The sequence below is a fragment of the Camellia sinensis genome, chromosome 15, assembly GCF_055761805.1.
Source record: "Camellia sinensis isolate YWXY chromosome 15, ASM5576180v1, whole genome shotgun sequence".
Classification (NCBI taxonomy): Eukaryota; Viridiplantae; Streptophyta; class Magnoliopsida; order Ericales; family Theaceae; genus Camellia; species Camellia sinensis.
In genome coordinates this window covers 12,087,610-12,159,698 of record NC_138975.1, presented here as the reverse complement: position 1 = coordinate 12,159,698, position 72,089 = coordinate 12,087,610, and the positions used below count along the sequence as shown (strand labels likewise).

At 36.5% G+C, this 72,089-nt stretch overlaps 2 protein-coding genes and 2 long non-coding RNA genes across 7 annotated transcripts; 2 read left to right on the top strand and 2 right to left on the bottom strand.

The window, feature by feature from the left end:
- Positions 1–14,530: 14,530 nt before the first annotated feature.
- Positions 14,531–17,658, top strand: LOC114291001 (EPD1-interacting receptor-like cytoplasmic serine/threonine-protein kinase). Its single transcript, XM_028234989.2, has 5 exons — positions 14,531–15,948; positions 16,052–16,187; positions 16,439–16,575; positions 16,675–16,798; positions 16,895–17,658. Exons 1-5 carry the CDS (start codon positions 15,568–15,570, stop codon positions 17,431–17,433), a joined length of 1,317 nt encoding a protein of 438 aa, XP_028090790.2. The 5' UTR covers positions 14,531–15,567; the 3' UTR covers positions 17,434–17,658.
- LOC114291002 (uncharacterized) lies at positions 17,270–21,661 on the bottom strand. Its single transcript, XR_014356118.1, has 2 exons — positions 21,373–21,661; positions 17,270–19,350 (listed from the first exon to the last, which is right to left on the bottom strand). It is a non-coding gene; the product is annotated as an uncharacterized LOC114291002 (long non-coding RNA).
- A 5,475-nt stretch (positions 21,662–27,136) lies between these two features.
- Positions 27,137–27,499, bottom strand: LOC145812798 (uncharacterized). Its single transcript, XM_082908023.1, has one exon. The coding sequence runs from the start codon at positions 27,497–27,499 to the stop codon at positions 27,137–27,139; it is 363 nt and encodes a 120-aa protein (XP_082764149.1).
- A 2,871-nt stretch (positions 27,500–30,370) lies between these two features.
- On the top strand, positions 30,371–46,231 carry LOC114291003 (uncharacterized). 4 transcript variants are annotated; one of them, XR_014356115.1, is made up of 8 exons: positions 30,379–32,131; positions 32,390–32,449; positions 42,346–42,540; positions 42,682–42,831; positions 43,031–43,258; positions 43,355–43,447; positions 45,037–45,138; positions 45,248–46,228. It is a non-coding gene; the product is annotated as an uncharacterized LOC114291003 (long non-coding RNA). The 4 variants fall into 4 exon arrangements; XR_014356117.1 differs by having other exon boundaries at positions 30,371–32,131; positions 42,682–43,258; positions 45,266–46,231; XR_014356116.1 differs by having other exon boundaries at positions 30,371–32,131; positions 42,682–43,258; positions 45,037–45,142; positions 45,248–46,231.
- The last annotated feature ends 25,858 nt before the right edge of the window (positions 46,232–72,089 follow it).

Below are 72,089 nucleotides of genomic sequence, written 5' to 3'. Positions count from 1 at the left end.
TATTGAATTTTTAAAAGGATTTTTTCACAATTTTTTTACTTTTTAGGTATAATTATGTTAGGCATGTCTGAAAAGTAAAAACAATTTATTAAAATATTAAAAAAATTCAGTAAAAACAAAAAAATACGAAAAATAAGAAAGTAGAATTTTCTGAAAACTGTTTTTGAAAAAATAGAACTAAACATAGTGTCGTTTTATTTTTTGAAGAGAAATATAATCAAATCTTGTGATTATAATCATTGGGTTTAATCGGATTTTTTTTGTTACGACCCAAACCCACCCCTAAAAGTTTGGTTCTTGACCGGCCTGTACATAGGCCTCAAAACTGAATTTTAAAAAAATGTTTAACCAAATACGAGGCCTTAAGCGGAAGGAATATTAATAAAAGACAACATCCATTGAGCTTGTGCATACATGATGACTTAAATAGATTTAAGCATTTAAATACACTTCCATATATACATGTACGACCACAGAATTTATATAGATCTCACACACACTTATATAAGACTTAATGATTTATGACTCCCAACACAAATTAAGGTCTCAACACGGAGGCGTACCCCAGGCGGGTCTCAATATAATTCTAGTGTCAATCTTCGATGGCTCACCTACAGAAATATACATAAAACGGAATGAGCAAGGCTCAGTGAATAATAACAATGTAAGGAGGTTAAGTCATTGAGCATAATCTTAAAGAGTGTAAATAAGCCTATCAAATCATACACAGATCTTGTTCATAATTATATCTCAAAATGGCCTCAGGCCTACATGTGATACAGAACGGCCTCAGGCCCACATATGATACAGAACGACCTTGCGCCCACATATGATACAGAACAGCCTCGGGCCTACATATGATACAGCATGGCCTCGGGTCCACATATGATACAGAATGGCCTCGGGCCCACATCTCGATAGCTGTCCACACATTGGAGGGTAGGTAGAACATCGACATGTACACTACCTCCCTTGGCCTCTGGCCATGAATCATAATCGACCTTAGGGAACATATTAGGGAACAGAACGACCTTAGGTCCATATCGATGCCATCGTTCGATCATGTCCGTTAATTCAAACAATGTTTTGATGTTATTGAGTGTTATCATCAATTGGGTTACCAATTAGCCAGTAAAGATGAATTACTTGTGATTCTTGGAGCAAACTCCATTGAAATTGACTGTATAGGATTGGGAATTGTTAAATAATTGAGAAGTGTTGTATACCCAAGACGAAACTGGACTTGTGGCAGGGTGAATCAAGTTTGGAGGACCAAACTTCTTAAGGTGGGGAGAATGTAATGACCCCAAAATCCGTATTCGAAATTACTTTTATGCCCTTGTGGGTTAATGTATTTTAATTTAATGATATCTATTTGAATTGAAGCATTATCTATTGAGTTACGACTTTAAAGTTGAATTGCCGACCTTTATGGGTTCAGAAATCGGAATTGAGTGCATGGATATGTTAATCTCAATCACAATAATTTCAATTCACATAATTCCCGATAATCATAGCTCAACCTCAAAGCTCTTTTGTTTTCCCATAATTTCAGAGAACATTATATGTTTAACATAACCTTAACATCAAATGCAAACCTTAATCCACAAATTTCTTAATTGCATTAGCCCACATAGTAATTCCCACACAACGTATATACCTCATCGATAATTAATTAGGTGGGTCCAAAAGTCGAATGTCACAAATCACTTATATAGGTTTGCCACTAATGTTTTCTTATCTTACCAAATTAAATCTGCATAACATTTTACATCAAAGCACCAAATCAAATCCGCATAACATTTCCAATAAAATAGATTCTTTAAGTAAGAAGAGTTAAATTCTTTATATTTGTTTATCTTGAGGTTGATTACGGGAAGTTGAGCCCCAATCTTGAGGTTTTGCATGATTAGCTATATATGAATGAAGATATATGTAAATATGAAAGATGTGAGCTTTGAACCCCAAACTATGGCTATTTTATGCTCTTGTGTTTTAAATCTTAATTTTGTTCGTGTGCTTGGGAATTGAGTAGTATTTTGAGGTTATGATGTTTGAGGGAAGTTAATAATATGAAATTTATCATGTATTAAAGGACTTTAGGCTTTGATTTACATGAATTTGAGGTTTAGCTTTGAAAATGAGAAGTTCCAAATCAAGAAGCCTTTTTCGGACTGAAAATTGCTCAGAGCCTTCCCGCACGTGTGGCAGTCCAGTCCCAAAACCAAATTTGAATCTGCTAAAAAGGCACGTAGTCCGGCACGTGCGGCCCCATTCCCGCACGTGCGGGGACAGCTCTGTCCAGCCAACTTTGAACAAGCATATCTTTTGCATCCGGACTCCGTTTTGAGTGATTCTTGAGCCTAAAATCAAGCCCTGGAAGTCTAGTTCCAATGGTGATGGTCTCACTCCCAAATTCTAAGTACAGAAATAGATATGCCCAAATTAGTGAGAGTTGCTCACTTTCTGTCGACCGATTTTGTACCATTTCTTCGTCTGAAGCATTTTCCTATTGATTCCTCCTATCTTTTGAGACATGGATTATGACTTATTGAAGACTAATGAGTTTAGAACCGATATGACTAATTGATTAAAGAGTAAAGTAAGGAATTGGGTATACTCTTATGATGCTATGTGCATTGTGTTTGTAGGTCAAGACGAGGACATCGTCCCACTGCTACCAGAACCCATCACTGTGAGTAACAGTAGTGTAACGATATGTTTCACTTACCTTTTGTACTTATGATTTATGTATCGTTGTTTGAGAATGACATATACTATTGATATTGTGCTTTGTTTGAATTAACGGACATGATCGAACGATGGCATCGATATGGACCTAAGGTCGTTCTGTTCCCTAATATGATTCGAATCGATTATGATTCATGGCCAAAGGCCAAGGGAGGTAGTGTACATGTCGATGTTCTACCTACCCTCCAATGTGTGGACAGTTGTCGAGATGTGGGCCCGAGGCCGTTCTATATCATATGTGAGCCCGAGGCCGTTCTGTATCACATGTGGGCCTGAGGCCGTTTTGAGATATAATTATGAACAAGATTTGTGTATGATTTGATAAGCTTATTTACACTCTTTAAGATTATGCTCAATGACTTAACCTCCTTACATTGTTATTATTCATTAAGCCTTGCTCATTCCGTTTTATGTATATTTCTGTAGGTGAGCCATCGGAGATTGACACTAGAATTGTATTGAGACTCGCCTGTCCGCCAAACCGCCTGGGGTACGCCTCCGTGTTGAGGCCTTAATTTGTGTTGGGAGTCATAAATCATTAAGTCTTATGTAAGTGTGTGTGAGATCTATATAAATTCTATGATCGTACATATATATATGGAAGTGTATTAAAATGCTTAAATCTATTTAAGTTATCATGTATGCACAAGCTCAATGGATGTTGTCTTTTATTAATATTGCTTCCGCTTAAGGCCCCGTATTTGGTTAAATCTTTTTTTGAAATTTTGTTTTGAGGCCTATGTAATGGCCGGTCAGGAACCAAACTTTTAGGAGCGGGTTTGGGTCGTGACAGGTGGTATCAGAGCATGAGTTAAGATCTCACACATGTGTTCATTGAGCATTAGAGTGTCTAGAATGCATTTAAGTTGCATGTATCTAGTAACGAAATGAGATGATGTGCATTTGAAAGAAGTATGTGAGCTTATACAATCAGTTAAGTATTGAACCTGAGAATTTGATCTCTTATGGACTTTGGAGTGATAAAAGGAGATACATATTTATTGTTTCACAGATTGAGTTTGTGACTAAGGAGGATTCGATAATTGTTATGAAATGAGAACGAGTTTGTGTAATGAGTATGATATTGAGGCTAAAGTTATGAAAGATGTGGAATATTGATATTCTTAGTTAAAATCGAGAAGTGTAAGCATGATTGTCGAAATGTGATGTGAATAGACATTAAATGTAGTTTCTATATGGATTACATGTGACATTAAACTATGAGGAATTTTGGGGAAACTGAGGTTGTGGTTGATGAATAAAGTGTATGGAATTTTTAAACTGAGGTTGTACATTCAATATATTGATCCACAAGTCATATCTCCCAAATAATAGAACAACTTAAGGGTATTCAGAAATGTATTCACTTCAAGTATTCGATTGCATGCGACTCATAAGCTATCAAACATAATTCAAACTCTTTAGTTTCACAAACAACCCCAATTATCATAATTCCTCAAAGGTTAAGAAAACATTCACTACTCAATCGGGTTTCAAATGGCACAAACATACTACAACAATTAAACCCAGAATAAACAAATAAGGTCTAAATCAATGACCTTATGGCTCTTGCTCACTAATAAGTTAAATATTCAGAACAATGGTTTGGTAATTTGAAGTATCTCCAAGTGATTTACTTTCATAGCAGATGGGATAAATGAGGTCTAAGTTTTCGAATAATCAAATGTAGATTCAAATCCTCAGCTTCAATAAAGGCTCAAATAATCAGAATCAAACTTATCAATTCGAATCAGATTTCTAGCAGACTTCAAATAGTAACCCAAATTCCAAAACCTCAGTTTTGGAATGAAGCCTTTTTAAAAATTCCAAATCAAGAAGCCTTTTTCGGACTGAAAATTGCCCAGAGCCGCACGTGCGGCGGGTCTTCCCGCATGTGCGGTATCTAGTCCCAAAACCAAATTTGAATCTGCTAAAAAGGCACGTAGTCCCGCACGTGCGGCCGGTTTCCCGCACGTGAGGGGACAGCTTTGTCCAGCCAACTTTGAACAAGCATATCTTTTGCATCCAGACTCCGTTTTGAGTGATTCTTGAGCCTAAAATCAAGCCCCGTAAGTCTAGTTTTCAATGGTGGTGGTCTCGTTCCCAAATTCTAAGTACAGAAATAGATATGCCCAAATTAGTGAGAGTTGCTCACTTTCTGTCTACCGTTTTTGTACCATTTCTTCGTCTGAACCATTTTCCTATTGATTCCTCCTATCTTCTGAGACATGGATTATGACTTATTGAAGACTAATGAGTTTAGAACCGATATGACTAATTGTTTAAAGAGTAAAGTAAGGAATCGGGTATATTCTTATGATGCTATGTGCATTGTGTTTTTAGGTCAAGACGAGGACATCGTCCCACTGCTACTAGAACCCATCACTGTGAGTAATAGTAGTGTAACGATATGTTTCACTTACCTTTTGTACTTATGATTTATGTATCGTTGTTTGAGAATAAGTATTTGGGTTATTATTTGAAGTCTGCAAGAAATCTAATTCGAATTGATAAGTTTGATTTTGATTATTTGAGCCTTCATTGAAGTTGAGGATTTGAATCTACATTTGGTTATTCGAAAACTTAGACCTCATTTATCCCATCTGCTATGAAAGTAAATCGCTTGGAGATACTTCAAATTACCAACCGCACGTTGTTTGGGAATTTTTAGAGCTATTTGGGCAATTAATTAGAAATTTAATTCGTCTAATTCGTTAAAGTATGCTTGGGTGGTTAACTTTGCACTGCAAATTGAAGGCCTTAGAGGCTTCAGAAATAAGAACAGAGGGCATATTTATGATCAGCACAATTTTTTAGAGCCATCTGGAAGGTTTAATTGAAATTTGATTTCGTGCGATTCGTAAGGCCGTGTTTGGCTCTCCCTATTATGTTAAGTTTATGTGTGTATATGTATATGTATAGATGTGCCATATGAGTGGTGGAACTCATCACTTTGAAGTCAAATAAAATATCTGAGGGTGAGAATCGAGAGAATGAAGAGCAAAGGAGAGAGGAAGCTCTCCAAGAAAGAAAGAGAGCTCACCATCCATGGAAGCTTGGGGAAATTGAAGAAAACTAAGAGAAAGACAAAGATTGAACTAATGTATGACCATCTATCTTGAATCCTTATGTTTAAAGCATCACTTACATGAAATCAGGGATTGATTTGGAAGATGTAATATATAGATGAATTGGAGTTTTGGATTATGGATGAAATGAATTCTCTTCATGAAATTGAACCTTGATTCCTTAAGAGTTGCTTAATTGAAGAGTTAAATTCTTTATATTTGTTTATCTTGAGGTTGATTATGGGAAGTTGAGCCCCAATCTTGAGGTTTTGCATGATTAGCTATATATGAATGAAGATATATGTAAATATGAAAGATGTGAGCTTTGAACCCCAAACTATGACTATTTTATGCTCTTGTGTTTTAAATCTTAATTTTGTTCTTGTGCTTGGGAATTGAGTAGTATTTTGAGGTTATGATGTTTGAGGGAAGTTAATAATGTGAAATTTATCATGTATTAAAGGGTTTTGGGCTTTGATTTACATGAATTTGAGGTTTAGCCAAACCTTAATTGTCACAATTCCCAAATTATAGTAAGGTAATAATCATTTAAAATCCATGTTTGCTTGGAGGATCTTAAAGTTAACATCATGACATCAAGCATAAAACACATTAACCATAAAGCTACTCTATTCTGGTTCTAATGACTTCAAAGTAGGCTGAGCATCGTATCTGATTCATATATTGGTTCCATACTTATTGTTGAGCACCAAATATCTATGATGAGGTGGTAAGAATATTTTCAAATATAATGAGGGTTATGTGCACATGTCATGAGAAATAAGATCAAAGGAAGGAATTAATTGTGAAGTCGATGAAGAATCAAAGAACATGGTAAGAAGTCTTACGTATAAATGACTATTGGAAAGTGAATAATCTTTTTAAGTGGGTGAATGGAACTTGAGCTAGACATTACGATAAGTAGAGACACTTTGACTGGTGTTCTATGTGTTGAGTTTTGTGAATAAAATGTTAGTTGGAACCCTTTCGCCTATTTGAATCATCTAGCTATAGAATGAGTGGATCAGCGGGCTATAGCATGTGTCAAGAGTTTCTGCTTTACTTAAAGAATCTATTTTATTGGAAATGTTATGCGGATTTGATTTGGTGCTTTGATGTAAAATGTAATGCAGATTTAATTTGGTAAGATAAGAAAACATTAGTAGCAAACCTACATAAGTGATTTGTGACATTCGACTTTCGGACCCACCTAATTAATTATCGATGAGGTATTTACGTGGTGTGGGAATTACTATATGGGCTAATGCAGTTAAGAAATTTGTGGATTAAGGTTTGCATTTGATGTTAAGGTTATGTTAAACATATAATGTTCTCTGAAATTATGGGAAAACAAAAGAGCTTTGAGGTTGAGCTATGATTATCGGGAATTATGTGAATTGAAGCAACTCTTAAGGAATCAAGGTTCAATTTCATGAAGAGAGTTCATTTCATCCATAATCCAAAACTCCAATTCATCTATATATTACATCTTCCAAATCAATCCTTGATTTCATGTAAGTGATGCTTTAAACATAAGGATTCAAGATAGATGGTCATACCTTAGTTCAATCTTTGTCTTTCTCTTAGTTTTCTTCAATTTCTCCAAGCTTCCATGGATGGTGAGCTCTCTTTCTCTCTTGGAGAGCTTCCTCTCTCCTTTGCTCTCCATTCTCTCGTTCTCTCCCTCAGATATTTTATTTGACTTCAAAGTGATGAGTTCCACCACTCATATGGCACATCTATACATATACATATACACATATAAACTTAACACAATAGGGAGAGCCAAATACGGCCTTACGAATTGCACGAAATCAAATTTCAATTAAACCTTCCAGATGATTTTAAAAAAATTGTACTGATCATAAATATATCCTCTGTTTTGGTTTCTGAAGCCTCTAAGGCCTTCAATTTGTAGTGCAAAGTTAACCACCCAAACCTACTTTAACGAATCAGACGAATTAAATTTTTAATTATTTTTCTAAATAGTTCTAAAAATTCTCATTAACATATTCATGCACTCAATTTCGATTTCTAAACCCATAAAGGTCGGCAATTCAACTTTAAAGTCGTAACTCAACAGATAATGCTTCAATTCAAACAGATATCATTAAATGAAAATGCATTAACCCACAAGTAGGGGTGGGCAACGGTTTATCCGAACTGCTCAAACCGCCCAACCCGCATATAAATGGGCGGTTTCGCAAACATAATGCGGACGGATGCGGTTTGAAATATGACAAATTTGCGGGTTGCGGGCGGGTCGCGGTTTAAACCCGCAACCTGCAAAAACCGCCCGCACTTTAATTATTATTATTATTATTATTTATATACCAACTTTGTAACTTTTACAGGAGCACCATTATATTATCTATGACACTAGGATCCTTATTTTAAAGTATTTATCAACTTTCTTAATGCCGTAGAAGTATCAAGTCCTAAACTTAGTTTCTTATATGATTTTCATTGGTGATTCATCCACTTTTTCCTAATAAAATTTTCCTTCTAATGGTCGATGGAACTTATAGTTTGATTATTGATTACTGAACTGGCAATTCTAATTGAGTACAACCTTCAATGCATTGATATACATTTTTTTCATGGCAAAAATGCTAGTGTAGAGTCTCTTTGTTTTGGGTACTTTCATTTAATGTATTGATATTCAATTTTTATTTGTAAACTCATTAAAAAATTGTTATCACAAATATATAAAATGAATTTGATGCCTAAATTCGCTGGAAAAAAAAACTCGAAAATTAATTTTTAAAGAAAAAAAGTGTAAACCGCAAACCACCCGCACATTTGCAAACCCTATCCGCACAAACCACAAACCGCACTGCGGGCGGTTGTGGGTTGACTTTTTCCCAAACCGCATAGATGCGGGCGGGTCAAAACCGAACCGCAAATCGCACAAAACCGATCCGCGAACACCCCTACCCACAAGGGCATAAAAGTAATTTCGGATACGGATTTTGGGGTCGTTACATTTTTCATAGAAATCAACAGTACTCGTTTGAGAAATTAACTATTGTAGTGGGTTAAAATTTTTATATTTAAAAACATGGTTGGATTTTTTTACAGTTAGATATGATATTTGTGAGAAAAAAAGTGAAATTATTATGAATTTAATATGGCATTTTGTCTTATTAGTTATTTTAACTTATTTTATATTTTCTGTGAATTTTAGCCAAAAAAAAAAAAAAAAGAAGCTAAAAACTCACTTGCTAAACAGGGAATGACTTGGATAAGAAAAATGTTTGAGGGCCCTAATTTTTGTGGCTCAAATGGCTCAAATTTGCCAAAACGACGTCGTTTTGGCAATTTTGATGTTGTTTTATACTCAAAACGACGTCGTTTTGGCAAATTCGAGCCATTTGAGCCACAAAAATTAGGGCTCTCTACCATTGTTGTTTAGATAATTAGAATGGATCCGTGGCCAGTGACATAAGTCTGTGAATTGATCAATTGTATTGGATCTAATTTGTTCGTCTATTAAAAAAAAATTAAATTGATTTGATATGCATATTACATAATTTCATCATATTTTTTTTTATAAAAAAAAGTCATCAAGAAAGATTTTAAAAATAAATCATTTACTTTTGTTTTTAAACACAAATATCATGAAATAATATAATTACAATTATCCAGTAAATTTAATTTTTTTCATAAATAATCTATATATAGAAATCATCAAGAAGAATGGTTTAAATATTCAATGGTAGACGCGTGATGGGCTCCACAAACTTACGACTTAGTATCCTAAATTTTACACTGACTTACCATGTTAAAAAAAAAAATTAAATAAAAAAATTTACGCCAACTATGAATCCTAGAAAATTAACATGCTTGAGCCATTGAACTTCGGTCCTGTTTGGTGGAATTTTTTTAAGTTAAAAGTTGATAATAACAAAGCAGAAACTGAAATCATCCCTATCCTATCTTTTAAATAATTAGTTTTTTTTTCCAGCTTATTTAAGTTATTTTTGCTTAATAAATTATAAGCAGAAACTGTACCAAACAGTCTGCCACATACTTCTAAAACAAAATAAATTATAATAACTCTCAAAAATTGCAACAAATAGTCCCTTTGTTTACTTTTTTTCACCACGGACTAATTTCTGTGAATTTTTTCATCACTCAAATAATTGTGAAAAAAATAGGGTAGCTTCCTGAGTGATCCATTCCCCTCTCCATAGGCTTCAAACCCATGACTTACCTTTGTTCCTTCTGTTACCTCGTTGTAGTTCTTTGTTTTGCATATCCATTTTCATCTCCATCGAGAATCTCCATTTCCGGTGACCTAACGTTGCCTTAGATTGTGTTTGAATCTTCAATTTTATAACAAAATTTATGGAAAGAAAAGTATATAAAGTTAAAAGTATGTAAAGTAAAAGGTTGAGCTCATACAATTGGAAATGTATTGTTAGACTTACTTTGCCTCAATCTGAGATTCACTTTTAATAATCCAAATTATTGATTTTGAATAATTATTTTTGTAAAAAATTAAATTGATCGAATAGCGGTAACCACATTATCAAATTATATTTGTCTTTAAATAAAGAATAAATACTTTATTTTCAAAATCATTTTTAACCAATAATTTTGTAAGAAAAATGTGATCTGACAATATAATTACTAATATTTAATTAATTTATTTTTTATATAAATTATTTTATCAATGGATTACATATGACCTACGTAAATTATAAAAATTTACTCTGAATAGGCCAAATCAGCCCACAACACCTTTTCAATTGGATCGTCATAATCCACAATAATAATAATAATAATAAAAAATAACCTATAGTAAAAATTAATTAATTTTATTTTTTTAAATTTTATTTTTTTTCCAAACAATGAGTGAGACCCCACAAAAACTTTACCCTTACAACCTTCACATCATCCTCTGTGACAGAGGAAAAAAAAAATATCAAAAAAATAAAATAAATGAACCAATCACATACATTTATTCATCACACACATTTAAAACACATAAAGGTCCTTAAATTGGGGTGCGAAGCTTTTGCCCTTTTTTCCTGCATAAATTTATTATCTAGTGTGACAGATGACCCACAGTTTACCGACGTCATCAACAACGGTCCATACCAACTAAGGCCCGTTTATTTTGGGGTATGAGAGGGGATTGTGATTAAGATAGTTGTGAGTTTTATTTAATGTGTTGTTTGTTTATAGAGTTGAGGAAGGAACTGTTAAGTCAAAGGGTTTAAGATAGACTATGCAGATGAGATTCGGATGGGCCTTCAGAACTTAATATTAGAAAAATAATCCGGCGGACTAGAAATTTTTTATTTTTATTTTATTTTTTACATGTCGCAAATTTTTTTTAGAATATTAATGTTTAATTTTTTGTATTTTTTGTTAAGTAAAAATTATTATTTTATTTATTTTATTTTTTTCTGAAATTTTTTTATTTTATTTTCATTTTTTAAAAATTTTTTACATGTTGGGCATTTTTTTAAAACATTAATGTTTAATGTTTTTGTATTTTTTTATTTGTTTTATTATTTTATATTTATTTTATATAAAATAATTTAACAATTCCTACACTAATAACTATTATCAAAACAAACACAATTTTACTTAATTTCCTCACTAACAATCCCCTCATTATCAATCCCCTCCATTCTACTTCTGAAAACAAACGGGGCCTAAAGGTTTAGGGTGGTTTGGCAAAAACTTTTTTAATTGAGTTTTTAGTTTTTTTAACTTTTTTAGTTTGTGATTTTTTTGTTTATTTAGGTTTGTTTAGTAGAATTTTGTAAATATGATTTGAGAGTATGAATTGTATTTTGAGTTTGTGAGTTTTGGAATTATGATTTGAATGTGAAAAATTTGTTTGGTGAAAGAGTTTTGAAATTTTTTTTGAATTGAGTGGAGAATTTTTGATGTGACATATGATATTTGATACAAAAACTTACAATTCATAACTAAACATACAACTCAAAATTCTATTAAAGCACATAAAAAAAATTTAAAAAAATCAAAAAATATTTTTTCCGAATATATAAAAATTAACATATGTCAATTGTAATAAATAAATAAATAAATAAATAAATAAAATAATTTGCGTCGTTCCGGTCAACTGGCCGGACGATCGGTGGGACGTCTGGTGGGATATCCGGTGGGACGACTGGTTAGGCCAAATTTGAATTTTTTTTTTTGAAAATCACGCCTCAGACAGAATTTTGTGCATAGTTTTGTAAATATTGTGAAAATGTGATTTGAGTGTGGTATCCAAATATCATGTTGGAATGTGGGGGTAGAAAGGGCTTTGATTGAGACCCCCAGTCTCCAACCACTCCCATCACCCCCACACACACGTGGGGGTTGGTCATTGGATAAAAGAAAAAAAAAAAAGAAAAAAAAGAAAAGCAGACCAATTATAACCCATTGGGGGTTCTGGGGGTCACCCCCAGTGGAGGTCTAGGGCTTTTTTTGGGATAGAAATATAGTTTGGAAATCATTCCGAACAGAGCCTTAGTTTTTTTGGCTTGGTTTTTTTGGCTTTTTAGTTTTAGAATGACAAACTCTCTTGTCTTTTTGTGATTTTTGACTTTTTTATTTTTTTATCCTTTTGTGATTTTTTAATCCAAAAAGAAAACCAAATCGGGGCTCAATTTGAGAATTTGGCTTAAAGGTCTCTTTTTGGAAATGAGTTAAAAATCACTTCTCAGCTTTTAATTTATTTTGAATCATATTATCTCTCATATTTTTACAAATTTTTTCAAAAAAAATTAAAAAAATTAACTTTAAATCAATTTCCTAAAATAACCCTAACTAACAACTTTTCTTTTGCAATAAATATCTGCCATAAGCTTCTCCATCTCCATGAGCGTCTCCACCATGTTTTAGATTGATTTATGTAGATTGGAAAAAATATAAATACTCTATTATCATAAATTTTTATTCAATACTACTATCCTTTAATATAAATATCATTCTTAAATCATCCGTAATAACATGACACGAGATTAAAGCTCATATGATAGAATGTTTGACAAATTAAAATTTAATACTTATTAGACATATCATTAATGATATTTTTTAGAAGTGATAAATTTAGTGTCTAATTAATGATATTTTTTAGAGGTGATAAATTTAATGTCTAATTATATGGGACAAGAGATTACATGTACTCGCTAGATTAAGCCAATGACACTATGAACACTCTAATAAGCCACCCCAACTTTAAGATAATTTTTTTTTCAACTTATCTAAATAATTTAAAAACAGAAGTTATAGCAAATGATCTGTCAAAAAATCCCCTCCCCCCAAAAAAAAATCATAAATATTACAAACAAGAATACACGTGTTGCGAATAGCTTGAAATATTGACTTTTATGAGGACCTCTTTCCCATCATTGCAATACTCTAAAAAGTTATCTTATTTTGGACTCGAACACAATTTTCTTCTCAAAATGAGTATGAAAAAAGAAAAAAAAAGAAAAGAAAAAAGTTTGATTTCAAAAGAAAATCATATCATTATAAGAATTTGATAAAGATGGAGGCTTAATCAGCAGAGCTTTGTTTCTAGGTTTTCATCATTTGGCTAAAAAGTTTCATAAAAGCTGAGGAAGTAAAATATTTGAATCTCTTGATAATTGACCCAGTAAACTATCTGTCATTTTATACATAAATTATAGGTTATTATTACTATACAGATTCATATGTTTCTTTGGACAATTACGTTCTTGGAAAATATGCTGTGTTTGGTGAAATTTTGGAAATGCACATTTTGGTTTGAATGTTTTATTTGGTTAGGATTTTTTAAAATTGATTCCATGTTCACTTCTAAAAATACATCTACTTAGTCTTCTTCCTGATGTTTCGGTTGGTTGACTAGGACAGTTTTTTTTTTTTTTTTTTTTTTTTTTTTTTTTTTTTTTTTTTTTTTGGGGGGGGGAGAGGGGGCAATTGACACCTGTTATTTTTTTATATTTTATATAAAAAATATTTTCAGAATTTTTAAATTTTTTATGAGTTTCGAATGAAATTTTGAGTTGTGTGTTTGGTTATGAGTTGTAAATTTTAAATCAAATATCATATGTCACATCAAAATTCCAAACTCAATTCAATTTTTTTTTTCAAAATTCATAACCAAACAAATTTTCCACTTTCAAATCATAATTCCAAAACTCATAAACTCAAAATATAATTCAGTAGCGTTTGGTAGAATTTTCTAAATATGATTTAAGAATAAAAGTTGTATTTTGAGTTTGTGAGTTTTGAAATTATGATTTGAGTGTAGAAAATTTGTTTGGTGAATGAGTTTTGAAAAGAGTGAGAAATTTTTGATATGACATACGATATTTGACAACTCAAAAATATATTAAAAACTCATAAATTTTTTTTTTAACATTTCAAAAATATTGTTTTATTAAAATATTAAAAAAAAAAAACACAAGTGCCACTTGCCAAAAAAAAAAAAATGGCACTGTCAAGTCAACCGGCCGGACATCCGAGGGATGACCGGTAGGCTAAATTTCAAAATTTAAAAACTTGCCTGGAATGAGTTTTCAAAAGAAGGGGTGAAATTAATTTTCGAAAACTCAAACCAAATATCATACTAGAGTATAGGGGTAGAATTATGATTCCAAATCTTTCCAAACACAGAATTCTAAAACTCTACTAAAATTTCAAAAAAGTGATAACACGCGTTTGGATATTCTTGGCACTGAAGGGTCTTTTCGCGTGTAAACGTCTTTATGTAATCTTCCAAAAAATACAACTAATACGAAACTATTGAAATATTTGTTGAAATCTATCAACTAATCAAGATTAGAGAGACACAAAAATAGAAAAGAATATATATCCCACTTAGAGACCCAGAGCACAATATTTTTGTTATTCACTCGAACTGGATTAGGTTCACGGTCATTGTTGTAAAACGGCCTCTCCTCAATTACATGTACATAAAAATTATGACAACACATCACAAGTGTGAAAATATCCTTATTCCAATTTCAGAATTTGTATTGAAGTGATTAATGTCACGTTCTTATTAGAAATAGAAGAAGAGATTATCTCTGGTCTATGGTTAGACTGAAAAGTTGCTATTATGGCCGGTGAAGCCCTGAGAATTGGTGGAGGTATGGTTTGGAATCAACAAGAAGTATAATTTTAAAAATAATCTAGTTATTTTTTTTTCAAACAAATATGATAAAATTATATAATTATGAATATCAGAGCAATCTAAATTTTTTAAAAATAATTTACACAATTTTTTTATTACAAACTGAATGATTAATATTATCGAAATGAGATTCGTGATGAACTTCTACAAACCCCAACAACACCCCTTTAATCCAACAGTGAACTACATAGAACTCATTCCCAAGTAGCAAAATCACACCACCTAATTTTTTTTAGTTAATTGTGAATACAATTATAAGCCTAACCACCATCAATGTTTTTGTCGTTGAGCTTTTCAAAGTCAAGCCATGGCTTATGTCATTTCACTCTCTAACCAATTGAGAGATTAGAGACCCAAGACTTTAATAAAGTGTACATATACAAAAAGATAAAAACCAAAATACCATTTCCTTCTAGAGCTAGAAAAATATTTCTCAATCTTGTAATAGAAAATGATGGTTGGTTTATGATTAAGACTTTGGAAAGCTCTTCTAACCCATTATCAATTCCCATCATATCACCCCCATATAAACTATCTCTCCATATTAATTTTCTTCAACACTTAAAAATTCATATCTAAAGAGTACTTACCATTATGGCTCTCAAGAACCAGTTGAGAAGTGTGTTTTCCAGCTGCTTCAAGCCCGAAAATCCAAAGCCGGATCGAAAAATTCTAGTTTCCAAACAATACTCATTCCAGAGGCTTTCTGTTTCGGATTTGAGTAACCCCGGATCACCCCTCTCCATCGAAGACCTCTCAAATTCTGTGATTGGGTCAAATCTTCATATTTTCACACTTGCAGAGTTGAAAATGATCACCCACAACTTCTCATCCAGCAATTATCTTGGTGAAGGCGGGTTTGGACCGGTCCATAAAGGGTTTGTCGATGACAAGATTAGGCCCGGGTTGGAGGCCCAACCGGTTGCTGTTAAGTTACTGGATTTGGATGGCACTCAGGGCCACAGGGAATGGCTGGTGAGCTTTTAAAACTCTGTTTTCCTTGCAATTTTCTTTTCCTGGAAAATGTTTTTTTTTTTTTTTTTCTCACAATCATTTTTTATTCTTGAATCTTGATCAGGCTGAAGTCATCTTTCTCGGGCAATTGAGGCATCCCCATCTTGTGAAGTTGATCGGATATTGTTGCGAAGATGAACATAGGCTTCTGGTTTACGAGTACATGGCACGAGGCAATCTAGAGAACCAACTGTTTAGAAGTAACGTTTCAAAAACTTTTACATGATTTATTTTTGGGTTTTTCAAAACAGAAATGGTTTTGGCTTTTCGTATATTCTAATTTTGTTAATACAGATTTCAATTCTGTTTTGTGAAAACAGAATTGGTCTGTTTTTATTTAATTATATATACTCCATATGATATGCTTTGAAAAAAACAATAACAAAAATTAAAAGAAACATAGACTTCTTGTTAAATATATATATTTTTTGGTTTATTCGAATGAATGCAGGGTATTCTATTTCATTGCAATGGTCAACAAGATTAAAAATAGCAATTGGTGCTGCAAAAGGCCTTGCTTTCCTCCACGGCGAAGAGAAACCAGTGATTTATCGTGATTTCAAAGCTTCAAATGTCTTGCTCGATGCTGTAATCTACTATCTCTTAAACTCCACTGAATATCTATGTCTCATTATGCATTTAACACGACATGAATGGCTTTTTATAATTTATTATCCTAATTTTCAGGATTACACTGCCAAACTCTCTGACTTTGGGCTAGCAAAGGATGGTCCGGAAGGAGATGAGACACACGTCACCACACGTGTCATGGGCACACATGGCTACGCTGCTCCCGAGTACATCATGACTGGCAAGTCACTAAATTTTAAGCATTGAATTAGCTTGTAATTAATACCACTAAAGTATATGATCTAAATTTTTAATTTTTTTAAAATTTGAATTTTAGGTCATTTGACAGCAATGAGCGACGTATACAGTTTTGGAGTAGTTCTGTTGGAATTACTAACAGGGAGGAGAGTGGTGGACAAGAAACGTCCCGCGAAAGAGCAGAACCTGGTGGACTGGGCCAAGCCACTTATGAAGGATCCCCAAAAGTTGGACCGGATAATGGACCCGAGACTCGAGGGCCAATACTCAAAAGAAGGGGCTAGGAAGGCTGCATGCTTGGCTTATCAATGCCTGAGCCACCAGGCCAAGGCCCGGCCCACAATGAGTCATGTGGTCGAGACCTTGGAACCTCTTATGGACCTAGATGACTACCCAACAGAGTCATTTGTGTACATTGCTCCCACCGAAGGTGACAACAAACCAAGTGTTGTTAGTGAGAAAAAAAATGAAAATGAAGAAAAAGAGATCGGTGGTTGCAATCAGCAACAAAAGGATCAGAGGCCAAGGCGTCGACATAGGTCGTTTCGATCACGGGCTGTCTACTCTGACACTGCTCTATATAAAAAGTTCAAGAATGGTTTAAACTCTCCCAATTAAGCAAGAGAGAGGGAAGGAGGCATTAAGTAGAAGAAAATGCAAATCAAAGTGTAAAATTAGAATTAAAGTTATTTGTTTAGACAAGTTTGAGTCTTTGTAAAGTGTTATATATATACTCAGGATTAAATCCTAAAAAAAACAAAAAAAGGTGATTGGTTTTGTTGTACAATGGCCCAAGTTAATTTGTTCTCTTAATTTGAGAAAAAAGTGAATGGTTTTGTTGTACATGGTTCTCTTAATTTGAGAAATTTCACTGCCAAAGTTTGCGGCGCATTGACACTTGATTGTCCAAGTTAGATGTTTGAAATTACTTTAGTTACATAGTTAAAAATTACAAAAGTTAATTATCTAAATATATTGTTATGGCAAAGACAAATATGAGAAATACTATAACATAAAAAGATTTATGTAGTTTGGCAATAAACAAACGAATAATGACAAAAGAATTTCCCAACGAATATAGAGATTAAAATGAGCTGCTACTCTCTCTCAAAACTTAGTTGACAATGTTATAATAAATAATATATTTAAGGATTCAAAGGTAGTAAATTGCGTCAAAATAGATCCAAATATAAATATCAAATAATACATGTCATGCTTGTGCAATAAATAATACATTTTCTAAGTCGAATTTGACACACTCAAAACATGTACACAACATGGGCATTATGATTTCTGTTTATTTTGTTATGTGAAATCGGCTGGGGTTTGATTAGACATAAAGCCTATAAAAACAATTTGGTTATTTTCTGTAGTACCTAATATTTTTTCTGTTTGGATAGCCATAAACATTAATAAGTAGAGGAAAGCCATGTTAATATTTTTAAAAAATGCCACTGGATTTTTTTTATTATTATTATTTAAATCAGCACGCTTTTAACAGCCGTCCATAAATATACATATGCTAGATGCTGTGCACATTTATATGGATGTATTTGAAATTGGCATTTCCAGAAAGATTTGTCAGTTATAGAAGGATAATCTAAGAATAAAAATTTTGTGACAAAAAAATGTTGATGCCAACTCAGTCCTTTGCATTATATAATACTAGCGGTAAGTGAACACACAATGCATGTGTAAAGTATATATAATTTAGTAATGAGAAGATGAAAAAAAATTGTTTCTAAAATTTTGAATATGCAAATAAATTTTCTCATAAAAGATGATGCATGGGTATGTTTTGAAAAAAAAAAAAAAAAACCCGTAACAGATGATGCATCAACACCACCAAGTCTAGTCTTTGTAATATAGTTGGACCCCCACGCGCTTGCGCTATTGTTAATCGAGAATTAAATGCTTTTAGAATATAATTTAGGTGCCTTTAGGTACCAAATATCTTATATCCAATTCATAAAGAATAAAATGAAAAATTGATGCTACCAGTATCTAGTGAGCAGCGTCCTAAAAAATTGCCAATAACTGCTAATTTTCCATAGTCATTATGTATTAGAATGATTTTAAGATGCAAAAGAGATAAATTGTAGCTACCATGACCAGTTATGACAATGTATGCTATATCAGGCGAGATAAAATCCAGGGATTCAACCAGAAGAATTACTAAAAGTTACAGAATTAACAAATATTCATGGTGAGAGGTCCAACATGACTTACATTAAGAGTGGGTTCAACAGTGATTCCATTACCACCAAGGATGCTGCAAACTTACTCTAGTCAATCTTTCTAAATTGAATTACTTCACATCTCAATGAGCAAAAAGAAATAAATTGTTCATCTTTCCATACTTACTCCACTTTATCCATAGGTAGCCTTTCTTCATTGCTTTGCATCTTCAATCACTACCGGAGGAGAAATAATTCAGAATCCCTTCATCAAACTAGAAGGTAGCATCCCAAAAGGTCCCAAAATTATGTACATAACGAATTGCGGCATGACAATTGCAACTACATGGCTATTCCTCTAGAAGACAACCCAAAAGTTATGAAAATCAAAAGTCAGCTATGATTAATGATTGATACACTGGCTATATAATATCAAATTTGGAAGTGACTGAGATCCTATTTAAATGGATAACTCAACAAGACCACATGATAATTATTGAATATTACTCAAGGAATTACTTTTTGCCTTTAAGAAGGCAAAGAAAAATGGCTATTGTCAATTCATTCTATTGCAGTCTATCCACTCATTGCTATGTACATTCCTAAATGTAAAAGATAATGAAAACCCCACACTGTTGTTTCAAGCTACACAACAACCCGTTCATTTTAAATAATTAAACCCACAATTTATATCAGCTTGAATTCTAACTTATTTTATTTTCTTAACAGGGGAAATAAAAAAAAAATAGCATTCTTAATTAACATTTGAATTGGCAATTGAATCTACACAACATCTACCCATGTAGCCAAAGGTAAATCTCATCAAATTATCATGCGTCCACCATATTGAGAGTTCATGATATGTGAAGTTCAAATAAACAGTTTTGAGTGAATTAATTCAGAAGACATGACTGTATGATATGTGAAGTTCATTGTCTTGCTTTTCTCCACGATGTGTGTTTTCTTTATTATATAGGAGGTGTCCACATCAAGTCTTCATGAATCATGACCAAGAGCCTGTTCCGTTTGTTTAATTTTCTACTGTTCTACATTTATCTTGTGCCTTTAGGCAAGAAGTTTGATATGATATTTTTATTTCAAATCATCTCTCAGAATGCTTAGGGAAGTTGCTTAGAAAAACTACTATGAAACTTCATTATAGTGTCATATGTGACATGTGTCATCGGGTATTCAAAATGATTGCTAGACAATATTGTTGGACCTATTAAATCATAATGATTTATTTGTCAAATTCAATGGATAGATTGATTCATTGATAAATTCATCCAGGTCAATTTTTCCTTAAAAACTCTCTTTGATTTGAGAATTCTTAATTTCTTTCTTTTCCTTTTTTTTTATTATTTAATTTCTTTTAATGATCAGACAAACTTCTCAAGTTCTTCTTTGGCTAATTGGAATTCAGCTATTTGAATGTCATTTACAACCTTAGTGATCAACCTAAGTATTAATGGAAGCTTTTGGATTTTAAGAATTTGTTTGGAATTCCTGGTGGATTTGAAGATCCAATGTCAATATTTAATTTCTACTTACACACCCAATAAAATAAATTGGCGCCATTTTTTTTTTTTGGAAAAATACTTGAACATCTTGCAAGTGTATGAAGATGAGAACAAATTTTTTTTTTAGCGTAATATGTTTTGCCTACTATAAATACACAAGGGCTGATTTATTATTTTTTTAAAATCTTTTTGTATTTGTATATGTTCTCATGGAATGAGATATGGCCAAACAATTGAATTTCTGGTTCAAAAGTGTTAGAAAATTAATCATATTTTGGATCTTTGGTTCTTTGTTTGGTTAATTTATTGTCAAGTGGATCATAAATCAAGAATATTAATGAGAGCTTTTGAATGTCTAAGAATCTGTAGGAATTCTTGGTGGATGCCCAATCACAATACTAACTTTCTACATAAACTCCGAATAAAATATATTGGAGCCTTCTTTTTTTTTTTTTTTGGTTCCGAAGATACTTGAACATCTTGCAAGTGTATGGACATAGAACAAAAGCATTTTTTTTTTTTTTTTTCTAGCATATGACAGTATGGTTTTGCCTCCTATAAATTACCCAAGTACTGGAATTTGTTAATTTATTTTTTATGGTTTTGTATTTGTATCTATGCGGAGAGATGAGATATGGCAACACAATTGAATTTTTGGTTTAGACATATTCACAAGCACTTGGTGGACAATTTATGGAGGCAAAGACGTGTGAATATCTTGTGCAGACATATTGTCAAACACATAGTGGGCAGATTTTGAAGGGAACACACAGTGAATTAAACACGAGCATGAATCTATGGCAAAAAACCAAACAAAATACAGCATTGAAGATAGGATCAGACAAAGAAGAAGAACATACGAGGTATTTTGTTTGTTGTAGATGACACCAACGGTAGAAGCAAGAGCCATATATATAGGATCCTCCACATCTTAACATCTGATACAAAGCACATGAAAACACGGTTTGTCCAAATTGGAGGTCCAACCAATTCTCAGCATCTGGAATCTGTATCTACAAATTTTAACAAAAAATCACAACGACATATTAGAGATGAACTTTGCCTCTTCTCTTACAACCGCATAGAATAGATATATCGGTGCAATTTCTTTCATACGAGGTAGAAGGCATAGAACATGCAAGAGCCACATGTTTGTGTAAGATAAATTGATGTATTTTTTATTGATTGATATGTATTACAAGATTGTTGTGTATATTGATGTTTGTATCTGTATATTACAAGTCCTATATATAGAGAGGTTTTGGGAGTAGTAGGTGTAGAGTGGGTGGTGGTAGTAGGTAAAGTGGAGGTGGTAGGTGGAGTGGGTGAGGAGTAGTGGAGGTGTGTAGTGGTAGTGGTAGGTTTTAGTGGTGTAGGAGGTGTACATTAACAGCCCCCCTCAAACTCAAGGAGGTTAGACACAAACCAACTTGAGTTTGGAGAGAGTTACAAAACAGAAAAAATAAACTGATAAATAAAATAAAACAGGATAGGAGACACGGTATGGTCGTGCCAGACCGTTGTAGCAGACAGTTTACGGGGTCATGTCGGACCGTTGTAGCAGGACAGTTTACGGGGTCATGTCGGACCGTTGTAGCAGGACAGTTTACGGGGTCATGTCGGACCGTTGTAGAAGACAGTTTACGGGGTCATGTCGGACCGATGTAGCAGGACAGTTTACGGGGTCATGTCGGACCGTTGTAGAAGACAGTTTACGGGGTCATGTCGGACCGATGTAGCAGGACAGTTTACGGGGTCATGTCGGACCGTTGTAGAAGACAGTTTACGGGGTCATGTCGGACCGTTGTAGAAGCTGACCGGAATCAATGTCGGGATAGTTTATGGGGTCATGTCGGACCGTTGTAGCAGACAGTTTATGGGGTCATGTCGGACCGGTGTAGAAAGTTGTGGTGGTGCACCAAGGGGGCGACTTAGGGAGTGTGCCATGAGGTGGCTTGAACATGATACTGTGTATAACCCCCCCTCAAACTCAAATAGGTTGGAAGATAAAAACCTATTTGAGGTTGAAAAGGGATTGATAAAGCTGACTGGTGTAGAAGACACTGGATGAGTGTGTATATAGGCTGCCCAAAAAAAAAATATACAAGGATGTAGATATCGAGCCCTTAAAAGTTGTGCCCTCAAAAGGTGTGCCCAATCTGTCAAAAGGCGTGCCATCAAAAGGCGTGCCCGATGCATCAAAAGGCGTGCCAGATATGATGGCGAGGCACGTGAGGGCCTTGGCTGGCGTGCCCGTTTGTCGGGCGTTAGAGGCGCGCGATGCGCGTGGCTACCTCGGCTATTTAACCAAGACGGAGCTGAGGCCGAGGCAGAGGCTGAGACAAGAAACTGAGAGAAACCTCTGAAAAATTCTGCGTTGTGCTGAGAGAGAGAGGTTGTAACACTGTTGTGCAGAGAGAGAGAGTCTGTAACACTCTGTTGCGAGAGAAAATGGCTTCGTCGTCCCGTGGTCTGCTTACTCTCTTTCCCGACCTCAACGAGTCCACAAGAGAGATAGCAGGTGCGGTGTCCCGTGAACCTCAACCAAACACTGCCGGATTTGCGCCGTTGAACTTTCCGATGCGGTCGGTGGAGCAAAAAATGGCTGTGCAGTCAGATGTGGAGGCCAATCAATATACCTTGAAGGCATGTGTGGAAAGCATGACGGCGGTCACAAATTTGTCGAACCGGCTGCAGAGTAGGACAAATGAGGTGCAGCAGTTAAACGCCCAACTGGCTCTGCTCCAACGCATGTATAAGGATGCGCGAGCAGAGATAAGCGTGCTAAGGGCAGAAAACAAGGAGCTGAAGCGGAAGGCCACCGTGATGTTCCGATTTGGAGGGCCACCAGATGCGGGAGTGGAGGAGCAGGGAGGAGGCAATTGGCTTGGTGGTCGAGGAAGCACGGAGGCAACACCGTCAAGGGCCGCTCAGGACGGGGGTAAAAAGAAGAGACCGGCGGCAGAGTAGGTCGGTGGGTGGCCATCTGCAGAAAAGAAAACAAATCTGTTGTGGTTGTGATGGTGATCTTGTGTGGTTTTTTTTTTTTTTTTTTTTTTTTTTTTTTTTTTTTTTGGTTCCGGTGTAAAATGTGGATCGGGGTGAACCCCTGAGATGAATAAAATATGGTTGTTGTGCAAATTGGTAAAGGGTTTTGGGTTGTGTTTTTTTTTTTTTTTTTTGTTTGTTTGTTTGTTTGTTTGTTTTTTTTTTTTTTTTTTTTTTTTTTTTTTTTTTTTGGAATATAAAAAATAATAAGAAGATAATGGAAAAAAAAAAAAAAATGATGCTCACTGACGAGTGGTATAATAAGGAAATATTGATGGAAAAGAAAGATAGAAAACAATAAAAGAAAATAAAATAAAAGAAAAGTAGGGAAAATATAGTATAATAAAAATATATATATATATATATATTAAAATAAAAGAGAGGTGGGAAATAACGGGGAACCAGCACAGGATTTGAATTTTGATGATTCATTATGTTAATATATATATATATATATATTAAATAAAAGAAAAGATGAGTTTAAAAAAAAAAAATGAGGGAGGTGGGCGGTGGATTCTTTTCAAAGGAAGGATGAAAATAAATATAAACAAAAGAAAAGACAGTGGAGTGGGGTGGATTGGTTTCAAAAGAAGGATTAAAATAAATATAAAAAAAAAGAAAAGAAAGTGGAGTGTGTTAAAGAAAAGACAGTGGAGTGGGGTGAGGGTCTCCATGTGTGATCATTTTCCCTGTTGGGTCAAAAGTGGTGCCGAAAGTCACATAAAAAATGATTAAAAATAAATAAAGAAGCGGGAATGGAAGCAAAAAAAAAAAAAAAGGGACAAAGCAAGTGGAAAACATGAATGTAACCACGTGATCGCCTACTGAAATGCCTTGGACAGCACACTGCAAGCATCAGAACCCATACTGTTTGTAGCGGGTGCTGGGGCAGAAGCTGCTGCGGGAATACAACTTGCCTCCAGGTCTTTTTTCACAGAACATAACATGCTACGAATTTGATGAGCCAAAGTCCAAGCTGACTGTATACTTGCCCTCTGCGAACATAGAAGGAATGAAGACCAAGGTCTGGGTATGGGTCAAGGTCACAAATGTGGCAGTTGAGGGCTCCAAATCGGATAAGGTGTGGTGTGTGATGGCAATGGTGGCGTGTGTTGCCTCATGCGTGTGTTGGGGTTAATCATGGCTGCTGGTGGGTGCATGGGCTGGGAGATGTTTAGGACGAAGGGGCCTAAGTCTTCGCCGTTGCAGATGGAGACAGAGAGGAGGAGTTTGTCGGCGGAGTCGCCGCTGTCTGTGGCGGCCGGAACGACCTTCCGGTGAGATTTGGAGGAGAGCATAGTTGGATTTGAGGGTTTGGTGACAGTGGAGAAACCGCTGGAGATTGAGTGGGGCTCGGAAGAGCAGTCGGGTCGGATAGGCCATGCAAGAAAATCGCCGAGAACCAGAGATCGGAAAAGGAATGAGATGAGTGTTCTGATGAAACCCAGAATGGAAGGTGTGTGTTGAGGTCCGGCGGGCGGCCAAGGCGAGGCTGCCGCCCGCCGGTGAAGCAGAATTACTAGCTTCTCAACTTGGCTCTGATACCATGTAACATAAATTGATGTATTTTTTATTGATTGATATGTATTACAAGATTGTTGTGTATATTGATGTTTGTATCTGTATATTACAAGTCCTATATATAGAGAGGTTTTGGGAGTAGTAGGTGTAGAGTGGGTGGTGGTAGTAGGTAAAGTGGAGGTGGTAGGTGGAGTGGGTGAGGAGTAGTGGAGGTGTGTAGTGGTAGTGGTAGGTTTTAGTGGTGTAGGAGGTGTACATTAACATTTGAAAGATAAATTCCACCGCTTTGCAGGACAACCTCTCTTAGAATAACGTGCTATACATATATATATATATATATATATATATATATCTGTCTATATCTTCTCTGCAACAGCAGCTCACAAGTTGTCTAACTTTTATGAGCATTCACCCAGTTTCAATGCAAGGAAGCCTCTAATTTTTTGGTCTGCATATTGAGGCATATTGTCAAACAGGTGGTGTGCCTAATTTGTGTATGCACTACCAAGCACCCACGAGAGTAGAGGCATGCAAATCAGATTCAACTCCTCAGTCAATTGTTGCTGATTTGGTTTATTTTAAGGCATCACCAGCTCACGGCCAGGATCAACCATATGACACTGATAGTGGAAGAATAGCACGAGCCGCAAAGTGAAGTTTGTCGATGGCTCAACATCAGGGAGCACCCGTCCCAGTCACCTGCCAAGGTTTGTTGTGTCAAGATCTGGTCCTACATCATTTAGGTAGAAATGAAACCAAAACTTTAACACTAGGAATAAGTAAATATCTGCTTAAATGTTTAGTTTTTTAGGTATTTGTAATTATCATTGGAGTGGTTTATATAAATTTTGGCAATATTTAAATTCAAACTCATTTCACAGCATGCTTCTTGTGCCTGGCCCTCAAGAGATACAGCTAAAATATTCATTGTCGGAACTACATGTGCATTGTTGTGCTCACTTGCCAGCTTCTGAAATGGGCAATGTAGTAACCCAAATACACAACAATGATTCATCCCACTAAAAATATCACCACTAATAGCACTAATGCATTAAAAAAAAAAAAAAAAACACAACTTCAAGACCAAAACATCACATCATTAATGGAGGGACCCACTGCCACTTAATTAGTGGGAGCACTAATTAGTGCTCCCAAGCATTTTTCCCCAAATACAAGGTTATTATTTGTCCTTGGAGTTTGCACAAATTTTCAACAAGTAAAAATGGTATATGAACATATAAATTCACAATGTTGTCTTACTCTCTATTTAACGCGTTGAGTCGAGCCAAATTGAATAGTATGCTTAGATTTGTTTATTAAGATTTTAACGAATTCGAATAAAAATTTAACGAATTGAATTCGAGTCGAGTTGGTTTAGATTTGACTCGAATTCGAGTATGTTCACAAGCTTTTACAAGTTAAAAAATTTATAAATTCATACTTACATATGAGACTAAAATTACAATTAAAACTTTAAATATAAATATAAAAAAATATTTAGAAATATATAATATCCCATTTCTGATTGACATACCTGAACATGGAATCACACGCCGACCAAGACTGATGTAAGAAGCATTTTGATATACAACAATGATTCATCCCCCCTTTTCTCCCCACCCCCCTTTGACCCCCTCTCTCTCTCATTGGTTACATTTTCTTTTTCTTTTTCATTTTTTTTCTGCTCCTCCAATCACCACCCGCAACGTGGCAAAGGGGGTGAGGGGGTGACCCCCAAAAGGGGGTCCCAAGCATTATTCTTTGATATAACTACCCCCCAAAAAAAATAATAATAAATAAATCTGTACAATACATAAAATAAATTAGAATAAAAAAAAAAAACTGAAAATGTTTAGAGCTATGATAAGTAACATCTCAGGTCATATGGTGATATTCAGTGGCGGAGCCAATAATTTAATATAGGAAGAACTTATTAATTATAATCTCAAAATTTTTCTTCCCCAATCAATAACAATAACATAATAATAATTTTTTGAACTAATATTAAACATTAAAAATTAATATTCATTACAAATAGTTTTTAATTTTAAATTTTTACAATTGACCCCGATAAGTTTTCATCTTTTGAAATCTTTCCATAATAGTATCAATGTTAATGCCATCAAAAATATCTCTCTCAATGTAGACAACTAAGCTATCATTCATCAATTCATTACCCATTCGGTTCCGCAACCGATTCTTCACAATATTCATAGTTGAAAATATTCTCTCAACAATAGCAGTTGCAACAGGTAAGATTAATACTAAAATCAAGAGCAAATACACCAATGGATATACTTTGTCTTTTCCAGTCTCCACAATTTTCTTAACAAGATCAGCAATTCCATTCAACATTGAGAGCTCGCTACTGGATAGCATGTCGATAATATATGTGTCAAGTTGATCATTAAGTACCATTAGGAAATTCACTAAACCATGCTTGATTAAATCGCCGAAGTTTTTGTCTAAATGATTTTTGTGAAAAATTATGATCACGAGGTTGACAAGGACCTTTTTGTAGATATGCCCTACGAATTCGGTCTCGATCATTAGCAGTATAGTCCATAATCCGAGGCCGTTGTCATGGATCTACAGGAAGGTCTACTAAGTTGATTTCTATGCGACTTTGTTTTGCGGAAGAATAATTATTATATTCTTCTTGAGGAAGAGATGATCCCAACTTTGATTTTCTTTTGAAATATTTCTCCATGACTGTTTGAAAAAACTAAAAATCAAAATAAAAATTCATAATCAAAATCACAAACCCCTACAAATCAAAATCTCCAACGTTAACACAAATCAAAAAATTTAAATTAGCACAAATTACAACAAATCAAAATTTCTAATTTTAGCACAAATTATAACAAATCAAAATCCCTAATTTAAATATTAATCACTGCAAATAAATATTTTTAATTTTAGTACAAATCAAATCCCTAATTTTAGCACAAACAACAACAAACCAAAATCCTTAATTTTAATATAAATCACCACCAATTAAGTTAATAATTTTAGCATATCAAAATATCTTATTTTAACATAAATAATAACAAATCAAAAAATTTTACAAATCAAAACTTAACAAATAACTATAAATTAATACTCATAATTTTTATTTAAAAGTAAAAAAAATAAAATAAAGTTACTTGTAAACAATGAAGAGAAGATACCAATGTTGTAATGTGGTTTCAAATCTTTATTGTGTGATCCTAATTTGGTGAATCTCGAGTTGGCAAATTACAAAGTAACAAGGGAAACAAAGAAGACAAAGAAAATACGAAAATACTTAACAAGTACTGTGAATAAATAAAAAAAACAAAGAATTTTATACACTTTTAGGATTTTAGAATTTGTATCTTATTGTAATTAGAGTTGTGTGTACTTATTAAAAAAAAAAAAATTATGTGTCAACATTTAATTGGAATTGGGATTCAAAAAAAAAAAAAAAAAAAAAAAAAAAAAACCAAACCTGGTTGCATGTGTGTCAATGGGTTTGACATAATTGGAAGGGGTATGTATTAGTATTAGGTGGGGGCACTACTTAGTGCTGCACGGTGTGAAAGCAGATCCTACTTAAAATAAAAAAAAAAAAAAAAAAATCAGGGGAAACACGTGACCGTCCTGAGCCCTAAGTCCCTCCGCCCTGGTGACACTACAAATTAATTAAAAAAGAATATAAATAAACCAAAACAATTTGTAAGCAAGCCATGGACCAATCTATCAAAACACAAATAAATAAATAGGACAAATTACATATACCTTCCTTCTTTAGTTAAATTACAGATACTCTCTTGAGGTTTTAAAAATTATAGATACCCCTCTGAGGTTTATATTTTTATAACAAATTACCCACTGAGATTTATATTTTTATAACAATTTATCTCCTAATTTGTTATACAAATAGTACCTTCAGGGGAGTATCTGTAATTTTTCAAATCTCAAGAGAATATCTGTAATTTTACTAAATCTCGAGGGGTATATATAATTTGCCCAAATAAACAATAGCAACACATAGAATGCCAATCAATCTTATATTGTTAAGATAGAAGGAAGAACATTATGATTTTTATTATTATTTAAAAATTTTAGATACAGTTTGGTCAGCAAACATCATGGACAATGCAGCCTCACCAACAATTTTGCGAGTGATAATATATAAAATAAGAGTGATGATATATAAATAGATAACATATACAGAATGATATAGTTGCATTGAGACTATTATTTTGAGCAATATTTTATATCCAAAATAATACTTCAAAATATCAATTTATGATTTAGATTTATTTTATATATGAATCTCACAATATAACAATAAATCTCAACACACTTTATGATTCTGGGTAAAATTCTTGACAAAGCTTTTGAGCCTGGCTTCCCTCTACTCCCAAATCGGACTGGAGCGTGCTGTTGGGCTTGTGGTGGGACCATTATGGGTCCTATTTTGATAATCCGAACCATTCAATAGGTAGAACTCGTCGATTACTATATGCCAAAAAAAAAAAAAATCACTTTGATCGAATATCGATAGCTATCTTATCGGATTAGTTTTCAGTCAACCGTTTATTTTTTTACCGTTCATTTTTTTTTTTACACAGCTGATTTGATCACGTAGTTTTTGATATTCGATCAACGTGATTTTTCATAAGCATATAGTACTTGATAAGTTCTACACATAAACGGTTCGAATTATCGAAACGAAACCCGTGATAAACCCCGACAGACCTAACAACACTCTTCAATCTAGTGTCCTTAGTTTTCCCCTACCATTTTAGAGCAAGGATACAAACATGATTTTTGTCTAAAATTTTCACACAAAATGATTTGTGGCTCCTTTAATTTTCATGAAAACACTCATCATTATCCTCATAATTGCATAATTATTGTCAAATCATTCTTATGATTGATTTAGCATAAAAATCACGTAACTATATATATATATATATATATATATTTTATTGTTTTAGAACAAAGTGCTCATTAAAATAATATTTAATTACAAAGAAACACCGATTGCATTTAAAAAAAAAAAATTTAAATCACTCTATCAAGCTCTTGTTAAAGCTGGATTTCTTTCAAGAATATTTTAATACAGACAGAAAACTTATATAGAATTTATCCATAATACCATGACAACCTTGAGTCATATCATTTTGAAATTAAAGGTTCATTAAGGTGATTTATATAATATCATTTTATTTTACATATTAAATTAAAAATATAAAAATATAACATTTTTTTTTACTCAATCTGCATGCTTTTACATTAAAAATTTAATAAATCAGATCACTAAATATGCAGCCATACTCAGCACACTTACCTGAATTCATATAACATTGGTAATAAGTTTCCTGTCCAGATTGAAGTGGATGTGGTTTGCACCCTATTTTCATGTAATAGGTACAAGATGCTCCATCACATTCACCAACAATTTCTCAAGAAATGGGGTCTGTGATCTGTAGATAAGACCCTATTGTGTATGTAATAATATTCATTTATCTGAAGATCAAAGTTCAAAAAACTTTTTATTACCCTAGATATGTGTGGTTTTATGAGGAATGCATGGACATATTATGAAGTAACAAAATGAAGAAAAAGGTCCGACAGTGGTTGTGCCATTGTGTGTTATATATAACAAAAAGGGGAAAAAAGTTCGATCAATTTTTGAGGATTAATTTTGGGGATGTTGGAGTGTGACAGGGGATGCTATTATTTAGAAATTATTCAATATTCTTGGAGTATCACGTGTTTGTACTTCTTAACTAATCATCATTTAATATGCTCCTCATGTTTTCTAATCACCCAACACAATACTCCACCTACTTACCTTCTCTACCAATCATAATACTATAGAATACCATGTGTTCATATTCCGAGATTACAAAATAATTACCCGCTTCGACCATAGAGAATTTAGCAACTTAAAATTGTTGGTGAGGTTGCATTGTCCATGATGTTTGCTGACCAAACTGCATTTAAGAAATTAAAAATAAAAATTCAATTTTAAGATAAGCCACATATTGTTCTTCCTTTGATCTTAAAATATAAGATTGCTTGACATTCTACATGTTGCTATTATTCATTTATTTGTGTTTTGATAGATTGGTCCATTTCTTGGTTACAAATTTTTTTGGTCATAGTCATTTTTAATTTTTAGTGTCACCCTTTGACCTCAAAGTCTCCGGGAAATCTTGGGTTTTACTCTAAGGAGTAGAATAGGAAGGTAAGATCTTATTGCAAGGTGTATGTGTGTGAGTTTCAACTCTCCTGAGATGCCACTACAAGAAATAACACATTCAGCGACTAATTTTGCCGACTAAACTAAATTTAGTCGCCAAAGGTATACACATTAGCTACTAAATATTTGTTTGTCGCCAATGGTAGACACATTAGCTACTAAACAATATTTGGTCGCCAAAGATAAATGCATTAGCTACTAAAACTTTTTGGTCGGTAAAAGACTACTATTTTGCTACTAAAAATACATTTAGTCAGTATTGTCTTTACTTTTGGCGACTAATTACGTGTTAGTCGTTAAAAATATCATTTTGGGCGACTAAAAATGATGTTGGTCGCTAATTGCACAGTGTTTAGAAATTATATTTTTTTTATTGGTATTTATTTAATTTTTGGCTACTAATTGTGTGTTAGTAGTGGAAAACCAACTTTTCAGAGACTAAAAAATATTTTGGTTGCTAAAATGTCCAATCTCTAGATATTATTAATTCATTTTTGGCTACTAAAGTGTTTTAGTCGTGTAAAATAAGGTTTTGGGCGACTATTTTTATTTTGGTCGCTAAATCTGAAATCTTTACCGATTATAATTCAGTAGCCAAACATGGCAAAAAATTGTGGAGGGAATATTAAATTTTTCATAAAAATATTAGTGACCAAAATGGAATTTTGGCCGGGAATAAATTGGGTGTTGTTTTATTTTTATTGCAATAGAAGTCCATTTCCCTCCCTTTCTCACGCCCGGCTTTGTCACTGCTCTGTTTCCATCGCCATCACTGCAAGGCTTGCTGGATCATTACTTTGTCTCCCTCCCAGGTATCTCCTCTATTTCACCTCTCTCTCTCTCTTTTTATCTCTCTGTATCTCCCTCTCGATTTCTGTCTCCTTCTCACAGAGGCCTCTCGGTTTTCCTCTTTCTCTTTCTCGTTGTTTACACACACACACACACATATATGCATATATATATACACACACACACACACACACACACACAAATCATATACACACAACCTTGATCCCATATATAATCGATTATACACTGGTACACTCACGCCTCTGCCCTCTTCTTTATAGTTTTGTCTCCATCGCCATCGCCGCAAGGGTTGCTGGATAATCGCTTTGTCTCTCTCCCAGGTATGTCCTCTATTTCGCATCTCTCTCTCTCTCTCTCTCTCTCTTTCTCTCTCTCTCTCTCTCTCTGTATCTCCCTCTCGATTTCTTTGTCTTCTTCTCACTGTCTCCCTCTCGATTTCCCTTTCTCTTTCTCTCTGTCTATATTTACACACACACACACACACATACATATATATATATATATATATACATATAAATCATATAGGAAATGCTGAAAATTAGGGCATTGTTATTGAAATGTGATTGAAATTAAAAATCAGGGCAATGCTTGGGGTGAGATGTTATTGAAATTAGGCCAACGTTATTGAATTTGGGTGTACAAATTACAGAAATCCTGAAATTAGGCCATTCATTTACAATATGCTGTAAATTATAAATAAATAAATTACTTTAAAACAGTTTAATTTGCCTAGAATTGTGGGCATATCATTTACCATATGCTGTACAAGAAAATCTAAGATAATTTAACAATAATGAAATTCATAATTAAACTTCTATTAGTCTGAGAACTGGTAAATAATAGGCTGAAAAAGTGTGTGTGTGACTGTATCTGTTCATGTGTGACTGTATCTATTAAAATGTGTGTGTATATATAAATTGATTTGTCTATTAATCATGTTATGCTCTATGTAAGAAATGGTTGGGTAATAAAACCATGAAACTTATTTGTGTGTCGCAACAATGCAAGGCTTTCAACTTATGAGATTTTAGTGCGATTCATTATTTCGAACAACTGCATTTTTTAGCTCGATTGACTAACCTAGACCCTATATCTCAAATTACTTTAATTCTGGTCTATAGTACATTAGTTATTTCATACTAGTAGGAGAACAAAGTGTAATCCCAACAAGGTAAATTTTATCTTACATATTGATTACTGAATGAATGAAGAGCAAACAGTGTCATGTTACCGTTGCCATTTTAATTTCATCTGAACGCTTAGTTCTGCTACATGGACATCTAGTTCTGCTATGGCAATGTCAGTTCCATTATGAACACCTACGTCAACAGTTTTGTCGCTTTCCTCCTTTTTGAGATTCCATGCCACACATCTTGTAACCATGCTGGGTGGGTGCTACCACCATTTTGTTAGATTATTAGTTTTGTTACAGTTAGAATGTATTAGACGATTCCTCTCCGTTCTTATTCCGTCTACATGGCTTGCGAATAAATGATTGAATTGCTTGAATGATGAGAACTGCAAACTTTTCCAATCAGCTAGGCATTTGATAGCTTTTTATCCATTTTCTTAATATTATTAATGCTTTGCCACCTTTATATGTATGATTAAACTTATATTTTAACAGTTTATGTTCTACCCTTTTGAAGTCAACAAAGTTCCTCCTCAATTAACCTTATGTTAGAATAAGATAAATAGGTTACTGTTTCTGTGGCTTGTTCTTCATACATTTGTTCTCACAAAATTGTTCAAATTTTAATGAAATTGTTTTCACCGACGGTTTCTCCTTTGTAGCCCACATTCCCTTATATCTGTACCCTTTTCTTAATACAACAAGCAAATCAAGGCCATTTGAATACTTAAGGCTTACTTCCTTGGGTGTCATCGGTGCTATATATTTGTGTGTGTGTGTTGTCATGACTATTCTTGTTATTTTTTATATATTCGTGCCAAACATTAGATTTGGGTGTGGATATGTTTATTTGAAGTTGATGTATGTACTAAATTTGAAAGAAAAATCAGTTTAAAAGAACGATAATTAACCACTATTGATAATGTTAGTCATGGGCAGCTGGTTATATTAAGAAGCTGTTTACAGCCAATGTTGTACATTTTGCTTTTACTGCCTCAAGCTCATGGGTACCCATGAGGAATTTTTGTAAATAAAAAACATGTCATGCACACACACACTGTTGAGAGCATGAAAGGAATTTGATTCTTTTGATATATCATTCTATTATTGACCATATGGTTTCACAAGTAGTAGTGCTCTACTAGTTATGCTATCTAGTGGTCCAAAATTAGGGGTCATTTCTTAAATTAATTTCCATAATTACACATTTCATGTTACAAATCGTTTCATTTGGTCCCACCCTAAAAGAGATTTATGTGACAAGCCAAATAGTGAATTGTAGGTGACAAAAAATGGACAAGAATTGGATGATGATAAATAATAGGTTGACAAGTAAAGAGTATCAACAAGGGGTGAAGTCATTCCTTGATTTTGCTATGGCAAATCTAGGCATAGAGGATGAAATTAGGTGTCCGTGTGTCGATTGCATTAATGGCACAAAATATAGCAAACAAGTTGTGTGGATAGATTTGATCCGAAGAGGAATGGAATATTTGTATATAACTTGGGTGCACCACGGGGAACATGTTCTCGTGTCTCATCCTAGTGTATCAAATGACCAATGTGGAGGTAGTGGCGAATGTATGAGAGATATCGATGATCCGCTCATGGGTGAATTGCCTATTATGTTGGAAGAAATTTACGTGAGTGGTCTTATGGATGATCATACCGACGAGGAACCTAATGGTTTGGAGAGGGAGGATTTGCATAAGTTTATTAGGTTATTCGAAGATGCACAATGCAAAGTTTACTTGACATGTGAAAAGTTCTTTGTGTTATCATTCGTCATTAAGATGCTTCATGTGAAGGTGTACAACAAATGGAGCAACAAGTCATTCGATATGGAGAGTGCAAATTTGGAGAAATGCCCTACATGTGACGCGTGTAGATACAAGTTGAACGATGATGGTGGTAAAAAGATTCCACACAAGGTCTTGTGGTACTTTCCTTTGACACCGAGGTTGAAAAGACTGTATATGTCCAAAAAAACACCCGCAGATATGAGATGGCACAATGAGAAGCGTGTGGATGATGACATATTAAGGCATCTGGCTGATGGTGAAGCATGGAAAGACTTTGATAAGCAACATCTGACATTTTCTGATGACTCTCGATATGTAAGGCTAGGGCTGGCAACAGATGGTTTCAATCCATTTGAAAATATGAGCACATCATATAGCATGTGACCCGTAATCTTAATGCCTTACAATCTCCCACCGTGGAAGTGTATGAAAGAGCCATTGTGCATGATGTCATTGCTTATTCCCGGACGTTCGGCACCTGTAAGAGACATTGACGTTTACTTGCAACCATTAATAGAAGAATTGAAGAATTTGTGGGAGCATGGTGTGCAAACATATGATGCATCGAATGGGAAAATTTTTAGAATGCATGCGGCGGTAATGTAGACCATAAATGACTTCCCTGCGTATGGTAACATGTCAGGGTGGAGTACAAAGGGTTACTTGGCTTGCCCTAATTGTAACAATAATGCATCATCCCAGGGTTTATGAAGTAAAATAGGATACATGGATGGTCGTCACTACTTGCCTGAGAACCACACATGGCGAACAAGTAAGCTCTTCAACGGTCAAACGGAGCATAGGTCCAAACCTTTGGACTTATTGGGGGAACAAATATTAGAGCAAATTGATTTTGGGACTTATAAGCCTTATGGAAAGCACCCACAAAATTGAAAACGATAAAGGAATGAAAATCAAAATTTGAATTGGACCAAGAGAAGCATTATGTTTGACTTGCCTTATTGGAAAATGTTGAAGCTTCGACACAACCTTGATGTCATGCATATTGAAAAGAATATATGTGACAATGTCGTTGTGACACTTTTGAGCGTAGATGGAAAGAACAAGGACACGAACAAAGCACGCTTAGATTTGGAGGACATGAGAATACGTAAAGAGTTACACTTGAAGAGGTGTTCTAATGGGTCCTTTGAGAAGCCTTCCGCATTGTACACATTGTCTGTGAAAGAGAGAGAAGGCTTTTGTGATTTCTTGAAATCAATTAAGTACCCTGATGGGTATGCAGCAAATATCTCCAATTGCGTGGCTGCCCAAGCTGGAAAATTATCTGGCCTCAAAAGTCATGACTGTCATGTCATTATATAACGACTTCTTCCAATTGGGATGCGTGGCTACCTTAATAAGGAGATTAGAACCACATTTTTTGAGTTGAGAAATTTCTTCAAACAGTTGTGTTCAAAGACATTGAGGCGTTTAGATTTGGAGAAATTAGATGAACAAATCGTACTCATACTTTGTAAGCTTGAGAAGATTTTCCCGCTGGCTTTTTTTGATGTCATGGTCCACTTGGCAATTCACTTGCCTTGAGAGGCTATGCTTGGAGGCCCAGTGCAATATCGATGGATGTACCCAATTGAGAGGTATTAACTCAACCCTCTTATTAGTGTCAAATTTTAGTTAACGCTTTAGTGCTGATATAAAGATTACTGTATAACATTGTCATCGGCTTGATCGTTAGGTTGCTTGGCCGTCTAAAAGGGTTTGTGGCCAACAAAGCTCATCCTGAAGGTTCTATTGCCGAGGCTTACATTTCTAAAGAATGTACAACATTCTGTTCAATGTATTTGGATGGAGTTGAAACATTGTTTAACCTCCCAGAAAGGAATTATGACATGGGTGACCGTGGCCCAAGGTTGGCGGTATTCACTCAAAATGTTTGTCCCTTTGGTCTAATGACAAGGGCGTTCGATGTGTTTGCAGCTGAACGCGAGATGGCTCATTGGTTTGTCCTACACAATAGCATAAAAGTGGAAAAACACGTAGAGTATGAATTAGGGGTGTTCACGGATCGGTTTTGTGCGGTTTGCGGTTCGGTTTTGACCCGCTCGCACTTATGCGGTTTGGAGAAAAGTCAAACTGCAACCGCCCGCAGTGCAGTTTGCGATTTGTGCAGATAGGGTTTGTGGATGTGCGGGCGGTTGCGGGCGTTTTACAGTTTAGAAATCAACAGATTTAATTCCAATCACAGATTTAATTCTAAATAGAAATCAACAGATTTAATTTCAACTCAAAGATCTGTTGCCACAAAAAAAGAGAAAAGATCTGATTGCCTAAATGAATAGGTTAATTCCAATCACAGATTTAATTCCAACTCAGAGATCTGTTGCAAAAAAAAAAAAAGAAAAAAAAACAAATCTGATTGCCTAACGAAATGAACAGATTTAATTCCAATCACAGATTTAATTCCAAACAGAAATCAACAGATTCAATTCCAACACAGAGATCTGTTGCCACAAAAAAAAAAAAAAAAAAACACACACACACACACAGATCTGATTGCCTAATAAAAATGAACATATTTAATTCCAATCACAGATTTAATTCCGAACAGAAATCAACATATTTAATTCCAACTCAGAGATCTGTTGCCATAAAAAAAAAAACACAGATCTGATTACCTAACAGAAATGAACATATTTAATTCCAAACAGATTTATTTCCAAATAAATAACAGATCTGATGAGATATGAGAGAAAGAGAGAGGCTTATCCGTGAGGTCAATCGGTGAGGAGTCGATCTTGCGAGGTCGATCTGTACAGACGAAAATGAGAGAGTGAGAGAGAGACTGATGAGAGAGAGAGAGAGAGAAAGAGAGAGAGAGAGAACGGCTTACCTATGAGATCGGTCGGTGCGATGAGAGAGTGAGGTCGATCGGTGAGGAGTCGATCTTGCGAGGTCGATCGGTGAGGAGTCGATCTGTGTAGATGAAAATGAGAGAGTGATGGAGAGAGATTGATGAGATGAGATGAGGGGAATGAGAGAGCTACGTGCGTATTAGGGTTTTTTTGGTTTTGTTTGTTACATGAAGTGAAGATTGAATTGAATGGTCCAGATTTGAAATTTAAAAAAAAAAAAGTTAATGCGGGCGGGTTGTGCGTGTGTGGTTCAAATTAGAACCACACTTTTTGAGTTGGGAAATTTCTTCAAACAGTTGTGTTCAAAGACATTGAGGTGTTTAGATTTGGAGAAATTAGATGAACAAATCGTACTCATACTTTGTAAGCTTGAGAAGATTTTCCCGCCGGCTTTTTTTGATGTCATGGTCCACTTGGCAATTCACTTGCCTCGAGAGGCTATGCTTGGAGGCCCAATGCAATATCGATGGATGTACCCAATTGAGAGGTATTAACTCAACCCTCTTATTAGTGTCAAATTTTAATTAACGCTTTAGTGCTGGTATAAAGATTACAGTATAACATTGTCATCGGCTTGATCGTTAGGTTACTTGGCCGTCTAAAAGGGTTTGTGGCCAACAAAGCTCATCCTGAAGGTTTTATTGCCGAGGCTTACATTTCCAAAGAATGTACAACATTCTGTTCAATGTATTTGGATGGAGTTAAAACATTGTTTAACCTCCCAGAAAGAAATTATGACATGGGTGACCGTGGCCCAAGGTTGGCGGTATTCACTCAAAATGTTTGTCCCTTTGGTCTAATGACAAGGGCGTCCGATGTGTTTGTAGTTGAACGCGAGATGGCTCATTGGTTTGTCCTACACAATAGCACAAAAGTGGAAAAACACGTAAAGTATGAATTAGGGGTGTTCACAGATCGGTTTTGTGCGGTTTGTGGTTTGGTTTTGACCCGCCCGCACTTATGCGGTTTGGAGAAAAGTCAAACCGCAACCGCCCGCAGTGCGGTTTGCGGTTTGTGCAGATAGGGTTTATGGATGTGCGGGTGGTTGCGGGCGGTTTGCGGTTTAGAAATCAACAGATTTAATTCCAATCACAGATTTAACTCCAAATAGAAATCAACAGATTTAATTCCAACTCAAAGATCTGTTGCCACAAAAAAAAAAAAGATCTGGTTGCCTAAATGAACAGTTTAATTCCAATCACAGATTTAATTCCAAACAGAAATCAATAGATTTAATTCCAACTCAGAGATCTGTTGCCACAAAAAAAGAAAAAAGAAAAAGAAACAGATCTGATTGCCTAACAGAAATGAACAGATTTAATTCCAATCACAGATTTAATTCCAAACAGAAATCAACAGATTCAATTTCAACACAGAGATCTGTTGCCACAAAAAAAAAAAAACACACACACAGATCTGATTGCCTAATAGAAATGAACATATTTAATTCCAATCACAGATTTAATTCCAAACAGAAATCAATAGATTTAATTCCAACTCAGAGATCTGTTGCCATAAAAAAAAAAAAAACACAGATCTGATTGCCTAACATAAATGAACATATTTAATTCCAAATAGATTTAATTCCATATAAATAACAGATCTAATGAGATGAGAGAGAAATAGAGAGGCTTATCCGTGAGGTCAATCGGTGAGGAGTCGATCTTGCGAGGTCGATATGTGCAGGCGAAAATGAGAGAGTGAGAGAGAGACTGATGAGAGAGAGAGAGAGAGAGAGAGAGAGAGAGAGAGAGAGAGAGAGAGAGAACGGCTTACCTGTGAGATCGATCGGTGCGATGAGAGAGTGAGGTCGATCGGTGAGGAGTCGATCTGTGCAGATGAAAATGAGAGAGTGAGAGAGAGAGATTGATGAGATGAGATGAGAGGAATGAGAGAGCTACGTGCGTATTAGGGTTTTTTTGGTTTTGTTTGTTACATGAAGTGAAGATTGAATTGAACGGTCCAGATTTGAAATTTAAAACAAAAAAAGTTAATGCGGGCGAGTTGTGCGGGTGTGGTTCAAACCCGCAACCCAAAAATCACCCATAATCCAAACCGCACCCGACCTTAATGTATTTGCGAAACCGCCCATACATGTGTGGATTGGATCGGGTAGGGCGGTTTGGGCGGGTCGGATAATCCTATGCCCCGCCCTAGTATGAATCCTTCAAACGTATTTAGAATGTTATAGTTGTAAATTGATTAGTCTTTATCTTAGTAAATATTTTTGAATCGCATTTCTTGTAACTAGAGAGCACAAGAACTTGTTACAACAAAGAGCCGGTGCATTCGACATCGAAAATAGACAACGCAAAGAATTTCCTAAATGGTTCAAAGATCATGTAAGCTAGTATTCTCCGCATACAATTAATCGTACATTACGTTAATATTGTGTATGCTTGTAACATGACGCATGTTCCTCATGTAGATGAATGAATTACAGAGCCAAGTTTCCCCCGAAACAACTGATGAGATGTGGTCATTAGCTAATGGTCCTAGTGGCTCAGTGAACACATATTCAGGATGTACTTGTAATGGTGTCCGTTTTCATACTATCGACCGTGACAACCGTCGTAAAAGTCAGAATAGTGGATTAGTCGTGGAAGGGGAGCATGAAGGCCAATTGATACACTTCTATGGACATTTGTGCAGAGTGTGGGAAATGAACTATTTGTTCAGACGTCGGATTGTATTGTTCCAATGTGAATGGTTTAACACCGGTAGTAGTAGAACTATGTTTGTAGAACCACATTTGACAACAATTGATGTAAGAAGTCAATGGTACAAAGATGACTCATTTGTATTACCAAGTCAAGTTGAACAAGTATTCTATGTTCATGACACCAAATTAGGTACCAATTGAAGAGTCGTAGAAAAGTTTCAACATCGAGGAATTTGGGATATGCCAGAGATGGATGATGTAGAACTTGGTGATGTGTTCCAACAAGAAGAAACAACCGAGGTCGTACTAGCTATGGCTATTGATGATTATGTGGTTTTGCGTTGAGATGATATTGAATATGAAATTATTCCAATGGAAGTTTTGCAATTTGTCAGAGGTGTAGAAGCCAAGGGTGTTATAGATGATGCCTTCATTTGTGATGATGAATGGATTAATAAGGGAGGGTGACGACCCAGAAGAAGAATATGACCTACAAAGTGATTTGATATAGATGTTGATGTAGAATCTTGATGTATTTGCTTTTATGATTGGGATATGATAATGAACCAAAATACTTGTTTTATTAATTTGGCAACATCATTTAATAGTTTGTTATTTATTTTTAATTTTTTTTGTCTAATTTAGTTCATGTATATCATGCTTTATAATGTGGACCAAGAATTAGAGCTTTGTAATCATGCATAAATGTGTAATTCTTTTAAAATGAAACAAAATGGAACTTGGTGGTAAAATTATTTTACTTGTATTTGACCAAACTTGATTCTAATAGAAAATGTTTTGGAGATAAGGTAGGGTCGAGTACAAGAGTAGGGAGGTCAAAATTAGTGTAAAGTTTGAAATTGTATGACTAAGATACTTGAGTTTAAAGTTAAGAACTCACGCACAAAATCTGAAAATCCCGACCCATTGCCATCCTAGACTTAAAGTTTGATATTGTTGAAAATACAAGTCATCTTGATGTTTCGTTTTTTTTGATGTTTTCTTATTTTTGAAATTTTTTTAAGGTAATAAAATCATGAAAAATGAAATGCTTATGAAAAATTTATACCTAATTTATGACAAGTACAATGAAATTCATAACATTTGTAAAACAACACAACCACAAAGAGCCAAATCATTCTCTATAAAAATATTGTACATTAATTATGTTTGTATATCATTCCTCTAAAGTCAAAACTTGTTATATCATTATGTTTTAATTTTCTATTTGTATAACAATACAAATTTGTCAATAATATAAACAGCTATTTGTATATCAGTATAAATCTGTCATTAATTTTGTGTTGATGCTAGGCTGATATGCTCAGTTGGGCTCTGCTGCTGATCCTGGAGTAGTAGAGGCTATGTTGTCTGGGCTATGTTTTTGTTTTGCATTTTGGACTGATCCATTGACTAAGTGCTCTGCCTACTGTGATGCTTTCTGCTGTGTCTTGCAACTGGTTTGAATTTTTGTTTGTTTAATTGGCTGTTGGTGAGTTTGCTGCTGGTTTTGGTCTGTAATGTTGGTATGTTTTTGTTCTATTTGTTATGTTGGCTATTTTTTTGAGTTGGGATGGTTTTTGGTGTGCATTGGCTGAGTCTTCATGCTTTTTTTTTTTTTTTAGTTGTGTTATTTCATGCTTTCTAATTTATTTTTGTCTAATTTATTTCCTGTATTTCATGCTTTATAATGTATTTTATTTCATTTATATAATGCTTTATAGTGTTACATGTGTTATTGCAGTTTGAAAAATGGTTCCTGGCTTAAAGCCTGGTCGGCTTTGGAAAAGGACACTCACGAGCACAATAACAACAGTCGCTCCATCTCTTATTGTCACCATACAATCAAATGTGGCACCATCTCATTATGCCACTAGCCCACCATTGGTTGATTTTGATGAGACACAACGCCTATCTGAAATGTAGCTGAGTGGCGTAGGTAAGATCAAAGCGTATCAAATTTAGCTCAATTAAAGGCATCATTATTTACATTCGAAAATTCAACTCTTTAACTTTCAAGCCCACACGTGTCAATTATCACTTGTCATTATGTACATTCATATTGTTATTTTGTTAACAGGGACTTCGAAGCCCATACGTGTACGAGGACCAACAATTGCAAAGGAATACAAAAAACAATTAGAGCCAAGAAAGGGGAAAAATGTTATGTTCACATTGATCGTGCTTTGAATGCAATGACTGGAAAATATGCCACTCCAGCAACTAACGAGTTAGGAATTCATATTAGGAGCTTGTGCCCTGTGAAAGATGTCAAGTCGTGGCTGGATTTGATAAGATTACAAAATCTGCCGTCATCCAAGCTGTTCTTGTCATTGATATTACTTGTCCACAAGATGCATTTGTATTATGTATACTTATAAGAAAGAATTTTATTTAATGATTTTAATTTCCATTTGTTATGCTTATAGGACAAGTTTGATATTGGAGACAATTTCCACAATGACTTACAAGCACAACAGATTGTGAATAAGAAGGCATATGGGTTGTACAAAGATTGGAGGTACACCTTGAAGCAAGAATTCGAACTCTTAGAGGGACTTCCAAGTGATGAGATCTATGCTCATCCGCCCCGAGGGGTGAGTGTAGATGATTGGAAGCATTTGATCGACGTGGCGTGGCAAGATGCATCTTACTAGGTAAAATAATAAGGAAAGAGTACATAAATCTATGCCAAAATGTGATATGCCTTAATATTGATCAAAAACTTGTTTATCTGCTTGTCTTAATTTTAGAAATGGTCAAAAGCTGGCAAGAGTAACAGGAGTTAATTGTCGTACAATCATACCAATGGGTCCCGCTCATTTCCTATCACAATGGCTGCTATGGTGAGATTGAATTTATTTAAAATTAAATCCATTATATGTTTTTTGGATATGAATAATATGTTGTGACTTTTAGGGGCAATTTGGACTCTATTAGTACGCATATTTTTTTTATAAAATTTATTTATATGAACTCTTTAACTTCTAAGCTACAAATTTTCATTTGGAAATTGAATTTGAAACCATGTAATGTTGTTCGAAATTTGATATCTCAACTAAAAATAGAGTGTGAAGTGAGAGAAAGTGATACACCTCTGTATTTAGATATTTGATATCTCCTTCAAAATTTTGACATCTCCTTCAAAATTTGATTGCTCAGTCTCTGTCATCCGTTCTACTAGGTGAGGACATATAACAACAAAAGCATAAAACATCCCCAAGCATGATTAGTCAATTAGTCAATTTAATTTCTTTTTGAAAGCTTTACGATCAATTTAGAGAGTTCCATGAGAACTTAGGCATTTGTTTTCGTTTGAACTGAATTGCTTTCGGGTTTTGAATCTTGTGGTTTTTGAATCTTATGGTTATATATATATACATTTATATCTAGTGTTTGAAATTGAAGCTTTTGAATGTATTTTGAAGCTTATGTAGTTGAAGCTGCAGCTGTAGCTTCTGAATGCTCTTCCTAGAGTAATCAGTGTGGTTATTCATTTCAGTATGGAGATGGAAGTGGGACATCTGGTTATTATTTAACTGATTTAATGTATTTTGACACAATTATGAGGGCTTCTTTGGTTGCTAACTCTTTTGCTCCTATTGTTTTTGGGTAAGTTGTTGATGTTATGACTTCTAATGATGGTGTATTTCTGTGTGGGATTGAAAATGATCATTAGATGAAGAGAGTAGATGGTTAGGAGAGTCAAAGAAGAAGCCTAACCATATTAATACATCCATGAAAACACATAGTAACACCAATCCAACTTGACTTAACCAATCATGTGCTTGAATTGCATTAAGTAAAACATGTTCTATGAACAAAAAAAAAATAGTGGTGTTCATTCTCTTCAGTTATTCTACATTGTTATGGTTACTGGTGAAAAAAAGATGAGGATAGTATAACTGATTGGGGATCAATGATAACTGGGAAAATAAGAATGAACTAATGAAAAGGTTAACTGAAGTATGGTTATTGAAGTAATGGGGCTTAGTAGAATAGAATGTATCTTATATCTGCAATAGCTCTTCAACATATTAGGAGTTGTATGTTAGTTTAAACTTTCAGCTTTTTATTCTATTGCAGTTGCTGTATCCCATATTAATGTTCGTTTTTAGTTTTGTGGGGTTGCAACTTAAATTTTTTGGATGGTTGTTTTGGAAACAGGTGTAGAACCTATCAATCTGGGGACTTAACTAAGACTGATAGAGCAATTGATGAGATTATTGGGTTTGGTCAACAGGCCCCCTTTGTTTTATTTTTAATATATATATATAATATTGATTCGTGATTGATATGCCTCTAATTAATTAATAACTGTATATGATAACATTTTTAAAGGTCTCCTTATGAACTATCATGTATGTATTCATTTGGCATCATCAGACACAACAATGTAAAGTATCATTGTTTTCTAAAAATGATGTCTTAACAGGTAGCAAAAAATGGAGAGTTGGATTTTCCTAAGTTCTATGAGGACAACCACACTTCCAAGAAAACGAATGACTGGATCCATCCGAAATGCGGCGAGCTGCATGTAAGTATGTATCAATGAAATAATTGTATTCAATATTACTTTACTTAGTACCCAATAATATATATGTTAGCTAGTTTTTTTTGTCTTATTTATTTGTAATGACAACAAGAGATGGTCAATGTACAAGTGGCTGCCATCGAGTCGGGGACACCATTGACATAGGAGGAGCTTTCAAGGCAAGTGCTTGGAGAGAAGAAAAGGTACTTGCTTGGATTTGGGAACGGCCCACAACCCTCTACCATAGCTGCATCACGAGCACGTGATAAGGACACGGAGGCAATGAGAGCTGAGGTGGAGGCACATCGTGAGGAGTGACAAAAAGATCATGATGAGTTAATGAAACAATGAGAGGAGCGCGAGAGATATTACAATGAGATGTTGAAAGAGCGAGAGGAGCACGTTCAATGTTACAATGAGACGTTGAAAGAGCGTGAGGAGGGACAAAAAGCAAGGGAGGAGACAAATACAAAGGTTGAGCATCTTAATAACGTAGTCGCCAAACTATCACAACTCTTGGGAATCTAAGTTGGTCATCTGATGTTTGCTTTTTGGTAAGAACAATTTTATTGATGTCACACTTACTTTGTTTAAATATGTTCGCTTTAAGATTTGAAAATGCCATCAAGTTAGTCAGAAAGAAGGTGTTGGGAGGGTAAAAAATGCAAAATAGCCCCTGAACCACTAGTTAAGTGGATTCTAATTATAATTCTCCCCTGGTTGGTTCTGTTACACCGTGTTTCCATTTAGAATTTGTATTACAAATTGTGAAGGGAGAAGAAAATGGAAGGGAAAATGGAAAAAAAAAAAAAGCATCTACTTCCCTCCATGAATTCTAGATCCAAACACATCAATAATGAACAAGAGTTGGGCATCCAGTACATTGAATATTTAAATCTAAAAATGATGTGGAATAATAAAGCTGACCCCAAGCAATTGGGGCTAAGGCTTGTTGATTTGAATGTTTATAATTTGTCTATATGCACTTGTATGCAAGCATGCATACTTCCACATATACATTAACCAACATATGCATAGTGTAGATAGGTACTTTGTGTTTGGACCATAAGATGCTATTAAAATATATGGCCTACTGTTCTTACTTGACTCTTGTTCCCACTATACATGGTTGTAAATATGTAAATGCATTACCATTGCCATTCATATACTTGTATTAATTTCCTTCATCCTACTTTATATATATATATACTTATGGATGCATATATAATTTTTGTTTACTATGTATGTTATATATTCTGGACTATGGGCTGACTGTCTAGTATCATGGTCAAACTACAATGACAGGATTTTGCATTTTGATATTCTCTGGAACAAGTGAACAGATTCTGTGGCTTTTGATCAATCCTTTCTTTTTTCATTTTTTTTCCTGAGCACAATTTTGTACTAATTAAGAAAGAAAAAAGAGTTTAGAAAGTTACAACACAACCATGACATGCTATGCTACAAAGTAATTACATAATGGGAAGCTTCTCGATGCCAAATGTGACATGTAGGGACAGACGATACATAAATAGGACACATAGGTTGGGAGTTAGAGTTGAAAATGTCATAAAATTCGTCGAGTAAAGGTGTTTACGGGGCAAAAAAGAAAAACAGCCCCTGAACCACTATGTTTACATAACGGGATGCTTCCTGGTGCCAAATGTGATATGTAGGGATAGACGGTACGTAAATAGGACACCTACGTTGGGAATTAAAGTTGAAAATGTCATAAAATTTGTCGAAAAAAGGCGTTCACGGCGTGAAAATGCAAAATAGCTCCCGAACCACTATTTTGGATGACTGGGATGTTTCCCGGTGCCAAATGTGACATGTACGGACAGATGGTACATAAATAGGACATATATGTTGGGAGTTAGAGTTGAAAATGCCATAAAATTAGTCAGAAAAAAGGCGTTCACTGGGCAAAAATGCAAAACAGCCCTCGAACCACTGTTTTTACGTAACAGGAAGCTTCCTGGTGCCAAATCTGACATGTAGGGATAGATGGTACATAAATAGGACACCTACATTAGGAGTTAGATTTGAAAATGTCATAAATTTAGTTGAAAAAAGGCATTCTGGGGGCGAAAATGCAAAACAACCCCTGAACCACTGTTTTTTCATAACAGGAAGCTTCTCGATGACAAATGTGACATGCAGGGATAGAAGGTACGTAAATAGGACACATACATTGGGAGTTAGAGTTGAAAATGTCATAAAATTAGTCGGAAAAGGCGTTCACGGGGCGAAAGCTTCCCAGTGCCAAATGTGACATGTAGGGACAGACGGTATATAAATAGGACACCTACGTTGGGAGTTAGATTTGAAAATGTCGTAAATTTAGTTGAAAAAAGGCGTTCGGGGGGCGAAAATGCAAAACAGCCCCCGAACCACTATTTTTTCGTAACGGGAAGCTTCCCGGTGACAAATGTAACATGTAGGGATAGAGTATCGTAAATAGGACACATATGTTGGGAGTTAGAGTTCAAAATATCATAAATTTAGTCAGAAAAAGGCGTTTGGGGGGCGAAAATGCAAAATAGCCCCCGAACCACTGTTTTTACGTAACGGTAAGCTTCCCGGTGCCAAATGTGACATGTAGGGACAGACGATACGTACATAGGACACCTACGTTGGGAGTAAGAGTTGAAAATGTCATAAAATTAGTCAGAAAAAGGCGTTCATGGCACGAAAATGAAAAATAGCCCCCGAACCACTATTTTTACATAACGAGAAGCTTCCTGGTGCCAAATGTGACATGTAGGGGCAGACGATACGTAAATAGGACACCTACGTTAGGAGTTAGAGTTGAAAATCTCATAAATTTAGTTGAAAAAAGGCGTTTTGGGGGCGAAAATGCAAAACAGCCCCTGAACCACTGTTTGTACGTAGCGGTAAGCTTCCCGGTGCCAAATGTGACATGTAGGGATAGACGGTACATAAATAGGACACCTACCTTTGGAGTTAGAGTTGGAAATGTCACAAAAATAGTCGAAAAAGCCGTTTGGGGGGCGACAATTTTTTTATGTGGTAGAATTTGAAATGCCCATGTCGTGGGTAACTATTTTGGTTTTACCATCTTAAACGATAGTTTGTTTTACTCTTTCCTTATTAGTTTATGTAGAACAATATTTTTAGTAAATTTTTTTAAACTTTTATTTGCCATAAATTCTTGTAGGTTTCAGTTTAGTGCTTTTGTTGACTGTGGCCCTTTTAATTGCCATAAACATAACTTTTTGGCATTAATTCATAGAATCGATACTCGTCTACCAGTCCATGTTTGGGTGTCTTTCATTATTTAATAGCTATTACTCTCCTTGTCTTTTAATGTTTAAAATTAATACAGTTGCTATATGTCGTCCGGAAGTGCCTCTATAGGCACCAAACTAATGACTTTTTTTTTTTTTTTTTTTTTGCAAATGGTGTATATATAGTGGCTCGTACAAATTACTTTTTTGGTGTGGTAAATATTAGCTAATTTGGCATGGTAGAAATTAGCATAGCACGTGATACAAAATAGTTTTGGGGCAGTATAGATTAAATTTTTATTGTGGTACATATGTCATTTTCGATATTAAATTTGGTTATTCTTGTATTATGTATGGAATTAAATTATTGACCTTGGATTAGACTTGGTTTGTATGGAATTTGTATTATATATAGAATTGGATGTTCAATATTAATTTTTTGGATGGTTGGAAGTGAAATGTGTGCACATTGTTGAATGGTTGATAATATATTTAGCACTGATGGATTATATTGTTTATACAGGGTACAGGTTGTACTAATAATGGATACAGGTTGTTCTAATAATGGATACAGGTTGTTCTAATAATGGATACAGGTTGTTCAGAAATTAAAAAAAAAAATAAAATTAGTATTTAGCCACCAAATATTTTGGTAGCTAAATACGTAATCAAATGTTTTGGCGACTAATAATTTAGTAGCAAAAACATAACCAAATAAGTTTTTGCAACCAAATAGTTAGTAGCTAAAACAATTGAGAATGAGAGAAAGAAACTATTGCCCACTAATTTTTTTAGTCACGGAAAAAAACGGCATCATTTGGCGACTAAAACGTTTGGTGGCAAAAAATAATGAAGTGAAACTTAAGAGGTTTTTGGCTATGATCAATTGTAGTCGGCAAAAGTCACAACGACAAAATGCTATGGTCGCTCAAAATATGTATTCTATTGGCGACTAACACGTCTCTATTAATTGGAAAAAATTTTACGATAGAACTTTCAGTGACCAACAATTTAGTTGCCGAAATGTCACCTTTGCCGACTAACTAAGGTTTTGTAGCTAAATGTTCACTTTCGGTGACCAATTCTTTAGTAGCAAAAAGGAACACCTTCCCCGACCAAACAAAGGTTAGTAGCCAAAAATCACTTTCGGCGACTAAAGGTTTTAGTAGCGAAAAGATAACATTTGCGGACTAAAACAAATTTAGTAGGCAAATGTTTCACTTTCGGTGACCAAAAAAAGTTTAGTCACCGTTATCAAAAAACAAGTTTAGTCACCAATACTATCGCCGACAAGGTATAAACGACGAACTTGGCGACATAACTTTTTAGTTGCCAAATCGTTTTAGCGACCAAATCTCAGACTTTTGGTGACTAATATTTTAGTAGCCAAAAATGTCATTTCTTGTAGTGTGCTAACCTAACAACTAATTTCAGACTTTCATTGATGGAAAAAAAAATGACCTGAGATGTTAGTCATCGATGGTTTTAAATATTTTCAGGATTTTTTTTCTATTCTAATTTATTTTATGTATTATATAGTTTTTTATTTATTTATTAATTTTTTGGGAGGTTAGTTATATCAAAATGGGGATTAGACTCTCTGGACAGTTCAGTCTAGCCCATTTTGGGCACATCAAATATTTTATCTTCGTAAATAATCATATTGATCAGATCACATTTTGTTAAGAGTCAATATAAAATCTAAAATTTTGTATGAAAATCTAACATTTGAACGTGATTATTTCAATGTGAAAATCTAACATTTCACATTGTTTGGTATGAAAATCTAAAATTTCGTTGAGAGTCAATGTGACAAGTAATACCCAACATTTAAACTCTCTTTCTTTCTAATGATATACGTATATATATATATATATATATATTAATTTGATGTGTGTATTATATTTAAAATAAATTTGGGTTAAACATTTGTTTTTGAGTTCATGGCATTATTACTGCTGCTGTAGCTACTGCCAGGAAACGTGAAAAAATCAGGTGTTTTTTTTATTTTTATTTTATCGAATATGTTTTTTTTTTAAAAAACAAATTATACTTTCTTATTAATTGAGAAGTAAGTTTTCAATTTTAGAAAAAAGTATTGTTTGGCATGTGCTAAATATTATTTTAGTACATCATTTTATTTGAGTTAGATAATCTTTTATTTAGATCACATCATTTCTCTACTATCTCATTTCGATACGAATTTATATTTAATATTTTTTTATTATAAAAAAAATATTAATCTACCACTTCCAAAATATCCTGTTTACATCAAACGAGAGAGAGAGAGACAGAGAGATTAGATTTGGATTACGCACAACATTTTAAACATTATTACAAAATGCCTACAAATCTATGAGGACAAGCAAGCCCACTAAGAGCCCATTAGGATTATATGTAGCACTTTTAGCAAACTGTTATAACTACTAATATTTTTGGAATATCAAAAACAAACCACCATTGTTTCACATAGCATAGACATGAAGTGGAAGCCGAGGTTGAATGACGGCGACAAGTGGAAACTTCGGCATCGAAAACCCAAATATTTCCTCCATATTCAGGTCCTCTCTCTTCACATTCCTCAACAAATTCCAATTAAACCTGTGTAAAATATTCGCCAAACATACATGAATCACTTTCAACCCAAGATTATAACCCGGGCACATCCTCCGACCCGACCCGAACGGCAACAATTCGAAATCTTGCCCTTTCATATCAAGAGTAGTGATTAAGAGCTCTAATTTAAGCTCTAATGATGTGGCATAAAAATAAAAAGATAAAAAATATAAACATCACATCATATGGTGGGTCCTACCATTAGAACTCCTCATAGAGTTTGAAAATTAGAACTCTCAATCATTTTTTCCATTTCACATCAATTGCCTTCCTGATAAAGCTATTCGGGCAAAACTCATTCGGGTCATCCCATAATTCCAGGTCACGCCCGATTGGCCACACGTTGATGAGGACTCGGGTTCCCTCGACAATGTCATAACCGGTGACCTTGTAGTCTTCGCGGGCGAGCCAAGGGGCACATTAGAGCCACTGGGTGCATTCTTATTGTTTCTTTGACGATTGCTTCGATGCAAGGTGGGTTTGATATATCCTCCTCTTTGATCCATCTTTCTCTCCCGATGACCCGGTCTAGCTCTTCGGTTGCCTTTTTGAAGATCTCGGGTTTTTAAAGGAGCTTCGAGATTGTCACGACCCAAACTTGGTACCCAAAGGTTCGCCGTCACAACAAGATAACAAAAATAAAAAAATTCTAAAATTTTTGTAGTAGTAGTAGCAATGCAAGCGGATAAATTAAATAAATTAAAATAAATGGGTACAAAAAAGTTTAGTAAAAAAGAAAATAGTCATTTGGACTTCATTTAATTATAAGAGTCCTATCATAATTACAGATAGTAAAAAATAAAAAAAATAAAACAAAATAAAAAAAAAACACTACGGTTCATTTCGAATCCCGATCTTTCTAAATCTCATTATTTGAAAGGGGATAACAGCTATAAGCACATGGCAGAGTGAGAAATATTATACAGTGAGCACGAGGGTCCAAACAAAATCCATGGATAATTATTAGGCTAAACAAAAATTAGTTTGGTTATTGAAATACATAACTAACTGAAATACATAACTAATTTTAATTAATAGAAGTAGGATGCAGAAATCATATAAGCAAATAATCATAACCACGGTATAGAACAGAATAGAACAGAACAGGGGTCACTAGAGTGACAATCAGAACATGAGTCAATGGATCCATGACAAATAGAGGACCACAAAGTAGCCAAATAGAAGCCAATGGTTTATTTAAGTCCTCCAATGCTTGGGACTCCCGTGGTGGTACTTACAGAACATAATTGTTTATAAAATCATTGTCAAATAATTTTTAAAATTTAAACAAACATATCCATGGGTTTCAATTTAAGCAAATAGAGTTCAGAAAATAATCCACATCATTGAAACATTAACATAACCCTAAAACATAAATTATATAAAATAAATTGTGGTAATTCAAAACATTTGTAAAATATATTATGATGACTCAAGACGTATATAAAATATGTTATAGTAGCTCAAGGTATAATATAACTTATCTTATTATTGACCCTTAGGCTTCACTTTTGTATGTTTGTCTCGGTATTCTCTGCTCCAAAGTTATTTGTATCTTTCTTATGTTTTCGAAGCTCCCTCAATTGCTCCCTGTTTATAGGTGGTGATTGCTTGGTTTCTAATTAAGTGGATTGCCCAAAATTGGCCACCTGTCTAACAGGTGCCATTTCCCCTTTCTACTAGGATGATTCACCTTGGCTATATTACTTAGTCACCACCCTATATATTAGGATGGTGATAAACCACCTTTTTTTTCCCTCTTCTTTTTTACTTAATCTTTGATTTAATTCGCATTTGGCCCAAGTTTGTAATAATCTAATTAGATTATATTTTATCACCTACAACCATAGCATTAATTATTTTATTTTATTATTATTATTGTTATTATGATCGTGATTGGTTTTGGTATTAATTACATATTTGGGGTGTATTATTATTATTATTATTATTATTATTATTTATTTATTAGTTTTTTTATTATATATATATTCTATTAATGAGTAATTGATCTAATCACGATATTGAATTAAATTAAAAGAAATTCGGGTGTCACATTTCTCCTTTTCTTAAAAGAAGTTTGTCCTCAAACTTGCCATACCTTGCTTTTCGAAGAGGTGTGGGTACTTGGCCCGCATTTGGCTTTTAGTTTCCCATATCGCTTCTTTAACTCGATGATTCCTCCATAAAAATTTTACAAGGGGTATAGTCTTGTTTCGAAGGATCTGATCACGACGATTGAGAATCGGCACAGGTTGTTCTTCATAAGAGAAGTCTTCTTAAACCTCCATGTTCTCATAATCGACAACATGTTCTGGATCTCGAAGATATTGATAAGCATCAAAACATGAAACACGTTGTGGACATTGGACAGTTCGGGTGGAAGCGCAAGGTGATATGCCATAGAACCAATCCTTTCTAATATCTTGAATGGCCCGATGTAACGTGGGTTTAACTTTCCTCATTTTCTAAATCGAATGATCCCTCTTATGGGCGAGATCTTTAGAAACACATGATCTCCTATTTGAAATTCTAAGTCCCGTCTTCATGTATTAGGATAGCTTTTCTAGCGGCTCTGAGCAGTGCGAATTTGTTGTTGGATGAGTTGAATTTTATCACTTGTAATTTGCATGATTTTGGATCCTAATAGTTTCCTATCTCCGACTTCCGTCCAACACAGAGGTGATCGACATCGTCTTCCATACAGTGCCTTGTATGGTGCCATTCCGATGCTTGCATGATAGTTATTATTATAGGCAAATTCCACCAACGGTAGGTGATCGTTCCAATTACCCTTGAGGTCTAGCACACACACATGTAACATATCTTATAAAGTATGGATTGTTCTTTCGGATTACCCATCAGTTTGCTGGTGATAAGCCGTGCTAAACTTCAGAGTGGTTCCCAAAGCATCTTGCAATTTGTTCTAGAAGTGAGACACGAAGCGGGGGTTTCTATCCGATATGATTGAAACTGGGGTGCCGTGCAAACGAATGATTTCCTTAATGTACAGAGTGGCGAACTTAGTAAGGGAGTACGTGATTCTGATTGGTAGAAAATACGCTGACTTCATCAATCGATCTATGATAACCCATATTGCGTCATTCTTTGAGACTGATTACGATACCGCAACTATGAAGTCCATAGTAATGTGTTCTCATTTTCATTCAGGAATGGGGAGTGGTTGCAACATTCCTGTAGGTCTCTGATATTCTGCTTTAACTCGTTGACAATGCAGGCATTTGGAGACGTGGCTTGTTATGTCTTTCTTCATTCTTGTCCACCAGAAGCTTTCCTTCAGATCGTGATACATCTTCGTATTTCTAGGGTGGATTGCAAACCTTGAGCTATGAGCTTCTATGAATATTTTTTTCTTGAGTTTTGGAAGGTCGGGTATGCAAATTTGATTTTGAAATTTTAACATCCCATTGCTTATCATGAAGTCAGGATCGGGCATGCCTCCTTGCTCCTTGTACTTTTTCTTCAAAAGTTTATCTTCACATTGGCAGACTTTAATTTCTTCAATCAACTCGAGTTCCACAATTATGTTGGCGAGTAGTTCATTGATTTTGCGGGAAACGAGGGTACATGCAAAACTTTTGGTCGTCTTTTGACTCAATGCGCCTGCTACTACGTTAGCTTTGCTGGGATGATGATAGATCTCTATATCATAGTCCTTCATAAATTCTAGCCATCGTCGTTGCCTTATATTCAGCTCCTTCTGTATAAACAGATATTTAAGACTCTTGCGATCAGTGTAAATCTCGCAGGTTTCACCGTAGAGATAATGACACCAGATCTTGAGGGCAAAGATCACCATATCTAATTCTAGATCATAGGTTGGGTAGTTCCTTTCATGAGCCTTTAGTTGGCGGGAGGCATAAGCAATGACCTTCCCATTTTGCATAAGAACGCAACCCAAACCATTGTATGAGGCATCTCTATAAATTACGAACCTTTTTGTTTCTGTGGGGAGTGCTAGTATAGGAGTCCTCACGAGTCTGTTCTTCAATTCTTGGAAGCAACGTTCCTACTTGTCCGTCCATTCAAAGGGTTTGTTTTTCTGAGTTAGCTGCGTCAAGGGTGATGCTACCTTCGAGAAATCTTGCATGAAGTGCTGGTAATAGCCGGCTAGACCTAAGAAGCTTCGAATCTCGAACATGTTAGTGTAGACACCTCATTTTTGACCGACCTTAAGACTCAGACATCATCGATTGTGGGCTCGATGATTGTGCATGTTGTGCTCGTTTCAAGGCTTTGGAGTTCTTGGCTGAGAGCCTCGCCTTCGGACCTCGAGACCCTTTGTACTTTGACTCGGTCCGCGGACTAATTTTTGTTTTCTCTTCCTGAAGGGAGGGAGAGGTCTTGTATACCATCTCTCAGTGGTCGTAGGCCACTGTTCCCATTTGGAGACTAGTTTCTGGTTTTTGGAGCCGTCGGCCGTGCGCCTCGGCTCGGGACCGCTTAACATTCTCCGTTTGGCATGTTTTTTGGAACACACCTTGTTTCCCCTGTCTAGAGGGACACTGTGGTCTGGGAGACCACTTTTGTGGTCGTACACCACTTTTGATGCTCGGCAGCTAGTTTTCGGGGCTCCCTGCCGTGCGTCTTGCCTCCCGAACCCTTGTCTTGCATCCGTTTTGGTTTGTCTTAGGTACAAACCTTACTTTCGATGTTTGGGAAGTGGTACAAGGGTGGGAGACCAGCTTTTATCCTTGGAGACCACTTTTCTCCCCGCCAACTGGTTTTCTGGTCGAGAAACTGATTTTCTTGGTCTTTGGGCCACATTTTCTGGTTTCCCACCCCACCATTGGCTTGCTTTTAGTGTGGAGACCACCAATTCCCCTAGCCGACCACTTTGTTTTCTGGGAAACCACTTTAAGTGGTCGGCTGACCATTGCAAGTAGCAGGCCAACCACTTTAAGTGGTCGACCCCTTTCCCCCTATTTTGTCAGACTGTGTGGATGCCAGCTGTGCCAGTTGGAGGACACAGACTGTATCCTCCATACACATGTATGGAGGGATTGCATCCATGTTTAGCTTCTCCAAGAAGCTTGAACCTTTGTTTTTTCTATAAGAGAGGGCTCATTCTCCATTCCAGAGGTTTTGAAAATTTCCTAAGGTTCAAGTATATACTTCCTTCTATATCTCTATATTTTGGACCAAAAGAGTGGGTTGTTCATCACTTTAGCACCTCAACTCTTAACCATACATCCTTATCATTGAAATGAGGTTCCTAGAGGATTTTTTTGGAGGTTAAAAAGCTAGTTTTTGGCTGAGAAACTTGCTGGTTTTGCTGAGCTTCAAGGGTAACCTCTTTTTCTCCCTTTTAAGCTTTGTCTTGGTCACTCTCTTAGCCATACTTGTATGCTTATTTGAGCTTTGTTTTTAACTAAAAAAGGCTTCATATTTAAGTGTTTTTGATGTTTGTTTAAGGCCCTTTTGGTGCTGAGGGTCATCTTCCCTCTTGCATGCCCTATTTGGCCTTGTTTTGTGCCATGCCATAAGGCCTTTGAGTTAACCCTTGCATGGCCTTTTAGCCATTGAAATCCAGTGGATTTTCAATGGTTGGCATGTGGTTTTGAGGCCCTAAATCAGAGAGGGGTGACCCTCTCTCTTTTGGTCTTGCTTGCTTGCATTTTTGGCCTACCAAAGGAGCATCTGTTTTCATACTTTCAAGGCTCGGTTCAAACACTTTTTGGTGACTTTTTGGGCCTACCTAGACTCTGTCTATGGCTGGTTTGGTCACCTTGGGTTTGCCTCTTGCATGTGTAGAGTAATCCCTTTTGTGGCTTATCAAAGTAGCATGTCATTCTTGCATGTATTGGTCATATTTCAGTGGATTTTTGGTCATCATTTGGCATGCCATGACTCTGTTTTTGGCTGGTTTGGTGGCCTCTCACATGCTTCATATGCTTGTAGTGTAAATCATGTTTACTAGCTTAGAATGCATGATGTTTTGGCCCTCAATTCTAGCATATTTTGGCCATGCTCCAACCTGGTTTTGTTTATATTTTTGGCTACTGTAGCTCTGTTTTGAGGCCTCTTGGTCGAAAGATGCTTGCCATGCATGCTTGTAGTGTAATAGCCTTGACTAGCTTCGAGTTTTGAAGTCCCTTGCATGCTTAACTTGAGGTATTTTCATGTTTTGGCATCATTGAGCATGATATTTCAGAGTATATAGGGCTGTCATACTTCCATGTTTTCCACTCTTTAAGTGCCCTTAAGAGTTGTGCTTTTATACCCTATTTTGTGAGCCATTGCATGAGCTTCATTTTTGTGCCTTTCAAGCCATCATCCCAACTCATTTTGCTACTATTTTGGGCCTGCATAGGGTCTGTTTGGAGTTCGTTTGGCCATTTGAGCATTGCCTTGCATGCCTATAGTGTAATACACTTCACTAGTTTCGATGCTTGAGCCATTCAACATGCATTACATGAGTTTTTTGCATAATTCAAAGTCATTTTGTATGCCATTTCAGAGCTGAAACATGTGTCATTACACTCCATATTTCATCCTTTCAATGTGTTTGGAAAGTTGTGTTTTGTGCCTTAGACTTGGGCCGTTGCATTGTGCATGATCGTATGCGTTTTGATGCCTTATTTCCATTATCTATTGGCCACTGATTTGGGTGTGGCTGAGGCCAATCTATTTTGGTTTAAGCCCATTTTGCATTGAGTATGCCATTGTAGTTCATAGCATTGAGTATGCCGTGTTGTCGCATGATTGATCATTGCATTGTGCATGCCTTGTTCATTTCATTGTGTATGTTAGTTTCTATGTGCATTGTGTATGCTAAGTGTCATGTGCATTGCGTATGCCATTGTTAGTTCATAGCATTGTGTATGCTAGTTGCATGTTATCCCTTGTATGTTTGCATGACTTAGTTGCATTGCATTGAGATTGCATGCTAGAGTTGCATTGGTGCATGCCTTGTTTGTTGCATTGTGTTTGGAATAGGGGTTAGTCCAAACACGGGAAACGAGGGGCATTTCACACTCAAAGTGATGAAACATACCTCAATTCCCGGTCGCCGACACTCTTGACTATACAAGATGGAGTTTTAGCCTTTACGTGTTCATATGTGCATTCATTTCATATTGAGTTGCGCAATTCGGCTCCTCGGCCATCATGCATCGAGATGCGTGATTGATGGCCTGAGGATCAAGAACTATACTCCCTTGAGCTCGTTTAATGATAGGGAGAATGGTTGTGCACACATGTGTCGCAAATACTTTGCCATGTCCCTCTCTTGCCCTCTGTTGCAGAAAACCAGAAACTAGCAACAAAAATTGGTCGGCCGACCAGATAAAGTGGTAGGCCGACCACTTTTTCTGGTTTTCACCATAAAAAGTGGTCGGCAAGTGGTCTCCAAGGCCAATAGCTGGTCGGCAGCCTTCCCACAGATTCCTAGGGTGGAGTTTTAGCCTTCTAGAGCTTTGTGTAGTGTTCTGAGGTCAATTGCAAACAGAGATAAGTCGGGGCATCGCGAGGGATTTCCGAACAAGGCAATTCAAGCATGCATGTATCCTTTGTCATTCAAAGCAGAGCTGGGGTAGCCCGCATTCATTTAGTTTGCATGCTCATTTAGATTGCTTACTTAGTTAATGTTGTGTAATAAGTAGTTGTAACTTGTTATTCATTTCGTCGTGTAATAACTAGTTTAATTAGATTAGCTTAGATTAGCTAGCTGGTTCTGTATTATTTATTTGGACCCTCCGTCGAGAGGGCAAATTTTGTAATAAGTGTGCGTGCGTGTGATGCATGTCTTCCAACCCCCACTTCTCCCTCTTTTTTTTATTTACCAGCTTACGATGGTTAGTTTTAGGGCATGTTTCAATTAGCATCCTTATGCTCGCATGTTTGCATCCATTCATCTGTCTTGCATGCACCAGGCTCGGCGCATCATACTAACTGCATCGTATTTCAATTCCACGTTGAATGCGTGTTATCTGTAGCATCTCATATGCCATCTTAGAATAGCCGAGCCTATCTTAGTTGTATTTTGCAGGTGTTGCATTAGCCATCTTAAACATGAACTAGGATCATGCATTGATTTCTAACATAGCTTTTGTTTTGGCTCGGAGTACTCGGTAAGTGTTTATGCTTTAGCATCCTTGCATGTGTGTGAGTGACTGCCATGATAGCATGCTTACCATGAGGCTATTTGCTTATGTGATATAACTGCCTGATTACCTGTGGGTGAAGGTTGGATTACTTGAATTGGAACAATTCATTGATTGCGAGTTTTAAGCCCAATTGAGAGTGGCAAATCACCATATTTTCTAAGCCTATTTGAGGGTGGCAAAATCCGCATTTTAGCCTACTTGCGAGTAGCAAACCGCTTTCAAAAACAAACATGAGCTGTTTTGTTCCAAATTAGGCGATCCAGTCTATACTTGTATGCTGTGCGCATCACATAGTAATTATAGGCTAATAAACCGGAATAAAAGCGCATGTGTTTTCAAAAACAAGATATTATGTTTAGTAGTGGCCAATCTTTGATCGGGCGAGCGGGGGTGCTTATTGCATGACCTTCCCCTCTCGTACCCAAGTTCCCGAGCCGAGGCAACTTTGGTGATGACGGACACGTGGCCTTAGGCACGAGTCATGGTTTCCTAAATTTTCCAAAATAAAAACATTTAGGTGGCGACTCTGTATCTGGCAAAGCAGTCTATGTTTGGCACTTCTTTTTAAAAATCAATTTTTCAAAATGATTTGCCGGATTTGGACTCTTTGGTGATTTATCGATCTTGCATTACACTTTGTGAGATTAGATTCAGAACCGTGACATTGAGTCCGAACTGTAGTGAGCCCAATGAACAAAACGGGATTTTCTCGGGACGTTCGGGCGTATCTACAGTTAGTAGGTCGTGGTCAATCCACGATTACTGTAACCTTTTGGGGGTCAACTGAGATGCCGTCTTTGTTAATGACGTGACCGAGGAAGTGTACACTAGTGATCCAGAATTTGCATTTTTTCAACTTGACATAAAATTTGTGATCACGTAGTGTTTGTAGAATCGTTCGCAAGTGTTGTTCATGGCCCACCGGTGACTTGGAGTATATGAGAATGTCGTCAATGAAGACGATGACGAACTCATCAAGATAGGGTTTGAACACTCGATTCATGAGGTCCATGAAGGTTGCTGGAGCATTTGTGACACCAAAGGGCATGACAAGAAACTCGTAATGCCCGTAATGGGTTTTGAAGGCAGTCTTTTTGATGCTTTCTGTTTTGACTTTTAGTTGATGGTAACCAGAACCCAAGTCAATTTTTGAGAATACTTGGGCACCTTGCAGTTGATCGAACAAGTCATCAATTCGTGGCAGAGGGTACCAATTTTTGATGGTGACTTTGTTCAGCTGATGGTGACTTTGTTCAGCTCTTGGTAATCGATGTATAACCTCATCGTGCCGTCCTTTTTCTTTACGAATAGTACTGGAGCTCCTCAGGGTGAGGTACTAGGTCAAATGAAACCTTTGTCTAGTAGTTCCCTGAGTTGAGTCTTCAGTTCTTTTAATTCTGTCATGGACATGCGATAAGGGGCTTTTGAGATTGGTTAGATACTAGGTTGGGTTTAATTGGTGAATTCGATTTCTCGGTCAATCGGGGTATCGGGTAGGTCTTTAGGAAATACATTCGGGAATTCTCAAACCATAGAGATTGCATCAAGTATGGGGGCTTCTTATTGAGTATTGATCACATAACATATACAACTACAACAACCCTTTCTTAGAAGCCGTTGGGTTGTCATGAAGGATATAACACATGGAGGGGAGAGACTCCAGTTCCATCAAAGACAAGCTTGAGTTGGTTTAGTGACCGAAGGGGAGACCTTTTTGGCTTCACAATCGATAGAGGCATGGTTGGCAGCCAACCAATCCATTCCTAAGATCACATCAAAGATTCTAATGCCGAGGGAAATCAAGTCTACATGTAAGGTTTCACCTTTTAAGGATATAGTACATGATTTGTACACATCAGCACTAAGGGCAGAATTACTAGAAGGAAAAGACACAGACCATACATATCCTAAGGATTCGGGTGTTGATGCCAACTTGGTAGCAAAGTGCGGTGTAACAAAAGAATGAGTTAAACCAGAGTCAAAGAGAATATGAGCTAAGTGACCATAAACAAAAAATGTACCTAACACAACATTCTCGGTAACTTCTGGGTTTCCAGGCACCAGGGCAAAAGCTCTTCCTTGGCGTTTTTGGTCATTCCTCACTCCTCCAGGTACCGCGGGTTTTGGGGTTGGTCCAGAGGGGCTTGCTATAGGATTGATAAGTTTTGGGCAATCTCTTAGTAAGTGGCCAACTTGACCGCATCTAAAGCATGCTCTCGTGTCTCAACGGCATTGTCCCCAATAAGTCCTTCCACAAGTAGAGCAAGTTGGAATGGTGCCACCTCTGGGAATGGTAGGACCTTGATTGCTTGAACTGGTTGAACTAGTTGTGCCTGTATTTACCCTCTTGGAAGGCACAACACCAGATCTTCAGTTATCTCTTTTTCAAAATAGCTTCCTTTGGCTTGGTTCCCCGGAGCGCAAGGCTTTAATCTCTTTTCTCGTAATGTATGCTCAATCTACTACCTCCGCATAGGTTGGAAGTTTCAAAACCTCCAACCTATCCTTGATCTCAGTATCCGATCCTGCTTCGAATTTCTTGGCTTTTCGAGCTTCAGTGGGGATAACATATGTCGCAATTTGAGCTATTTAAGTGAACCTACTCTTGTATTTGGCCACTGTCATGGTTTCTTGCCTTAGATGTATGAATTCTGCTGCCTTTTGTTCTCGCAGCGAATCTGGAAAGTATTTTTCGTAAAATACTTCCAAGAATCTGGCCCAAGTTACAATATCTTCTTTCTCTAGGGTAAGCAGCTACCATTCTTGTGCATCGTTCTAGGCACCCCATTTTGACCTCCTGCAAGACTTAGGCGCTTGGTTCGATACACTCGATGATGAAAGTTGAATTGTGTGCTTTGAATTCGCAGCGATTCAGATTCAGTCAGGCTCTCGAAATAACCTCAAATCTTCAACATTTACCTTATTTGAACCTCTGAGTCCCATTTTTGGACCTTTTTCCACTCGGAGCTGAGTTTGAACCAAAAAAACAGGGGAAGGCATCAAAGCCCGGCTAGCCTTTGGTGGCGAAAAACACGATTTTAGGCGGGAGGCCGCCAGCTATCCATTTTTGAAGATATTTATCACATTTGAGCTCAAATTCTATAAAAACGAAGCTGTGTTATTGTTTTGAGGGTAGACAAATTTAGAAAGCCTATATACACCTTGAGAACTCCTCCCTTCTCATTCTTCCTTAGCAAGCAAACTTTGAGCTAACCTAGCTTCCTTATGTCATCTCTATACACCATACACAACCTTGTCTCATCATCTTAGAGCCTTGCTTGATCTTTAAGAAGCATAATTCAAGCTTGAGAGTGTGTTGGAGCTTAGTTTGATCACAAACAACAAGCTTACTCCTTTGAGAGGTATAAGCTTGCTATCTTCCTTCTTGCCTTCACCTTTTTCATTTATTACTTAGTTCTTATTGTTTTATGTTGTTTTGATCCTATTTGAAGTGTTTAAGATTGGGTTTGAAGAGCTACCAAAAGAGTAGAGAGAGTTTAACACTCTTTCTATATCTTTACCTATAGCTCAAACCTTTCTTTTACGCCCATTTTCTTTGCTTCTTGCACAGATTTTCAGAGTTTAAAAAAGGCTAAAAATCATGTCTTGAGGTTTCAAAAGTGGAGGGGTTAGCTACCCCTCCTTGTTCTTACTTCCTAGTCTTGTTTCATCTTTTTGTTGTTAGGCTTTTTTTTAGGCTCTTTTCATGCATTTTTAACCTCTGTTTTTCATGTATTAAGGGTTATTTTAGGGCTGTCCAAGCCTTTTAAATTGGTTCATGCTTTAGTTAATTCATTTGTTGTCTCATGAATTAGCATACATAACATGTTATATATTGTTTTAAGCTTTATTTTCATGTTAAGAGTTTAATTTTAACAATCAATCCACCATCCATCTCTTTCATTCTTTGAGAATGATTTCAACCGATTGAGGTTGCTCAAAACATGTAAGAAAGACTCTTACTTAATGGCTTAATCTTTTCAGAGATTCATTGCCAACGATATACTCTCTCTCTCTCTCTCTCTCTCTCATGTTTTTGAAGAACCTCTTGTTTGACATTACTTCTTGTTTAGAGGACTTTAACATCACTATGGACAAATGGACTAAAGAATGGCAAGGCTTCATAAAATTGGCTTAAAACTTGGAACAACCCATGTAAAGAAAACGGTTAGAATCGCTTGAACTTAGCCGGACGTTACACCAAGTTCCTTGTGTCAAGAGTCGTCATATGCTAATTCATGGCATTTTGATGATTCTTGAAGTGTTGCAACCTCCCTCTTTGAGCTCACTCCGTGACAAGAGGAAGGGGAGGTCTTATTCTTTGCATTTCATTGATTTTTGTCCAAAATTGTATCTGAGACCGTCAAGCAATCAACTTGCTCATTGATGGTTTTGGAATCAATTTCAGACTTCTCTCGAGACTTTCCCATGACAAAGAAGGAAATGTGGGACAAACAGAGCTTGAGAACACTCTGCCTGTACTGATTCACCTTAGAACACAAAAATAGAGTTTTGCACCAAATTGATGCACGGCCGGCCCTCAGTGTGCGGCCGGTAGTGCAGTTTTGCAGGAAAATTGACAGTGGCTGAAGGTGAAATAGAGTTGGCTTGGACAGATAGAGTAGCTCTCAGGCACTGTGCATGCAACCTTCATCCATCTTCACTTGCGCCTTTGTCGAATGCGACTAATTGTTCCATAAGTGTTATAATTAATCTTATTATAATTAGTATTGTTGTAGCTATTAGTTTTTTGATAATTGGTATAGCTAGTTAAATTGTTGTAATAAAGTAGTTAATTAGCTTAGCTTAGTTAAGTTAATTATTATTCATTCACCTAGTTTTGCAATAGTTAGTTAATTTGGACTTTTGGACATTGATTTGCACCCTCCTATGTGAGGGATCAAATGTTGTAATAATATGTATGTCTTCCAACCCCACGTCTTTCTCCATTTTATTTATTAACTTACGATAGTTAGTATAGAGCACATTTCATTAGCATTCTTATGCCTTGCATCCACTTGTATTACATGCACCGAGAGTCTGTTCATCATTCAAACTTGCATTGTCATTTAAATAATTCCTTGAATACGTGCTTAGACTGCATGTTAGCAAATTGATTTACACGTCATAAATTATTAGCCGAGCCTTGCATACCGCATGTGTTGCATTAGCCATAATCGCATAAAATTAGGAACATGCATACTTTTCTAATCATTTTGTTTTGTTTTGTTTTGGCTCGGAGTACTAGGTGAGTTTTTTTTTTTTTTTATTGTTTTAGCATCTTGCATTGAGTGTTTGTGCTGCCAAGTACAAAGCATGAATCCCACGAGGCTAAGTGCTTAATTGATATAATTGGTTGAATGCTTGTGGATGAAGGCTAAATTGCTTGAATTGGGACGGTTTGATTAAATGTCCATTTTTAGCCCACTTTTTCAAGTGGCAAATTCACAAAACAATTTAAAACAAAATATGAGATCAAATGTTCTAATTCTTGCAAATTAGTCTATATTTGTGTGTGCGTCACTTAGTAAAAATAGCTAATAATCGAAACAAGTGCATATAATGTAAATAAGAAACATATCATAATTAGTAGAGGCCGATCTTTGATCAGGTGAGTGGGGTGCTCAATTCATGATCTTCCCCTCTCGTACCTAAGTACCCAAGTTGAGATACTTTGGTGATGACGGACTAATGGGCTTTGGCACGAGTCTCGGGTTTCCTAAATTTTTCAAAAATATTTAGGTGGCGAGTCTGAAATCTGACAAAGCGGTCCATTTTTGGCATTTGATTCAAACATCGATTTTCCAAAAGAATTGCCGGATTTGGACTCTTTTTGTGTTTTCATTATTTTACATTGCACTTGTGAAATTAGATTTAGAACCACAAGTGGAGTCCGAACTGTATGGTTATTTACCTTCCAAAAGGAGCACGGAAAGTCAAGCTACAATCGTCTTTGAAGGTGAATGTGGCGAAGGTCACCTTCTATCTTTTTGTGCAAGGTAGTGGGCGGAAAATCTTCTCCATATCTTTGACCCAAGCTTCTGCCACCAGTGGGTTTGCATTGCCGGTAAATATAGTAGGTTTCAAGTCCTGGAACTATTTTATTATAGCTGGCTCTTCTCGTCGTTCAGGCATTCCGTTACTTATGTTGGTTTGTAGGGCTCATAGAAAACTGGTAACTGCTCTATCCATAATTTCCTCCATTGGGTCGGTACCGCTGACTGACGATCCGATTCCATTTCCATCATTAACCATTACTACAAGGTGAAAACTGTGGAGAAGTGGTTTGGAAATACTCTTGGATCCTGAAGGACGTTCCTGATCCTCTGATTGCCACCTGAAAAAGGGATTAACACTCCAGTTAGGGGTGCCGGAATTAGCACTCTGGCGGACAAGTTAGTATATATTCTCTCGTTTGCTTGTGTCTTAAGTTTCTTTAATCTGTTCTCACATACCTCTCTTTGGTTGATGCTCCTCTCATTTATACTCGTCCCTGATCTTGGGGGTCGGGCCCACTTTTAATCCTGTGTATAACTGCTCACTCGACCATTCTGTCGTGCGCCTATTTGCACTCGGCTTCTTGTATGGCTGATTTTGTGGCCGATTTAGTTATTCGGCTTCAGGATCCCCCAGGACGGAGCCGAATAGTATATATCCTGATTTTCTTCAAATTCATTTGGCTTTCCTACATATAAGATTATTCGGCTCCCATAATTGCCCCTCAAACATCTTACTCAATGCTAGTTAGTAGGCATGTTTGGTCTTGAACTTGGAGAGTAAAAAATACGGCAGTTACCTTCATTCCAACACAAGCGTCAAAACGTCTACACTTTTTAGGAATCATTATAATTTCTCGCCCCTTCGTATGCTTCATTCATTTAATGCGATTTGAAACCGTGTTGTCCCTTCGATTATTTGTTTTTTGAATACGCAAAACTTCTTGGTTGCCTGTCAGTATACCTCTTTCATTTCACGACCTCTGCAACTTTTTCCTGTTACTCATTGTCCTCTCTACTTCTTGTAAGTTCTCATTTTCTCCATTTCGACTCCCATTTCCTTGTTTGTTTTTAGTTTAGCGTACTTTCTATACTGGCTAGGATGGCGAAACATTTGAAAGCCCTTCTTTCTGTAGATCGAGTTTCTGGTTTTTGACGCCATTTTTCCATTCCTGATGACGTCCATCTGTCACTCGTGGCAGAGAGCGTAGTTGACATGGAGAGGACCGATGAGAGTACAATCATCATTCCTATTCTGTTAATCACTGAGGGTAGAGTCCGTTTCCCCTTTCACCCGTTTTTGAGGGCCATCCTTCGCTATTGGGGTCTAATCCCTTCTCAACCTAACGTAAACTTTTACCGAATCATAATGGGAATTGTAGAATTAAACCGACGCCTTTGGCTCAATCTTGGAATCCCTGCTATTCGACATTGTTATGCCTTGGCCAAATCCTCTGGCCTGTAGGGGCGCTACTTTCTCAGGGCTAAGGACACTAACCATCATTTGGTGACTATGCTTGCCAGCTTTGGCAAGTGTGTTGACGATGTCATGGTCGTTGTCCGAGGCAACTGGAAATTCGGCGAGGGCGAAGATCATCTAGATCCTGTGCCTAGATGAAAAGGCGAACCAGGTGGCTGTATAGTCCCCCACGTGTATTTGTTATATATTTACCCGACTTAGATTCTATGCGCTTACTGTTTCATTTACGCAGGAAACGATTTGAAAAAAGTTCTCATCTCGGCCGATGATGTTGTACTTGCGCAAATCAAAACCGCACTCCAGTTCTTCGGTCATCCAAACCTCCACAAGCAAAGGAGGGCGGCCCACGTACTTTAAGATACGAGCCAACTTACACTATGTTTTTGGCCGCAGATCACATTTCGATTCCAAAGGGCGAACAGGAGCTTACGACGCTTATTTTCTTGAACTTAAAAAATCTTAGGGAGATTGATCTTGAGGCTTTAGATTTAGAGCTGGCGGATGAACAAATAGCCAAAGAAGTCGCTGAGCAGCCGAATCAGTCAACCTTGGACAGATCCGATAGTCTCGGGGAGAAGGTTGACGCGGCTCTAAATTTGGCTTTTGAGGAAGCCGGCTTCAACCCTCCATCCACTTTAGGTAGAGTAGATGTCTCGTTTGAAGATATATTCACCTACTTAGGGGACCTTCCTAGCGTATATCTTGAGAACATGGGTGGGGAGTCGTTCACGCAGATGGCTAGGAGAAAAAATGCCGAAAGGGTGGCTGCCTGGAGGAAGGCCGAAGCCGACCGATCTGAACCTCCACCCATTGTTGGGGCTGTCTTCTCTGCCTGCTCTAGTTGAAGACATGGCGCAGATTGATACGGTTGAAACAGAGCACATTGTCGTTGATCAACAGGACAATTAAGAGGCCGAGCACAGGGGAAAAACGTTCTGCCGAGCACGAAGCCGACTCTTCAGAAAACCTAACTGATAAACGGCCGCGCATAGAGGAGTCAGACCTGGTTGTGCCATTTATCATACAACCAAGGATAAAGAACGTACTGGTTGCTTCTGATGCATCGGTTGTGAAAGACGCTACTGTGGCCTTAAGCGTGGCCTCTTTAGTTTCTTTGCCGGTTGACAGCCACTTAATCGGCGATATTGGTACATGACTAGAGCTTTGTTTGCAATCTTGCGCATATATATATATATATATATATATTTTTATTCCAGCTATCTTACTAATTTCTTGTTTTGTAGACGGCGGGCAGGATAACTGAGATTGGCCGCCGTCAACATGACGCTTTCGAACAAATTGGTTTTGTCACACCCAAAGTTGAAAATGAAAAGAGCAAGGCTACGGAGCCCTCTCTCAGAGTCGAGTCCGAGGCGATGAAAGCGGCGAAAGAACGAACGAGGGTCGATGTCGAGGCAGAAAAGGCCAAGAGTTCCGACCAACTCAGGTTGGCCGCCGAAGAAAGAGTGAACGTGAGCAATGAAGCGCTCAAGTTAGCCAAGGAGGTGATTGCCAAATCGGAGGCTGATTTGGAAGCATAGAAGAAGGCAAAGGAAATTGCCGACTCCGAGATTTCCAAGGCATTCTAAGTCGGGAAGGACACCGCCTTAGAAAATTACGTGGAGGAAGTACCTAAGTTCGAGAATCGGGGCTTCAAACACAGCTAGCTCAAAGCCCTTGCTGCCGCTAATGTGACATTGAAATAGCCAATTCCATACGAGCAGGTAGACGTTGAGCCGCTGGAGTCTGACCTTGAGATTGACTAGGGTCAAAGTAAGTTTAATTTTTGTTTGGTATCTTATGTGTGTAGTTTTTATAGATTTTTGTTTATTTATTTCGGTTAGAAGTTAAATGTAGGGTAATTTTCATGTGTAAAATGACTACTATTTGTATTCAATTTATTAATGAAAATTGCCTTTGCCTTTCTGTCTGTCTGCTGCATGTGCTAGTTAATGGCTAAGTAGGATGATGTAAAATCATGAAATGAGTAAATTAATTCAGCGATAAAATAACTATGTGTAGCTTTGCGATTTAGCCGAATAGATTAATGACTCTGCCCTTGCCTCAGCTGATGAATGAACGGAACTGCCAAATATCGGTAGTTCATGGATTGGCTGGGGCACACTAACTTATCGGTGCAAAGCGATGAGGCTGGACCGAATAGATTAATGAATTTGCCCTTACACCAGTTGATTAATGAACGGAATTTCCGAATATCGGTAGTTCAAGGATTGGCTGAAGCACATTCACTTAGCGGCACAAAGCTTTGAAATTTAGCCGAATATATTAATGAATCTGCCCTTGCCTCAGCTGATGAATGAATGGAATCACCGAATATTGGTAGTTCATGGATTGGCTGGGGCACACTAACTTATAGGCGCAAAGCGATGAGGCTGGACCGAATAGATTAATGAATCTGCCCTTACCCCAGTTGATTAATGAATGAAATCACCGAATAGCGGTTGTTCATGGATTGGCTGGGGCACATCCACTTAGTGGCGCAAAGCTTTGAAATTTAGCCGAATAGATTAATGAATCTGCCCTTGCCCTAGTTGATTAAAGAACGAAACCACCGAATATCGATAGTTCATGGATTGGCTGGGACACACTAACTTATCGGCGCAAAGCGATGAGGCTGGGCCGAATAGATTAATGAATCTGCCCTTGCCCTAGTTGATTAATGAACGAAACCGCCGAATATCGACAGTTCATGGATTGGTTAGGGCACATCCACTTAGCGGCGCAAAGCTTTGAAATTTAGCCAAGTAGATTAATGAATTTGCCCTTGCCCCAGTTGATTAATGAACAGAACCGCCGAATATCGGTAGTTCATGGATTGGCTGGGGCACATCCACTTAGCGGCACAAAGCTTTGAAATTTAGCTGAATAGATTAATGAATCTTCCCTTGCCTCAGCTGATGAATGAACGGGACCGCCGAACATCGGTAGTTCATGGATTGGCACAAAGTATTGAAGAGATCGCTTCAGGAATGCTACACCCGTAATTAATAAGTGGGGTGGGAGCTGTGTGCGCTTAGGTTCAATTTTTGTGTTCAAATTTAACAAATTGTGAGAAGGAAAAAAGCATTGTGTCGAACCAAGCTGGACGAATTTGGATGTCAAGAAGACTATTCTTCAACAACAGAGGGGAGGGTAGGACACTGGCTGAACTGGACTCAGAGATGAATCGAGGTAGCGAACCTATGCGCACGGGGAGTAGGACGTCGGAGGAGCGTGAGAGGTGTCACTCCCCACGTCATCGAAGTAGGTCACCCAGGAAGGAGAAGCAACAACGAGGTAACTCCCCCCATTCACGAGGCGACACTAGTGGGCCACCGTGCCAGTTGAGTTTTTCGATCTTCGTTGGCAACAAATCGATGACAAAAGTGGATTCGATTATCCGGGATCCAAACGTGGCAGTTGAGTTTGTTCGACAGATTTTTTCGCCAGAAATCCAGCAGTCGATGGTCGGCTGGCCTAATTATGAAGTTTTTCGGGAGGGCATCCATGGAGTAGTAAAGGGGTTGTATACCTCCTATGAAATAGGCATGCGTCTTCGTGCCGCATGAAGAGAGATAGAACATAAAGACGGTCGCATTCGGAGATTGGAAGCTTGCACAGATAAAGCCGAGAATGAGCTAAAGAAAGCTACAACTTGTGAAACTCAGTCGGCGAGTCAAGTGAACCCGATTGTCACGAAAAGAGTAAACCAGCGAATTTTGGATCATGCGATTGCCGATCGAGAGACGGCGAGCATGTTCGCAATAGAAGCTGCGAAGACTAGGACCTATGAACAAGGCTTCCATGACGGCCGAAAAATTGGAATAGAGAAGACGAAGGAAAAGCTAGCCGCGATGCAAAAATCATGGATTTAAGCATGGGTGGATCAAGGCTCTCCAGGCCACGGGTGTTGATTTAGCGTTGCCTTTATATCAGAGTTACAATTTTCCCTTCAAGGCTTTCAACGCTGAGAAGACCGACGCCGAAGATGGTGCCGAATAAAATTTATTGAACACATTGTTTTGTTTTGATGCAAATCATGTATTCACGATCTATTTAACGAAACATTTTATTTTGAATGTTTGTATATTGTTTCAATCAATGTTTGTAAATTAAGTCATGACCTTTATTTATTAGTTTATGTCAATCGCGTTTGCACTGGCTAATCGTGATATCCAAGAAGGGGCTTCGAATTCGGAGGCTTATTCGGCCCAAATGTGTCATTCACGGATGGGGCTCCAAATTCGGAGGCTTTTGTCTTAGCCAATCGTGATATTCACGAAGGGCGCTCTGAATTCGGAGGCTTATTCGACCTAAATGTGTCATTCACGTATGGGGCTCCGAATTCAGAGGCTTTTGTCTTGGCCAATCGTGATATCCACGAAGGGCGCTCCGAATTCGGAGGCTTTTGTCTCGGCCAATCATGATATCCACGAAGGGCGCTCCAAGTTTAGAGACTTTTGTCTTGGCCAATCGTGATATCCATAAAGGTTGCTTCGAATTCGGAAGCTTATTCGGCCCAAACGTGTCATTCACAGATGGGGCTCCGAATTTGGAGGCTTTTGTCTTGGCCAATCACGATATCCATGAAGGGTGCTTCGAATTCGGAGGCTTATTCTGCCCAAACGTGTCATTCATGTATGGGGTTCCGAATTCGGAGGCTTTTGTCTCGGCCAATCATGATATCCACGAAGGGCGCTTTGAATTCAGAGCCTTTTGTCTTGGCCAATCGTGATATCCACGAAGGGCGCTCTGAATTCAGAGGCTTTTGTCTTGGCCAATCGTGATATCCACGAAGGGCGCTTCGAATTCGGAGGCTTTTGTCTTGGCCAAGTGATATCCATGAAGGGCGCTCCAAATTCGGAGGCTTATTCGACCCAAACATGTCATTCATGGATGGGGCTCCGAATTTGGAGGCTTTTTGTTATAAAACCAAAATTCACAAAGCAGGGAGAAAAAAAGGAATTGCATTGGAAAAATGAAAGATGTACATAGTGAAAATTCAAAACAAGCTACCATGCCATACAAGTTGGGTTAATGATAAAATTTACGCAAATGCATGGAATTCCAGGGATGTGACAAATTTATTCCAGACATGTCTTTGAGCCGATATGCCCCTGTGCCGGCGATTGATTTTACCTGATAGGGGCCGTCCCAATTGAGACCTAACTTTCTGTCAGCGGAGAAACTGTCGACGCGCCCTCGGGCTTTATGCTACCACATTTTGGACTCGTTTGTCACGGTTCTTAATCTGATCTCCCAAAGTGCAATGCAAGACTGATAAATCACCAAAGAGTCCAAATCTGCCAAATCGTTTTTGGAAAACAGATTTTTAAGAAAGAAGTGCCAAACATGGACTACTTTGCCAGATACAAAGTCGCCACCTAAATATTTATTTTGGGAGAATTTAGGAAACCCTGATTCATTGCCTAAGGCCACATGTCCGTCATCACCAAAGTTGCCTCGGCTTAGGAACTTGGGTACG

What these genes read in the sequence shown, in the direction of transcription:
- LOC114291001 (XM_028234989.2), top strand. Translation starts at nt 15,568, where the DNA reads ATGGCTCTCAAGAACCAGTTGAGAAGTGTGTTTTCCAGCTGCTTCAAG. An exon ending in AGAGAACCAACTGTTTAGAA is followed by an intron (nt 16,188 to 16,438) that starts GTAACGTTTCAA and finishes GAATGAATGCAG; the next exon opens with GGTATTCTATTTCATTGCAA. An exon ending in TCCCGAGTACATCATGACTG is followed by an intron (nt 16,799 to 16,894) that starts GCAAGTCACTAA and finishes TTTGAATTTTAG; the next exon opens with GTCATTTGACAGCAATGAGC.
- LOC145812798 (XM_082908023.1), bottom strand. Translation starts at nt 27,499, where the DNA reads ATGGTACTTAATGATCAACTTGACACATATATTATCGACATGCTATCC.